Consider the following 71488-nt stretch of genomic DNA (forward strand, 5'->3'; position numbering starts at 1 on the left):
TTGAATATATGGGTACTGTAGCCTAAATGAGTTGACACATACAACTAACCATCACATAATTTGATAAATGCTTTTCCAGTGAAGGGGCAAACAAATGGCTAAAATGATTAATTTAAGCAGAAAATTTTTATTTAAAGGATGTTGAATAATAGAATTTAAGTAAGAAATGAGCATGCAGACCTCAGGAAACCCCAAGAAGAACCAGGGTGGTTTGCAGGGGTTAACACCTAGGTAGCAAGAACGAGTAGTGTCTGTAGTGTATCACAGTCAGAATAAATCAGCTCTAAACATTTTCTCCCTTCACGTTATTTTGCTCAAGGAAATTTCTTAGGAAATTCAGCCTGATTGATTGGCCTCGCTTGAGTTTGAGTCAGATGTTTCCTTTGCCCAATGAAGGGCAGTATGTATACCATAATTGACCTTCCCACCAAAATTACATTGAGGAAGACAAGTGTTATTTCTCGACAGAGAGCCAGGATGCTCTTACCAGAAGGAGTTGGCAGGAATATTAGACATGCAAAAATAACAGGTGTTCACTTCAACTCTTGATGTCTACCCACTTAGAGTGACAGCTGGTGAGGCCAATATGGACATGGGCCAGGTCATGGAGAACTTTCTATGCCCTGATGATGAACTTGGGCCATATCCTGTACAATGAACCTTTTGAGGGGGCATAGACCCCATTGAGAATTTGAAGTTTTTGAACCAATATTTGGGCCCTGTTCTTCTCTCCAGAAAGTTGTGCTTTAAAAAGGTTTGTTTCTATCTGTTTTTGCATAGCATTTCAAGAGATTGTTGTACCTTCTAAAGTCTATCCATGATTGGTGGGATGAAGGACTGCTGTCTTAACTTAAAAGGTTAAGAACTCATGGGGAGAGGGTGGTGTATAGAATGTAAGGACTTTAAACAGAGGAAGCATGATAGAACTACCTGTAAGTAAGTCATTTTGGTTATATTGGAAGATGGATTCAAGGAATGTAAGACCAGAGGCTGAAAAACAATCACAATATTACATCTCGCTCAGCTTCTGATACTTGCATCTTTGCATATCTTGATTCTCTGTAATCTCTTTGATTTCTCATGGAAGGATTTGCTATTTGGTTAAGAGATGCTCTTGCATCTCTTGGAGTGGGAAGATATTGTAATTAATACGGTGAAAAGGGTAAAAAAAATCTATGAATATTTAGGAGATGAAATGCATGACGGAAAATTTTAGAGGGAATTAGTAGAGAGCAGGTAGAAGAGTAGACCTTAAATATGAGTAGGGATAGCTTCATCGGGTAAGTGGGATTTGAAGGAAGAAGGTGATAGTTACTGGACTCCATGTGTTTATCATGAGTGGGGAGAGAGTGAGAAGTGGAGCAAATGTAGGTAAGAAAATTGATGTGCACTACATAATGGTATTTCCTCCAGCAGTAAAGGATTTTAAGATTTGGTTTTGGTTGATGTATACTAGCAGATTTGGGGGGAAAACTCAGAAATACATGGAACAGAGAGGGTTGGGTAAAGAATAACCCAAAGATGGTAAGGATGATTAAAAATCAAACACTTGCAGGGCCCTGCTCTGGCCTAGGCATATTTTAAGTATGCTTTAAAATACTAACTCATTTGCTCAAAATAAATGAAGTAGACGCTGTTATCCCCATGATGAAGCGGAGGCATGGAGAGGTCAAGACATTGCCTCAGATTACAAAACAAGTGAAGTGACATAATTGGACTTTAGACCCAGAAAGTTATGTTCCAAGGTCTACACTCTTAGCTATGAAGCTACAGTGATTATCCCTCTTGGAGTTTAGCTTTAGGAGGGAAGACGAGGAGTTGATAACCTGGAAGGTGAAGGGATCCAAGTGTCTGAACTTTCAGTGAGGTGGGAACCTGTCCTGTGGGATTTTCCTCAGATCACACATACACTCATGTACTTGTATACCAGGCCATGCAATGAAAAGGTATATATTAATTTGCACAAAAACCGGTAATTCTTAATAATCAAGGTTTTTTTGTGAGTTATATTTGGACTCCTAAGGCTGTTAAATTATTGTATGTTGACAGTAGGTATTCATAGAAATCTCTCTCATTCCCTTTGTATGCTCTGCTACACCCTAGTTTTGACAGAGCCCCTAGTAACCAGATTTTTTTCCTACCCTTTCTTTTTTCTCTCTTGGCATAACATTAATTTGACAGGCTTTTTCATTTTAGTGTGTTTGTCCATTTAGGTTTAGTAGGGGATTCCTGCCAGTTAGAGCTAGAAATGTTTTGTTCTAATTTGGAGAGATAGTATGTGCCTCTTTATTTTTAACTTCACCTGATTTTCCTTTCTTCACTTTTTAAAAAAAATTTTTTTGAGTCCGTTTGTAAATAAATTTTAGCAAATGCAGACCAAGGGAATAAAAAATGAATGCATACCTCAGAGTGGAGCACCTTTTCAACGTAGAACTAGTTTGTTTCTTTTTTGAAAAATGTGTAACTTTTTCAAATAGTTTTTGTTATATTCAAGTTATGTAATGGATAAACTAACCAAACTAAAGCTTTACAAAAGGGAATTACAGTATTTTTTCCTATTAAATTTGAGTAACTGGTTTTAAGTTCCTTTATCTGTCACTGCCTTATAATCATAGATGAACGTAGTAGGTTTTTATTTAGGGACCATTATAATATTGGGGTTTTATCATGTGTTAATCTAGATGTTGAGCTAAATTTAATGTTGGCTGTGCTCATTGTGCCTTACAGATTGACTTGGACTACTATTTCAATCATTTGAACTATCAAGAAATGAAAGTGTCTGTCTAGTGAAAGGCATTGTTACAAACAGGACTCTAGATCTAATAAATGTTAAAGTGGCAGCTTCTAGAAAATTTAATTATTGATGCTTGCTTATAGTATCTCCCTTTGAACCTCCAGACTTTAGCAATAGTTAAGGTGCCTCCTATATACAGGTGATTCTTGATTTCACTATAAATTTCTTTTCCCAGTTAATAAGCTTAGTCCAGATCTATACCTCAAAGTAAGTTGTTTATACATTTGTAGAAAATTTAATATTTCTTATTGATTGGTATCTTTTAACTAATGTAAGTTGGTAAATTTTTGTTACACTGTAATGAAAAGCTTATGCTAATTATTTTTGAAAAACCTTGAGAATTATGTGAGTCCAAAAGTATTAGACTCAAACACAGTGCTGAGTTAACGATTTCATCATTCATTTGTATGTAGCATTTTTTTAAAATGTATATGCTCTTGTTCTAATATTTCCATATGTCAGAGGATTAAGATATGGTATGTGAATGTTGCAGATAATATAATCAATGTTTTCAGTCTATGCTGTATTGAGAACTTTGTTCTTTCGTACGTGTTGAGAATTCTCTATCCTCATATGTTTCCAGGTTTGTTACCCTTGATCATTGCCCTTCAGCATTTTGATGTTAAATGCAAGATTTTGGAATGTTTTCACCCTATGCTATCTTCTTTAGATAAAAGAAAGGTAAATTTCTTTCTTTGTTATTTCCTTATTTACCAAAGGTAGATAATTTCATTCAGTCATAATCATAATTTTTTTAAAATAGATACTATTATTGAAATGGAGCAAACACTGGGGTAAAGGGGATGACCTGGTTGATGAGTCTTCACCCCTGCTCTTACAATTGTAGGACACAGTGAGAACCAACAACAACAGAATTTTTATTCCCATAGGGAGTGAGAAAAGCAAGAGCTAAGAGAAAGAATGAGAATGAATTTATAGGTTGGTACATGGCTAGATGTAATAGGTCCTATCTCGGATAGAGTCCATGGTGCAGAGACCAGAGTCCAAGCAAACTCAGCCATGGCAAGATGGCAGCTGGCCTGCTCAGCAAAGCAAGCAGGAGCCTCTTGCATGGAACTTGGCTGTCTACTGAGTCCTGAGGGCAAGCCAGCTGCAGAATCACACACATTGTGAAGAGAAAGAGCAAAATAGGCAGAGCAAGTAGCTGCTCTGTTGTCTAAAGTTCAGGTGGCAGTCCCCTCTGCCCTTCCAACTCTGGAGCATTCTGCCCCAGTGTACTTCCCCAGGGCACATGGCACCTGGTGACATGGGGCGCAAGGTACATGTTGGAACCCAAGCAGTCTGAGGGGCTGGCCGTGGGAGTTGGAAGCCCCTGTGCAGGGTAGCTGCATCTCCCTGCAGCCACTGTGGCCTCATCAGACTGACTGGGAGGTGACTGCCACATTTTTGGAAAAGCAAATATTTTCCAGGATTAATATTCCTTTCTAGTCATATTTTCCCAACAGACATGTTTCCCAGAGTACATGTTGTACTCAAACTAATTTCATAGTTAAAAAGATCTAAAAACTTTGAGCAGAATTGCATTTTCAAGGAAACTATTGTAATATATTGGTTTCTGCAAACAGGCAGCCTCATTATATACCAGACCTTGCATAGATGTATACATAAGGTAGAATGGGAGTAGGGGAAGTGGAGGTGGGATTACTTGGTTATGTTATTGGAGAGTGGATGGAGCTGGATGATTGCAAATACTTCTCAGTGATCATTTCTGTCAACAAACAGTATTTGGAGTATGTAATGTACTCCACTGGAGCAAGTACTTTCACACATTTTAAAACAGTGACTATAAATTCCTTGGAGTGGACTTTCTTAAAGAATTCAGCCGTTATTAATAAACAAATCTAAAACAAGGTTTAATTTTGAACTTAAAGTTCGAAGCCAATATTAGAACAAGTACAAGTAGGATATGTTAACTCAGCCGCTCATCTGTCACCCTGTTCTGTCATGTGATCTTCTGGGCAGTAACTCCTTTTTATCAGTTTCTTAGTAGTTGAATATGGGAAGAAAATGAGATGGTGCTCACACCTGGAATTTTTACCTTTTTCTTGCATTTTGTTTTGTTTTGCTTTTAGTTTAGAAAAAAATCTGGTAGACGGATTTCTTTTAGGAAGACAGCATAGAGTTTAGGTAAAGAGGTGGACACTGGAGTCATGTTGGCTGAATTCTGGCCCCAGCTGTGCAGGTAACTGCCTGTGACTTTAGTAAGATGCTTTTCTTAGCCTGACTTTCTTTAGGTATATCATAAATGATAATAATGGTACCCATACCTTTTGGTCATGAAAATCAAATGGTACAGCCCATATAAAGTACTTTGCTCAGAATATTAGATATAACCATTGCTTTTTTAATTCCCTTCTTTTCTATTAAGACTTTACTAGTGATTCTGACTTGACTTTTGAAGTTATTATTTGGTTACATTTTAGCAAACAGTTTAGTGTTAAAAAGTATATTTAATATATTTTTTTTTAGCTGGAATAAACTAAAGGTGCAGAAGGAATGAATATTAGATTCCCAAGACCTGGGGAACCGGTCTGAATGCTTTTTTGCTCCTAGTTAACCTTTATGCCATTCAGAATGTGAGACCAGTTTATGCTGATTTCCATTCCTCTATTAGAAAGTCTTAAAAAACACCACAGTGCATATTGATGTCATTAGAACTACTAGGAAAAAATACTAGTTATAACTATGAAGAACCAAAAAATTCTTGTGTGTGTATATCTTAATAGTGGAAACTTGGTTTTGATTTTAAATTCTTCTAACAATAGATGAGTAATATTATTTGTGTACTGCTTTTTACAAACATTAATAAACTTTGTCTCATTTGATCTTCACAATTCTGTGGAAAAGGTAGGACAGAAAACTGGGCTTCAAAGTAAGTAACCAGCCCAGAGATAAATAAATAGCGAGTTGTGTCTGCTGCTACATTCTGCTACATCAAAGAGCTTCAATGTAGAATTGCTTTCTTTTATATGATAGACCTGTTTTCAGAATGTAAAATAAAATTGTTGACTGGCTTTGCACATCTATCTGAAGTATATCCTCTTGTTTTGGCTTTTTGACTATGTATTAATTTAGAGGAGTGGATATCAAGTTCTGCCATGGTGTATTACTGTAACTTTAATCTTTCTTGTAGCTTTAGGATTTAGAAATAGTTGATTCAGAAGTTTGTCCTTAACATACATTAGATACAAATCACTAGAAAGTGATTTTTTAAAAGATTTATTTATTTATGCATATAAGAACTGGGGTACAGGTCAGTGGTGTGGGGATGAGAGGATTCACCAGAGAGTGTGGAACAGAACAGGCGGATTGACTAAAATACACTGCTGAGGGGAGCAGTGGGTGAGTCAGGAGAGGTCTGCTGCACCATGTGGGTAGCTCCCTAGCTGGGGATCGAACTCTGCTGCAGTGGCTGCGGACAGCTTCATAGGTTGCGTCTTAACCCCTTACGCCACCAGGGATGCCCTAGAAAGTGATTTTAATAAGTTAATTTACTGTAAATATAATTTTGATTTGAACGGCATTGTGATAGTTTTTTCCCTCCGATTCTTAATATGTTTTTAGTCAAACTGTCCCATTTCAAAAGAAAAGTGACTTTTTTAGCTAATCATTTTAAAAATGATTATGTTTTATTTATATTGTATAAAAATCTGTGGGGAGATACATATGTTGTTGTTTTAATGAGGATAGTCTTTGTGCAAGAAGCTCAGTTAAAATATTTTTAGATCCTCTGCTTAGCTTGTGTATACATAGGTTTTATATAACTCACTATGAGGGAATACACCAAAGTTGTATTCCTCACCTTGCTTTCAACAAAGTTGACACTGATACAGAAGCCAGTGCTAGTTGTGAAACAGAATAGAGGTTGCCAAACTATAAACTTGTCTTTGTATGACCCTCAAATGACATTTCATTTGTTTTTTTAAACAAGTGAAAGACATAGAATATGTAACATAGACCACATATGTCCTACAAAACATACAATATTCACTACCTGGCCCTTTACAGAAAAGTTTGCCTACTCCTGTATTAGAGGAATATATATCATTAAATTATTGAAGCAACTGGACATTAGGGAATCTGTATCAAAACCAAAATGTGATACCATTTCATACCCACTGGAATAGCTGTAATCAGAAAGTGGCCAATAGCAAGTGTTGGATATGAAGAGATTGTAATTCTTATACATTGCTGGTGGAAATGTAAAATGGTACAGGCACTGTAGAAAAACATTTTGACAGTTCCCCAAAAAGCTTCCCCAAAAAGCTAACTATAGATACCACCATATGACCCAGCAATTCCATTCCTTGGTATATACCGAAGAGAATTAGAAACATGTATTCTCATAAAATTTGTACACTATGTTCATAACACCATTCGGTCATAACAGCCAAGAAGTAAAAACAACTGAAATATCCATCAAATAACGTAGTATAGTCATTCGATAGAATATTATTCAGCCATAAAAATGGAAGTATTGATAACATGCTACAACATGAATAAAAAACGTAAGTGAAAGAAGTCAAACACAAAAGGTCACATATTTTGATATTCCATTTATAGAAATGTCTAGAGTAGTCAAATCCATATTGATAAAAAAGTGGATTCTCTAGAGCATGGGGAGGAGGGGAAACAGGGAGTGACTCTTAATGGATACAGGGTCCTTCTTAAAGTAATGAAAATGTTTGTGATGGTTGTAACAGTGCTAACTTAAATAGTGCCAAGACTGGGAGACAAATCACTGTGGGTTCTTACCAATGCGCTCACAGTTAAAAGGTACCACTCAGGCTCAGGGGGTAACACCAGCAGGGTTTATTAACATAGGGGTTATTGGGGAAAAGGAACAAGTCCCTAAGACCACAAATGGCCAGAAGTTCAAACCAAAGGTTGCTCATACCATATGGTACTGTCCTTTGATGAGTGCCTGGGGCCAGCAGCACACCAGCAAGTGGTGGACCAAGATCCACCTCACGGTGGCAAAGAAAGATGCTCACAAGTGCTGAGGTGGCACTATAGCAGCCAGTGCTGTCTATTCAAAGGCCAGGCTGGCCATTGCCAAACACTGGCCCAGACAGTGCCAGAGGCAGCAGCACCAGGAGGTGGTGCTAGAGGATCAGAAACAGTAGACTGCTCTCAGAGGTAGCTGGACACAGGTCAACTGTGCTTGGCCACAGATCAGCAGTGCTGATGGTGCCAGAGTTCAGGCACTATTATTACAGCCCTTAGAGAGCTGTTGACATAAGCCAACAGCAGATAGTCCTTTTAGAGACAATGGGCACAGGCCAATGATGCCAAACAGCAGGTGACGTCTGAGGCAGGGTTGGAGGGCAGGAGCATCAGGTAGTCTCCAGTTTGAGGCAGAGATCAAACGCGAAGGTCCTGGAGGTCTATAAAGTTCTCCAGGGGGTCTGGACAAGTCTTCCCAACGTGTCTGTGTGAAACTCTTTTCTTGGAGTCTGAATATCTGAAGGTCTTTCCCACAAGATCCCGACAAATCTGATTTTCTAGACCTCAGGAGCCTTGGCTGATATCTCCTGCCTTTCAAGCCTGATTGGTCTATTTACAATTCCAGCTGTCTGGTGCCGGTCAAACTCCAATGAGATTGGTCCATTTTACAATCCTTAATGGTCTCAAAAGTGAAGCCCCAGCCTGTGTGTTCAGGCCCAACTTGTGTTGAGGTCCAGCAATCTCATATGCACTGGACTCTAGGAGGCTGCAGCCTGAGTTGGCTTCAGCGAGCCAGACACTCATCCAAGTGACCCTGATGTTGGCGTGCGGGACTGACATGCAGGCCGAACGCCAGCCCTTAAATTCGTTTACGCCCAAGGTAGAGGCAGCTGTGGGCTTCTGTTTCAGTTGTGTACAGCCATGTAAATATAATGTAAACCACTGAATTGTATCCTTTAAAATGGTGAGTTTTCTGGTATGTGCTTTATATCTCAAAAAAAGAAAATGTAACCAGAGACTAAGAAGTAATAAAAAGGCAATGAGAGGTCAGGTAAAGAGGGAAAGACTATAGGAGTGAACTAATGGGTGTAAGTTTGGTGTGTGGGCTTGAAATGCACTCCAAAAGGCATGGAGGATTTCTCTGGTAAACACAGCTACTTTTTTGTAGTTATCCCAAGTCCTCTAACATGATGATACTATTTCCTCATATTACCACCATTCCAGTATTGTTCTGCTGCCCACTAGTTGCCATCTGCTCTTAGTCATCTATCACAAGATTCATGTATTCCTTGGACATATCTGCCACCATTTAATTTCAGCAATAACTTCTGTCCATAAACTTTTTCAGCTTGGGAGAATGTACTTTACTCATGGTGTCTACTCTGTGAGCTCAAAGATGCCTCCAGATAAGTTAATATGATGAATTACATTTTTTAATTAAAAAATTGTGGTAAAATACATATGACATGAAACTTAACCATTGAAACCACCAATAAATGTGACATATTAAGTACATTCACTTTTTTGTAAAACTGTTAACACCATCTCTAGAAATTTTCATCTTCCCAAACTAAAAACTCCAGTGTTTAATCACTAAGTTCCTGTTCCCCGTCCTGCATCCCAGCCCCTGGCATCTACCATTCTACTTTCTGCCTATGAATTGCCGTTGACTGAGCTGGGTACTTAATATAGGTGAAATCATAGTTTATGTCCTTTTGCGTACTGGCTTATTTTACTTAGCTCAATGTTCTCAAGATTCATACATGTTGTAGCATGTGCTGGAATTTCCTTCCTTCGAGTCTGAAAATATTCCATGATATGTACAAACCACATTTTGTTCATCTATTGATATTATTTATCATCTGTTAATAGACACTTGCATTGCTTCCACTTTGGATCTGTTGGGAATAATACTGCTGTGAGCATGGGTGTACCACAAATGTTTGAGTACCTGCTTTCAATTCTTTTGGGTATATATACCCAGAAGTGGAATTGCTGGTTATATGATGATTCTATTTTTAATGTGTTTTTTTTTTTAAGATTTATTTATTTACTTATTTATTTATTTATACAAGCACTGGGTACAGTCAGAAATGCGGTAGGGTGAGAGAATGAGAGAATTCACCAGAGCCAGAGTGGGAAACAGAACAGGCAGACTGACGAAATACACTGCTGAGGGGAGCAGCGGGCTACAGGAGAGGTCTGCGTGCCATGTGGGACCCTCGCCGGTGGCCGGGGATCAAATCGGTGCTGCAGAGGCTGCAGGCAGCTTCGCAGCCTAGCGCTCAACCGCTGCACCACCAGGGGAGGCCCTATTTTTAATGTTTTAAGGAGCTACCATACAGTTTTCCATAGCAGATGTACTGGGTATCTTCCCACAGATAGTGAGTGCATCAGGGTTCCTTAAAGATAGTGGAAAGTCTTTAGTGTCATAACTGTAGTGTTTCGGAGGAGGGTCACTAACTTGATTAAATTTGCCTTTTTGTAAAAATCATTCCAGCTTCATTGTAGGAAAAGGATTGGAAAGGAGAAAGGCTGTGGACAGATCAAATGAGAGGTTATTGAAGTAATCCAGGTGTAAACTGGTAGTGACTTAATCTACTGGTATTGAAGGCCATACAAAAGCAGTGTTTGGAACTGCTTGATATTATGAAGAAATTCATTGATTAACATGTAGTTAGCAATTCAGATCTCTTACTTGCCAGGTCAAGATCTCCATTTACAGAATCTCCATCCACTTGGTTCCATTATGAAAAAGTAGATTCAATCACCCACTTGTAATTCTTTTTCACAATAAATCCTAGAAACCCTACAAATCAATAGTTACGTGTATCTTTTTTTGTATTTCTTAGCTCTAGATACAAAAATCAAAGAATCCTTAAATAAGTTAATTATTGTTATTCAGTGGCTGATTTTCAAGCCTCATCAAGTTGATTCATCTCTCATGAAAGCAAGGTTTTATATTTACATATACCTAAAATATGCTATACTATTTAATTATCAGAAACAGGTGAAGCATTTTAATTCAGCTTTCCTTTTTATTAATGAGCAAATTGAATATTAATGAGTCAAATAATTTGCCCAGGTTTGCACAACTTACAGAGCTTGGTTTTAGATCCACGTAGGCTTGCGTAAAGATATTTCCTCTTGATCACTTGTTAATTTGGGTTCATTTACCCCTATGTATTTATGGGCATCAGATTCCAATAAGGTTTAAAATCATTATATTTTACTCTGCTGCCTCTTAATTTGGGTTTCCTAATCTGATAGTGCTATCTCTTTTTATATTACCTTTCTGTTGTTCTCAAAATAGCAAAACACTGTAGCTACAGTAGTATAGCAGGGATAGTAGTAGTAATTTTTTTAAGTGGATAATATCAGGCACTGTGCTCATTTCTATATATGTATTATCTCATTTGATTTTTATAGCAACATTGCTGAACCATGTTCCCTGCTTTAAGGTTAATCCTGTTTCTCAAATTCCAATTCCATTTCTTGCTTTCCCAACTCGTCTCCCTGCTCCACTTTCTCATGCCTTTGTTCCAACCTATGCCATGGGCATAAGCCTTAAATAGTTTTCCTCCTCTGATAGGAACGTTTCAAGTTCTTGGCATAACATACTTTAGTAGCTTGCTCGCCTATTGTTAAAACCGCATCTGCGTTCTTTCCTTTCCCTCTGCCTTTCACCGTAAATGCTCAGCCATCCAGGCATTTTTTTAAATAGTTTTTTTCATTAAATTCTCTCTTGGGGCCTCCCTGGTGGCACAAGGGGTTAAGACACAACCTATGAAGCTGTTCGCAGCCTCCGTAGCAAGAGTTGGATTCCCGGGCCCCCCCCCCCCCCCTGCTGGCCTGGCCAGGGAACAACCCACATGGCCCAGCTGACCTCTCCTAACTCACCCGCTGCTCCCCTCAGCAGTGTACTCGGGTCAGTCTGCCTGTTCCCTTCCCCACTCTGTCTCTGGTGAATACTCTCACCCCCATCCCACACACACACACACACACACACACACACCTTTGGCCTGTACCCCAGCTCTTATATGCATAAATAAACCTTTAAAAAATGAATTAAAAAAAATTCTTCCCTCTTAAATCTGCCCTTTTTCGTGGGCTTCCATGTCTTTATCCCTACCCATTACCTCTGCCTGAACCATGCAAGGGCTTCCCCCTGGTGGCGCAGCGATTGAGCAATGGGCTGCGAGGCTGCCTGCAGTCTCTGCAGCACTGGTTCGTTCCCTGGCCACCGGTGAGGGTCCCACAAAAAAAAAAAAAAAAAACAACATGCAAGATTCACAGTGAAAATGCTCCCTTTTCCATGCCCCCTCACTCCTTGATTTCCTCCCAAAGATATTTTATGCATATACTAATGTCTGTGCATGTATCTGAGTAGAGAGAAGTAAAGAAAATTGGAAAATCATCATAAAAATTGCTAATTTTAAGTAGTGGATGTATCTGTTGAATGCTATGCTATTCAGCTGAAACTTCATTTCACTCACTTCCTGATAATGACATTTGACTCTGTGGTGAGTTTTGGCAATTTGAATGCAAGTGGAAGTTACATATGAATAGGTTATGTAACCTTTAGGTTATGCCTATATGGAAAAAGGGATACACCCTTTCCTTCCTCTTTCTTTCTTCCCATGAGCTGGAATGTGGGCATGGTGGGGAATTGTTTTTAGCTACCTGGAAGGGAAGGGAATACTCTAAAGGATGATGCAGCAACAAGATAGAACAGTTTTGCTCTCTACACTGCAAAACCAGCCCTGAATTATTCCTTCCAACTCTCATTCATTCCATCTCTCTGTCCTTTTGTTTCGTACTCTCTGGGTGGAGAGTGTAAAGACTTAATTTATAGGGCCTCCCCTGGTGGCCCAGCGGTTGAGCGCTGGGCTGCGAAGCTGCCCGCAGCCTCTGCACCGCCGGTTTGATCCCCGGCCGCCGGGCGAGGGTCCCACATGGAGCAGAGACCTCTCCTGCCGCGTCTGCTGCTCCCCTCGGTCTGCCTGTTCTGCTCCCCACTCTGGCTCTGGTGAATTCTCTCACCCTCCCGCGCTTCTGACTGTACCCAGTGCTTGTATAAATAAATAGATCTTTAAAAAAAAAAAAGACTTCATTTATAAACTTCATTTATAAGTAAGTTATATTCTATCATTTTGTCTCTATATATTTCCTTCCCTCTAATTACTTGTCCTGAGAAGAACCAGAGGAGAAAGTATTAAGGAAGAGATCTCAGAGATCAGTGATTTCAGTTACAAAACAGAGTAAATTTCCATTATGATACACTGTGAAGAACATTGTTCTTTAGTTTAGAAAGTTAAATCCTAGCGTTTTTTCACCTTTACATCTACCTACCCCCAACATGTATTTGCTAGATGTCAGTTTTTAAATATTCAGTTTCTGTCAATATTTAAATACAATTACTAGTAGATAGCTGTTCATTAAGAAATTACCTTCTGAAAATGTTTCTGAAATTTTCTAAAAATGTTTTCCTTCAATATTTCTCATAACAACTAAATTTAATGTATTTTGTATCCAAGATCTTATAATTAATTAGTTTACATACTTAAAATCAGAAGAAACTAAGTGGAACCAATTTGCTTCATAAAGACAACCAAGTCATGTTATTTTGTGAAATTTAGAAGTAGTTTTGCCAAAGGAAAAATGTAAAAATTACTATCTTATAACTTGGATCATAATGTTAGAGACTCAAGATTGATTTAAATTTAAACACAGTGTAATATTTATTCCTGTTCCTCCTTATTTGTCAGGGAATCTTAACCAGAGAGAAGTTTCCTGGTACTGTGTTGGGAGTACAGGGCACAAGAAATTTCCATAAAAAGGCATAGGATTTGCTTGGAAGAACTTAGTGGTTTTCTTACTTGGCAGTAATGAGTTAGAACTAACCCCCTTCAAAAAGAAAATATTAATTATTCCTTATTAGGTATTTGTGTGTGTGTGTGTGCGCGCGCGCACGTTTTCTGAGCTGTGTTATTATATTTGCATGTGTGCATGTGCGTATATTTATAGCCTGTGGTATTCCTTAGGCGTAAAAAAATTTTCTGTATGTACAGTATATGTGAAAAAAAATGGCTTTGAATCTTGAATATCATTCATACATTTAAATGAGGGACAGGGGTCAAATATTTTGTAGTTGCAGAATACCCAAAATAATTTGACCATGTCTGAGTGCTTTCTCCAAATTCTGTTGCTCTAGGAGGTAATTTGAGGGGTATGAATGAGTCTTGCTATATTAGGAGTCCTTCTTGAAGATACACATTTTTGGATTAGAGATGATGAATTTGCTTCTTGTTAGACTGATAGCAGTCCCCAAACTGAGACACTCTGCATGCCTGAAAAGGCAATTACAGATACAGGGATCTGTCTGGATGAAACGCATGCACTTTTGATTAACAGTAGTTTTCTTTAATAGAAATAAGAGAACTGTGTGATACAAATAGATACTGAAATTTCCTTCTGCAGTATTTATATACTGTTAATTCCATCCAGGGATTTTTGAATTTCAGACAGTTTTTGAATACTAGTAGTTCCTTTGGATCTTCTTTATGCCTACCGTATCGCTCCTCATGTTTTCCTTTAAATCCTTGATATTTATAATAGCAGTTTTAGAGTCCTCATTGGCTAATTCCATTATCTAAAATCGGGGACTATTTCAGATGATATATTTGACTCTGACTTCAGGCCACATCTTTTTTTCTTCTTCACATGCCTTTTAATGTTTTACAGGATACCGTGGTCATTTATATTGTATATTTTCCCCCCAAGAATTGTGGACTCTGTCCTGATAAGCAGTTGAAGGGATTAGCTCAGTCCCTTTGAGGCTTGTTTTTAATCATCGTTAAGCTGTAGCATCTAACATATCTTTAACTTAGGTCTTACTTAACTGTATAATGTATGAATCTTCAGGGGTTTCATGTGAATTACTTTTACTTGATAAAGACTTTTCTGGTTACAACTCCAGTATTTCCTAGCACTCTAGGAATTGTTCAGCTTACAGATCCTGATTGATTCTTTGCCTTATTACCTCATGAACTTTCTGTCTTCTTTTTTTTTTTTAAACTTTTTTATTCCTCAGAAAGTTTCATCCTGCACGCCTGCTTTAGCATTTGGCCATAGACTCAGGTGGACCCCTGTGTAGATTTCTGGAATTTTCTGTGCATAACTGCCCCTTCTCTGGTATACTTCATATCTCTTCTTGAGTTCTTCCTCACTGCTCCATTGACTGAAGAGTGCATCTGGGCAGAAAGCTAGGGCAGTTGTAGGTCTCTGCTTTATTGTCCAGTATCTCAAAACCATTGTTTCTTTTATTTTTGCCTGGGATTTACAATGGAAAGTACCAATCCTACTCACTCCAGCATAGCCATTGGAAATTCTTTCCTTTGTGTTTACCTTTTAAACCATGGAGATAAAAATCAAAGTTTATATTCCTTTCATTCTTCTGGTGATTTGGACCTTATGGCAGTATATAACTATTACCAACTTGCAGAGTTTAAAAATTTAATCCATAATATTCCATTCATATCCTAGTTATTTTTAAGGTAACATCTTACATGGTTCCACTAAATACAGTGATGAACAAAATATATAAAAATGAACAATGATGTAAAATACATATAAATAAAATTTTAAAATAATACAAAATAAGATGGAATTTCAGTTGTACAACATATTAAAGCTCATGAGTGAGCTTTTCAAAAATGGTATATAAGTTGTTTAAATTATAACATTGTAAAGAACTAGGTTCATGACTATAGTTATAAAGACAACTAATTTTAATCATTTTATCTTCTGCTGAAACACTGTTAGAAACAACATCAACAGGCAAATGATCAATTCCTGAATGTAGTTCTATAAACTTTTTGTTAAAATCTACATGTTTTGCTGTATTTTCTGTCTTCCCTAGGCAGTCTTAAGGGGAAAAGCAAATAAAATCTTATTATTTCAATTAACAGTTGTACATTCTTAGACTATTCATGGGTGTTTATTGATCTTTTTGTTTTTCAGATTGTCAGTATTTAAACAGACCACATCATGCGTGAGTACAAGCTAGTGGTCCTTGGTTCAGGAGGCGTGGGGAAGTCTGCTCTGGTAAGTTAGCCACCTCACTACAACTGTTTGATGTAATACAAGAGGGTGTTTGCTTCCTTTAAAACTTCTAATCACTGAAGAGAAAAGGTGGAGGTACCTTTTATATGCCTGTTGTCTGACCCTCAGGGACAGGAAATCTAAGGACAGATGTATATCATTTTCTATTAGTGGCCCATTCATTCTTTCATTTACCAAATATTTATTAGCTACTTAACTATAAGTCAAGCACTAGTGTTTATTATTCAAAGAGGAAAAAGATTCTTCTGATTTTTAGGAACTTAAATTTCCTCAGCAGTGTATTTCAGTCAGTCCACCTGTTCTCCCCACTCTGTCTCTGGTGAATCCTCTCCTCCTCCACACACACACCTCTGGCCTATACGTCAGTTCTTGTATGCATAAATAAATCAATCTTTAAAAAAAGATAATTAAAATACCCACCACCCCAAAAGTTACATGTGCTCTTTTATTTAACCTCTCAGTTCCCAGGTAATCACTTACCAGCTTTGTCACTATAGATTAGTTTCAATCTTTGAGTGTAACCTAAAAATGGAGTCATTCCATATTATTAGGGAGTGGAGGGAAAGGGTACAAAAAGTGTAGACTATCATTTGTGTTTTATAAAAGAGGAGAGGGTAAGAGGAGATATGAAATGCATAAATTATCTCTGCAAGGTTAAATAAGCTATGGGTAACATATGGGTTACTTCCTTGGGAATAGAATTAGAGTGAGTTACCACATTAGAATGAGTTACCACTGCATAGTATTTTTGTCTTTTACATTTGTGCTGTGTTCATTACCTTTTCAAAAACAAAGATAGAAATCCATAGGTAAAGATTTGAGAGAGAAGAGAATTCAGAATTGTGCTGAGTGTCTTCTCAGCCTCTAAAAGTAGATAGTATTGAAGACCATATTTTGTACTTGAATGTAAAGAACAGATCTTTAATTGACTGCAAAAAGTCAAGAAAGAGATGATCTGGGAACATGGAGGTAGCCAGACTTGATAAAAACTGTTTCAGTAGGTGGCAGGAACATAACTACCCTGAGAGAGTCAGAGAGTTCCAAGGTAATGGAACTATCAATTGTAGATAGTTGAAGAAGTCTCATTATGAAAAGAAATAGAGGACGGGTGTGAGGGGGTGGGGAGAAGCTGTAGGGATCATGGAGTTCAGGGAGATATTTTGTTTTAGGGCAAGAGATGGTTCTCCATTTCTATGCTGAGGCATTAGTCAAGTAGAGAAGAAAATGTTGACATAGGAGAGGAATTTAGTAATTGCTAGAGGAAAAAAACAAAAAAAAGGAAGGAAGGAAGGAGAGGAACCACTAGGAAAATTAAGGAAAGAAAAGTCTGTGTGAATCATGAGATGTTCATGAGAGCTGAGAGAATGAGATTCAAAGAAGTAATGAAAGACCACATTATGTAATAAAGTGAGAAGTGCTGGATTGTATTTCATTTCTGCAAATCAAAGTCTTTAATATTTGGCTTTTAGAAAGCACTTAGATTCTCATATCTGCTTCTGTATCCATTCTCTTGCCATAGCTTATACTATATACCCTTTAGAAAACCCCAGGGTAAATTTGAGAAAAAGACAGAATTATTAGAACAGTTTTTTTGTAAACCTCTGATCTGAACCATATTTTGAGACCTCTCACTCTAAAGCATATTAGGAAACCTTAGGTTGTTTTTCATATTTAAAGTATATGTAATACTGGGCCCGACAGTGGCGCAGCGGTTGAGCGCTAGGTTGCCAAGCTGCCCTCGATCCCTGGTCACCGGGTGAGGGTCCCATCCCACATGGCACGCAGACCTCTCCTGCCTCCCGCTGCTCCCCTCAGCAGTGTACTTCATCAGTCTGCCTGCTCTGGTCTCCGCTCACTCTGGCTCTGGTGAATTCTCTCACCCTCCCGACTTCTGACTGTACCCAGTGCTTATATAAATAAATAAATAAATCTTTTAAAAAAATAGTAAAGTATATGTAATACTAAAAAAGTGTTATACTTTGATTAAATGATTAAAGTTTTGGTGTGATTATATTCTGAACTTCCTTTTAAGAATAGGAACTTAGTAGGAAAAAGAAGTTTCAAGTTAATCTGTTGAGCTTGAGCTAAAATAGTACATAAAATACTCCTTTGGGTAATTTTATGTAGATGAATTTAGTCCATTGGCTTCAGTCTACTCTCTTTGACCCTGTTTAAATGCTCTTCAGGAAATAATTTCAAACTCTCTTCTGCATTTCATTTCATTTGCTGAATAAGATTTCTGGTTTCATCACCTTGTAGTCTGTGCTTAGAAAATTCTGAGAGATAAAAGATACTCTGAGAAAAATATGTAGATGGTGTTTTCCAAAGAAAAAAGTTAAAATTAAGAGGCTTTGGTATCAGAAACTTTTGTCTGATCTCAGCTGGCAAAGGAGAGGAGTAGTTACTTCTGGGGTGACTATGAAATTTGAATGTGGCTTTTGAATTTTACTTAAATTTATAGTGACTATAATTTCAGTTATAGTCAGTGCCAGGAATATTTTAATTCCCTTTTCCTTTTTTCCCGCAATTAGAAAGACTATTTCAAAACTTTTTAAAGTATAGAACCCTTTGTCTCTCTCTTGGCATGGATTAAAAGTTGCTATAGATACATAAAGGGGTAATAAATAAGAGTTTCTGATAAATTTTCAATTTTTATTGTCTATCATGTTTGTCTTTATTTGACTTCCCTTGTATTTTAAAACTTAATACAGTAATTGTTTAACAGTGTAATGCTGGCAGCAGCATTGCTCACATATTTTTAACATGACCCTCACCTCTTTATAACAAGTACAGTCTTAGTTATCGATGTATCCTTATCTTGAAAAATAACATTTATATTTGCATATTTATCTAGAATTTTCACTTAATTTCATTTAAACTTTACTGGTTTGTGAGGCTGGATAACATTCAAAGGCATTGATTTTTCTTTTATGTCCTTAACTTGTGTATGTTTTTCCCCCCCCAGACAGTTCAATTTGTTCAGGGAATTTTTGTTGAAAAATATGACCCAACGATAGAAGATTCCTACAGAAAGGTAAATTATGAAACTTGTATACACCTGGTAAAAAGTAGTTTCTTGCTGATTTTGAGACTTAATCCATGGAATTACATTTTTAAAAATAGTTTTGAGACATGGTACAAGTGTTCTGTCTCTGTTTTCAGAAGTTTCACAAAGATAAGACGTCTCTTGTACCACTTAGGTTTAGAGAGTTCCATGTCGCTGATAAATATTCTGTTCCTTAATGTATACATTGTCCTGGTAGGTAATTTTTTTAACATAGAAAAATTAGCAGGTTTATTTAGTATAAGCAGTAAGTGTATTTTTGGCAACTTTTTGTGAAGTAAATTTAAGATCGCTTTCATTACCCAGTGACTAAAAATTTTTATTTTTAAGGTTCATAAAGATATTTACCCTTAGTCTATAGAAAATAAATAGTTGCGTTCTGTGAGATGCCAGAATGGTGGATACGGGAATTTTGCTTAATTTTGCTGTGAGCCTAATGCTGCTCTACAGAGTAAAAGCTTATTTTAAAAGAAAAGAAATTGAATAGCTGGTCTTGACAAAAAAATAATTACTTTAACTTTTTACACAACGAAGGAAAACAAAAGTAGAATAGAAAGATATCTTACTAAATGGGAGAAAATATTTCTGTCATATTACATATCTAACTAGGAATTAATAGTCTACATATATAGACTACAGCAGTAGTAAAACAAATGAATAAATGGGCAACAGTTCTGAATGGACAATTCACCAAAGAGGATATCCAGAAGACCAGTGGATATATGGAAAAATGTTCATCTTTGCTTCCAGTAAGCGAGTGTCAGGTTCAGACCATAATAAGGTATCACCACACATCCATTAGACTCGCACATATTAGACTACCACGTGCTGGAAAAGATGTGCAGAAAGAGGAACACTATTATACTGTTGATGGGAATGTAAACCGGTGTGACCATTATGGAAAGCAATCTGAAAGTACCTTAAAAAACTAAAAATGGAAGTATCGTATGACCCAGCAATTCCACACCTGGGCATCTAGCCAAAGAAGGTGAAACCCATCAGTGTGTTCTACAGTATTTGTTGCAGCATTATTTACTGTCGTGAGACATGGAAGCAGCCAAAACCCCCAATTAAGAAAACTGGATCAGGAAGAGGTGGTAAATCCCCACCATGGAAAATGATTTAGCTATAAGGGAACATGAAATGCTGCCATCTACAACAAAATGGAAGGAAGTCAAGGGAATTCTGAAGTAAAAACATGTCAGAATTACAAATATTAGACATTTACTTAAAGTAAAATACTTAAAAAGCAGCAGACACTAAATAACAAGAAGTAAGGTCACTGAAGCTAAGGCAGGTGGGAGGGGGAAAAAGGGTCAAGGGGGCTTATGGGATGGGGGGATGATTTGATTCTAAAATGTAGATACAAAATGGAAGCTTTATGACTGAGAAGTAAAGAATAGTGAAGAATTTGGAGGCAAATGCTCTTTTTTAAAACGAGTTACAATTGTGGAGAATTTTCATGACTTTATTTCCCACGTATGTTAAGGAGGGGAAAGATAGTCTCATAAGAAAGATTATTAGCCGAGGATATGTACCTACTCTGCCCCACTCCCCACCAAAATAGATGAAATCTACTTTCAGCAAATAGGAAAGGACTGATTTGTTCAATGTTTGAGAATTACCTTTCATAATGCTTTAACTTTTGTTAAACGAAGTTCATCAAGCAGTACTGGCAGAGCAGTTTCAATGTCTACAATATGTGAGCAAAACTGTGTTCTAGATCCATTGAGAAACACCAGACCTAATTTATTATTCATTGTATATGCCCAGTTACAGATTTTCCTGTAAGCGGTGGGGACGAGTTTGTGACACTGCCAGTAGTACTTCTCAAAGTTTAAAATGATCCTTACATTAAAACTTTGTTTTAAGAACAGAGTATAGCTTTATTGAAATTTCTCCCAAATTTGTGACAGGTTAAAGCCTTAACTGCAAATGGGTATCTATACCTAGAATGCTGAAGATGTAACACCTTTCTTAGACCTTTTTTATAAGTTTTTCACATGGTTAATAGTTGATACTTTCTTCACACCAACTTTCTCCTTTCATAAAGCACTGGAAAAATAGAATTCAGTGTATAGAATTTCACCTGATACATACAACTTTGCCAAAGTATCTTTTTCTTAAAGTCTTAAAGACTGAGTTCAGTTACTTCATTTTAGCACTTATATGTTCCCTTTATCTCTTAAATTCAAATTTTCCTATGTATTAAAATTGGGGTGTATTTTAGGAAAACTTCAACTTGTGAGTGGTAAGTTGGCAAAATTCCTTTCCCCCCAATATCTTTATTTTGAATACTTTTGTTCTTTGTTTTTGAAGATAACATAAATATGCATATTTATGTACATTTTTCTGTTATAAATGTACCTGTTTATTGCAGTTTTCCTTAAATTACATAGTATGACCATTTGCCTTCTAGTAGTGACAGAAATCATTACTTAGATTTACAGTGATCACAAAATATCTAAAACTCAGCATTAATAGTCCTGGCTCCCCTTATATGAATAGAATATGCTTGAGACTACCTGTTTTTAACTAAAGTGCCAGATTAACTTTCCACCAGTACATCAAACTGAGAAAGACTTTATAGATGTCAATGGGTACTTTGAGTGAAAAGACCAGAGGAAAGCATACTGACATTTTGATGTTATATTTTTTTCCCTCCCTTTATTACAGCAAGTTGAAGTAGATTGCCAACAGTGTATGCTCGAAATCTTGGATACCGCAGGAACAGTAAGGAGATTTTCTTTCTTTATTTTTTATTTATTTATAGATAGATAGATAGTAATTTGCTAATAGTTTTTGCCATTTGAATAATTCTTCTTAGTGTAAGTAATTATTCTGATTAAAAACAAATTCTCTAAATGTGGAACATATATTTTCTTGTATGTGTGAAGCCATCCATTGAAGTGCTTAATGCCCACATGTCACGATTAATTGTAGTTTAGTTAACCTGCAGAATCTTTGTGTAGGGTTTCTTTTCCCTGTATTGAAGTAAAGATACTTATTTTTGCTTTAAAAAAAAAGATATTTTAAATCCAAATTTTAGTCAAGACAGATATTTCTCTGGGTTTAAATAAGACTTTGTTAGCACCATAGGAATTCATCTTTATAAAAACTGTTTTTGGTTTTTATTAACATTTTAATGCCTTGAGGAGCTGGTAACAGCTACTTGTTTTCTGACCAAAAAATCTTTTGGATTAATTTGAGCCTCATTTTTCTCATCTTTAAATGAGTATAGATATAATGACATTAACTTATCATGCAGTGCTTATAGTGCTCAAATGAAATGTTGATTATTTATCTTAGCACAACAATGTCTGTTATATAGTATGGGCTCCATGTATTTGCTTCTGTTTTCATTGTCTTTATTAATGTCATCATCTTCATAGTTTTTCTAACAATTATTGATAATTTTCAGTTTATACTGCTACAAGAGAAAAAAGCATGCATTAAGCTGTTTTTCTTTTGTTTTTCCCTCCATAAACAGACTTTTCCTAATAGGAAGTTCCAGCTTTAAAATGGATGATATACTTAAACATTATGTTGGAATACTCAGCACAGATTTTTATGATAAGAAAGTTTTAGAGCATTTTAAAAAAGCATATAAGCTGGCTGAAGCAATTATAATACTAATTATACTATATTTTTTCATTCTTATCAGCTGAATCAAGAAATCTCCCCCTCTTGCCATTCCCACGCCTCGTTTTCTTAATTTTTGAATCAGCAATCATTCCCCTGTTGTCAAAGACCTTACCAGTTAAAGAGTACTTTTACTTCTACACTATCTCAACAAGTATGGGGGTATTCTCTCTTCTTTCTCTTGTCCAAATTAAGGAAGCTCTTCCCTACTGCAGAGATCTTTTCTTTGTGCTCTCAGATGTCTTCTCCCTTCCTATGCTCAGCACATTTAATTGTCCATCACCAGTGCCTTCCATGAAACTTGGAAAGTAGTTGGTGCTCATTAATTTTGTCCCAGCTCACAACTTATACCTTGAGGATTTTTGCTTACTCTAACATTGTTGCAGTCAGATTTCTTGGTGATTTCAGTATCCATATAGAATCTGTACAAATATTATAATGATCCAGTATCTTGACCTATCAGTTCCTTGACCTATGCCCTGTTTCAGCCATTCACACCCATGGTTTTGCCCTAGATTATGCAATTGCCAAAAACTATAATACCTCCCTGATTTCATTTTCAAGCATCCCACTCTCTTCTCACCACCTCTTGTTTCCCATCTCACTTCCTTTCATACCCCATCAGCTGCACTGGAACCCACAGTTTATTTGAACATCTTTGATTATGTTTCTTATCTTCAACCCCCTCTTTACATAGCTTCAAGTCATGGGCTGTCCGTTACACTCTGTCCCTTGCACATATCTCCTATTCTCTTGACTTCATCAACCTTTGACTCTGGTGATCACCATCTTTTGTAAAAGTTTTGTTCACCTGACTTCCCAGAAATACTTGCTTGGTTTTCTCCCTGTATCATTGGTTACTCCTCATTCTTCTCTCCTGACTCATCTATATCTCCTAACCACTATTAAATAATGTTAGAGGGTCTCATTTTTTAGCACTTGGATATCTCTTTTCTAACAAAACTATATTGGAGGTTATCTTTAGTAGCATCAAAATAATGTAATTAGGATCTGCATGTAAAAATTATATACAGTTTTTCTAAATCAAAAGAAATTATGGTGGCTAAGCATTCCCTTCTAATTCTACAGTTCACTGTCATTTCTAGTCTTGCACATTGGAAACAGAAACATTCCCTGTAGAGTTTCTAGAAAGCATGTATTATGTCTTACATTTTCTATCATGACAACATGTAATAAAAATTTCAATAACTCACTTGTTATTATTCTTATTTAAATTGTTCCAGTCCAGTGTTCAAGAGATCATACTGACAGTTGCATTTTTTTTTTTATTATAGGAGCAATTTACAGCAATGAGGGATTTGTATATGAAAAACGGCCAAGGGTTTGCACTAGTATATTCTATTACAGCTCAGTCCACGTTTAATGACTTACAGGACCTGAGGGAACAGATTTTACGGGTTAAGGACACAGAAGATGTAAGTATTTATCTCTCTATAAAACATACTGCCATCTCTCTGCACACAAGTAGTGTCCATTCTCTCTTTCAATAAAGGGTTTGGAGGATGTCTGCTGCATGCCTAAAAGAGCCCCTGTGATGCAAAAGCTTTAAAACTTTGTAAATTAACCTGCAAATTACATGCTGAGATGGTTAGAACATGCTCATTGTACCTTGGGGTAATATAGTAGAGGAAGGAGTCAAAAAGTACTTAGGAAAGAAGCAATACTCAGGTTGAGCTTTAAAAGGTGGTAGTTGTATCAGAAATAGTTCAGAGAATATTTTTAGAATTATAATGGTGTATTCTTTTTAAAATTCGGTTGGTGTTATTTTTACATAAAAAGTTTTTCCTAGAGTTTAATTTTATTTTCGCTTTGGAATTTTTGTTTTATTTGATGAATGTCACTGTTGTTAGGTCCTTTTCTTTTTTCAAAGATGAAATTATATTTTAAACATTAACCATAGCTTTAAGCTACAAAGAGTTCCTTTTTAGTTGTATGAATTCAGATACAAAATTTCATTTGTCCTGTTTTTGTGTGTTCCCTTTCATTATTAGTGGGGCCATACATACCTGCTCAAGACCTTGACTTTGGGTCATGTTGCAGACAGGAGGGATTTATACCCTATGATTCATGACCAACCATAATCTAATGAATATTTCTCTTCCTTCTTGTGACTGATTTATCTGAGAGAATTCTGTTTTCATACAATAACATGCATGTCACTGAACTCTGCATTAAACTTTGTAAAAACATGTAATAGGCTTTTAAAAGTGAAGTTTATATGTGTAGAGTATTTGATCGAGCTCATGATAATTGCATGTTTTGGGTATAAGATCCACCATGTTTCTCTGACTTTTGTATATTGCCCATGCTCACAAACAAATTATTTTATTCTCTGGGCACCTTTTAACTAAGGGTGTTAAGACACTTTGTTAGCAGACTGTGTTATTGGAAGTACTGTGTTTGATGGATATAGCCTCTCCATCCACTCCCTTCCCCCCCAGCATGCACAGAGAGACTCTCTCAGCACTTCGTGAAGCTTATAGTCCTGGCTAACACACTTCTAGGTGGCAGATATTTGCATTCTTATAAGATACTAAGTAATGAATATGTTAGTGCTTACTTTGTTTTTTTCCTTCCCACAGGTTCCAATGATTTTGGTGGGCAATAAATGTGATCTGGAAGATGAGCGAGTAGTTGGCAAAGAACAGGGTCAGAATTTAGCAAGACAGTGGTGTAACTGTGCCTTTTTAGAATCTTCTGCAAAGTCAAAGATCAACGTTAATGAGGTAACCTGCAGCTGCACAGCAACACCAACAAGTGCCTTTTCTAGTTTCCTTTTTTAAGTTAAATTTAACAGCCTAAACCAAATGTTTTGGGGAGAAAATCTTGTTCTTTTAAGCAGTCTTCATTATAACAACTTATAGAAAACATAATTCCTGGAAGTGTGTTCTTTGCATAAAATCACTTTGATGACTAAAATAAGAATGTTTATCTTATTGGCAAAGAAGAAGTTTAAGTTAAAGAATATATTAAAGTCCTGCTAAGTCTCTAAATGACAAACAAGAAGGTGTTCTGTAAAAATTGTCATACAATCTTTGTATGGTAAAAATTACCCATACAGATGTGTGTAAATAGGTTGTAAAGGAAAATAGAAAAATCAAAGTAGTTATTATAATGAACTTATTGTAGAAAGATGGTACCTTCATAAATATCACAGAATCTGCTTGGTTGAGTCCTGCTTCTCTTTTATTTGTGACTCAAATGGAGGAGTCTGTGAGTGTGGATATGTAACAGTGATTCACTCTATCTTCTAGGCCTGATACAACAGGTGCACAAGATATTTTTTTGCCCCTAACTAAAAAAAGCTTCAGTTATCTTGAGACATGGCTGTGGGCAGGAATACTTAACAAGTAAGCTGTCTACCTGGATATAAGCCAGTGATTTTTTTTACCTCCCCTCAAAATTTAGTACAGTTCCCAACTGACTCCCTCACCAACTAAGCAAAAACTTAAGAAGTTCCCTTTTCTTTGGTTAATTTTAATAGATGCCATCGTGTTTCATTTTAACCAGAGAAGGCTTTTTTCCTTTCCCAGTAGTGTAGAAGTCTTTATTTGCCAGTGTGCTGGCTGCTCATAGCATCACAGATAAACAGAATTCAGATCACTTATACCATAGATAAAAATTAAGAGTGAATTAGAGTATCAGGTTTTGCTCTAGTCTTAACTTCTTTAGGTCACTTTATCTTAACTAATATTATGACTGTAGACTATTGTCTGACTTTTAATTTTTTTTCAAAGATTTATTTATGCATACAGAGCTGGGTTGTGGACCAGAGACAGAGTGGGGAGCAGAACAGGCGGATGGACTGAAATATACTGCTGAGGGGAAGAGAGGTCTGCTGCACCATGTGGCTTAGCTCCCTGGCCGGGGATCCAACTCGTACTGCAGTGTCTGCAAATAGCTTCACAGTACTGTGCTTAACCCCTTGTGCCACCAGGGTGGTTCTATTGTCTGACTTTTAAAATGACCAAAATACTTTAGATATCTGGAAGGAAAAAAATTAAGCTTTCTGATTTTACAAATAATCAAGAATGCCAAAACTTCCTTTTTAAAGTAAAAGCAATATTGATAAGTACATAAAAATACTAAATTCATGGACCTCCCTAGTGGTGCAGCAGTTAAAGTCTCAGCGCTGTCAAGCTGTTGCCAGCCACTGCAACACGAGTTCAATCCCTGGCCAGGGAGCTAACCCGCATGGCTCAGCAGACCTCTCCTGTCTCACCCAGTGCTCCCCTCAGCAGTGTATTTCAGAGGATCTGCCTGTTTCCCACTCTGTCTCTGGTGAATTGTCTCATCCCCTGCATCTTTGGCCTACACCCCAGTTCTTATAGGCATAAATAAATAAAAAAGAAATCTTTAGGGCCTCCCTGGTGGACTAGGAGTTAAGTCTCAGTACTATCACCACGATAGCCTGAGTTTGATCCTCAGCCAGGGAGCTAACCCACGTGGCACAGCAGACCTCTCCTGTTTCACCCGCTGCTCCCTCAGCAGTATATTTCAGTAGATCTCTATTCTGCTCCCCACTCTGTCTCTGGTGAATCTTCTCACTCCTTGCACCTCTGGCCTACACCACAGGTCTTCTATACACACACACACACACACACACACACACACACACACTCAATAAACTAAATGAATATTTTTATTTAAACTAAAATTGTAATTGTCATTCTTTCAGCCAATATTTACTGTAGCCTGTGTGTCTGGTATCATGCTAGACACTGGGTAACAGTCATCCAGAGACATTCTTTCTCTAAATAAGTTTACATCTCAGTGGGGAACAAATCCTGCTGAGATCTTCAAGAACAATTACTTCTTACTCACTGCCAACTAATGAAAGGTTGTATAAGGTGCTTCCAGTGTCATCTTTCTCTCTCGTGGAATTACAATTTTATAGATGTTGATTTAAAAAAATCTTGACTAATCAACAATAGCAAGAAGATAACTGAGATAAAATGCATTCGAATTGGTGAAACAACTTGACTGGGGGACAGTAGTGTGAAGTCAGCATCTGCAGCATAGTTTGCCTTAAGATCTGGTTCCTTGCGGTCCCTGTCCTCACCCTCCCTGGTACTGACCCACCCTCGTTCACAGTGCTCTTCTGGGCCTGGGTTGCACCAGAGTGAGCACCATGGAAAGGAAGTGCTCCCTTACCTGCTAAGCAGTGAGTGAGTGTGGGAAGTTCCGTGCTAATAAACCTCTCTCAGAGTTGCCATTTCCAGTGCAGCAGGCGCTGCTTTGTCACAGAAGTCCTGATAAAGTCAACTCTTGACGTGAGGGTTTATAAAACAAAAATAGAAAAAAATTAAGCATACAAGCTATCTGAACATCTTTATTCTTTTGACTAACACAAACTTAATGCTAGAAATTCTTGAGTATAATTGAGTTTAAGTGTTTCCTTTTTTATAGCCTCATAGTCCCAACTATATAGTTCCTTGGTAATTAACTCCTCAGACAGCTAATGCCTTGTAAATTTTTTTTTAAGCTTTATTTATGCATAGAAGAACTGGGTTGTGGGCCAGAGGCTTGTGGGTATGGGGGGTGAGAGTGTTTACCAGAGACAGAGTGGGGAGCAGAACAGGCAGATGGACTGAAATACACTGCTGCGGGGAGCAGCGGGCTAGACAGGAGAGGTCTGCTGTGCCATGTGGGTCAGCTCCCTGACCAGGGATCAAACTCTTGCTGCAGTGGCTGGCGATAGCTGGATAGCTCTGATACTTTAACCCCTGCGCCACCAAGGAGGCCCTACTGTAAAGGATATTATTGGGATAACTGACAAAACAGGAATTGCACTGTAGACAATACAGCGTAAAGTGCCAATGCCTTGAATGTGATAACTGTGATGAACTTATGTAAGAAAATACCCTTCTTCTTAAGGAGTATAGACTCAGCTATTAAGGACCTGTGGTATACAGACCACTTTCAAATGGTTAACAGAAGTCTTTGTGGAGGGGGGAGGGTAAGGAAAAAGGAGAAATGATAAAGTACATATGGTTAAATGTATATAAGTTCTTAGTGCTATTTCAGCTTTTCTGAAAGTTTGAATTTTTTAGCATTTAACAGAACCAAAATTGTTACGTGCAACAAGGCCTCAAATGTTGGTGAATAAATACTTTTTCTTGTTTTTATGTAGATATTTTATGACCTGGTCAGACAGATAAATAGAAAAACACCAGTGGAAAAGAAGAAGCCTAAAAAGAAATCATGTCTGCTGCTCTAGACCCAAAGTAAGCAGCAGCTCTGAGCCAGGTAAGGTGCTAAAAGCAGAACAGATGCCTTTCTTATCCTTTTGTTTGGGGTTTTCCCCAACCCTAACTACTTCCTCTGTTGCCTACTAGGGTATTTCCAGACTTCTGTAACTTGTAAATGTGAGATATATATATATAAAACTTAGAGCTACGTTGGGCTGTTGGGTAATTTCTCTCTCCTGAGAGAGTCTAAGTTCTCTGAGGGCAAGGACCATGTCTGTTTTGCTCTCCAGCATCCATAGTGCCTGCTGCAGAATGGGGACTCAAAGAACACTTTCCAAGGTCTCTCCCAAATTCATACAGAAGTTACAGTGGTTCATCTGAAACAATAAATCTTAAGTACACATTTGATGAATTATTTCAACGTGAACACACCCATATATATCAACAATAATCACCCCTCCCCATAAGTAACCCTTGCCCTAATTTCTAACACCATGGATTAGTTTTGCCACTTTAATTTAATATAAACAAAGTATATTTTGTGTTATGTCTGACTTTAATCAAAAATTTGCTTTTGAGAATTATCTTTATTACCTATAGCAAATGTTCATTTGTATTGTATGACTATACTAGCAATAAACAATAAAAATGTGTATCCTGCTATTGATACACATTTGGATTCTTTTGAGAAACTAGTATAGGTAATGTACAGATTCTGGTAAGCATCTGTGCATGTGTGCATGTCTAGGAATGGAAAGGCCAGACTGTCCAGTGTGCATGTGAACAGTGTTAGTAGATACTGCTAAAAAGTTTTTCAAAGTACTTGAGTATTACCAGCCAGAAGTTTATGAGGTTCCTGTCATTCCCAAATTTGGTGTTGTCAGTGTTTTTAACTTGAGCCATTTCCTTGGATATGTGGTGGTATGTCAGTTCAGTTTTGATGGTCATTTCATCACAAATAAAGGTTGGCTTCTTTCAAATGTTACATCTGTAAGCGTCAAAGAACTAGTTGACTTTAACACCTATATTTTCTTTCTTACTTAATTATACAAGAGCTGGGGTATAGGCCAGAGGTGTGGGGTAGGGAGGGGGCAGGGAGATGAGAGCATTCACCAGAGACAGAGTGGGGAGCAGAAGAGGCAGATCTGTTGAAATACATTGCTGAGGGGAGCAGTGGGAGAGACAGGAGAGGTCTGCTGCGCCATGTGGGTTAGCTCCCTGGCCAGGGATTGAACTTGTGCTGCAGTGGCTGCCAATAGCTTCATACTGCTGAGACGAAAAACCCCTTGCACCACTAGGGAGGCCCCCATCTATATTTTCATTAAGAGAACCCATTGGAGTTAAGCCTCAACATTATCACTGCAAAGGCCTATGGCGAGGACCTGAGTTTGATCCCCAGCTAGGGAGCTACCCACATGGCACAGCAGACCCCTCCTGCCTTACCCACTGCTCCCCTCAGCAGTGTATTTCCATCAGTCTGCCTGTTCTGTTCCCCGCTCTGTCTCTGGTGAGTCCTCTCATCCTCCACACCTCTGGCCTGTACCCCAGTTCTTGTATGCATAAATAAATAAATCTTAAAAAAAAAAACATTAGAGGGCCTCCCCGGTGGCGCAGCGGTTGAGCGCTGGGTTGCGAAGCTGCCCGCGGCCACTGCGGCGCTGGTTCGATCCCCGGCTGCTCCCCGGCCACCGGAGGAGGGTCCCACATGGCGCGCAGACCTCTCCTGCCGCCCGCTGCTCCCCTCAGCAGTGTACCTCGGTCCTTCTGCCTGCTCTGCTCCCCGCTCTGGCTCTGGTGAATTCTCTCACCCTCCCGCGCTTCTGACTGTACCCAGTGCATGTATAAACAAAACAAACAAACAAATAAATAAATAAATAAAAACATGCCTCTATTTAAAAAAAAAAAAAAAAACATTAGACATTCATGACAGCATTGAAGCTGCCTGTCACTAAGAAACTTAGGCCGTATGGGACCATTTATTTTTCTTTAATTATATTTTCAAATTCCCTGAATAGTATCTACTTATCTTCATCTATATAACAGTCCCATAAAAGAATATTTTCATGGAGTAGATTTATGATGTAATTTGATGCTAATTATGTGAATATTACTAAACCTGGTCCGGTTGGAAGAAAGTCAACTGTTTCCACTTGAGAGTTGATTGCACTAACTCTCGTAAACCTCTTGAGTCCCTTTAGTAGATTACCTTTTCCAGAACAAATAAATTAATATGTGCTTCCTTAGAGATGAGTGAATCTCTCTCATCAGGAAAACAGTTAGGTAATTGTACCCCATTTCTTAATGAAGGTAGAGAGAGAATGAACGGAAAGGAGAAAAGGATATGGGGGTTGCCACTGGTGTTGAGAGTTAAGAAAGACAAATTTTCTGACCAAACGGTTGTTTCAAGCTTTAGTGAAATCCTGACTCAATAACTCAGCTTCCTGGAAGCGAGTATTGTTTTAAATGCTGGTGTTTGTATTTGTGTAAGGAAGGGTGCAAGGGAAGGGAAATTGTTCCTGTTCTAAATTATATTGTTTGGGCCTCTCTGGTGGCACAAGGGGTTAAGTCACAGCACTATGAAGCTGTCTGCAGGGCAGACACTGCAGCACAAGTTTGATCCCCAGCCAGGGATCTATCCACATGGTGCAGCAGACCTGTCCTGTCTGGCCTTCTGCTCCCCTCAGCAGTGTATTTCAGTCCATCCGCCTGTTGTGCTCCCACTCTGTCTCTGGTGAATCCTCTCACCCGCCACAACTCTGGCCTGTACCCCAGTTCTTGTATGCATAAATAAATAAATCTATTTTTAAAAAATAAATAAATTATATTGTTTCACTCTTATAGTTGACTCATGGATACCATTACCTTAGCAGATCCTCATTTAATTTTCAGTTCTCAGGAAATGTCCTTTTGGCTTATGTTTCAAGAAAGAGGTGCCATCTCCTGGCTTATTGTGAAAATTCAGTTGTACACACTGAGCAGATGTATTGTGAGTCTTGCTGTAGAAATCTTGGCCTAGATCTGAAACAAGACTTTCATCTTGGTCGCATAAAATATGAGACTAAAATGTAATTCAACTTATATTTAATCAGTCACCTGAGATTTATGGATGTTTGATAATACCAAATAATAGGTCTGTTAGCAATCAGAATACTTTGCCCAGCTTTTGATTGTGGTTACAGGCTTTCTGTGCTATCTGATCACTTTTTTAAAGTACCGAGATACAGGTGGCTTTAAGTAGTAGTCATGGACACTTTTTTAGTAAGACTATATGCACCTTGAGGGCAACTCGGTAGCCTGTGCCTGTAAGCAAAATTGTGTTGAAATAAAGTTAATCTCGCGGAGGAGAGAAATTCATCTTCAGTTAATTCTTTCTTTACCTAGTTCTTTTCTGTTAAGCAGTAAGACTAATTTTGATTCTTCTACCCTTGAATGTGGCAGTCTTTTTTTTCTTGTCTCAACCTGTATTAAAAATGGCAGTCCCAGTACATTACAATCATGAAGTGGTGCATAATCAATTTCCCATGGCAGGTTTATGCAGGCAGGTGTCCTTTGCTTAGTGAAAAGGGAACTTAACAAAATAAGGTTATCATGGGATAGAAATGAAGTAATCACTGTTTTCCTCTTTCAGGCAGGACTGTTAGATACAATGTGAAACTACTTTTTTTTTTGTCCTCCCAAAGTTGCATTATGCTATTTTTTTTATTTAAATATTTTATATAATTCTTACATCTTTTTTCATCTTTGCACAATGTATGCATTTTCGTTTTGGTTATATTCCCCCATACAGTTGCACCTCCCCCCTTATTTTGACTCTAGTCCTTCCTTTCCCCGCCCTTCCCTTTCTATAAACATTTTTAAAGGGAGTTTAAGACAGCTGTTGTCATTGCTATAATTTTGATTTCAGGTAACAATCCTCAAGTAACTGTTTTTTCCCTATTAGATATATGATTTTTTTTTATTTTGCTACCATCTTCTGCTATCAAGAGATTAACCGTGTATGTATGTATCTGTATATATTCAATGTTCCAGATTACAGGAATGAAGAACTGTTGCCTAATTGGAAAGTGCCAGCATTCCAGACTTCAAAAAATAAATCTGAAGAGGCTTCTCCTGTTTTATATATTATGTGAAGAATTTAGATCTTATATTGGTTTGCACAAGTTCCCTGAAGAAGAAACTGTTTGGTCGGTGTATATCTCTCGGAAAATAAGACAATAGTATTTCTCCTTTGCAATAGCAGTTATAACAGATGTGAAAATAAATATACTTGACTCTAATATGATTATACAAAAGAGCATGGATGCATTTCAAATGTTAGATATTGCTACTATAATCAGATGATTTCATATTGACCTTTTTATCATGATTCCTCCCTGTCAAGCACTAAAAGTTGAAACATTACACTTTATATCTGTAATGATATAGATTATGAAATTTCCCCTCAAACTCATTGCAGCAGATAACTTTTTTGAGTCATTGAGTTCATTTTATATTTAAAAAATTATGAAATATCATTCTGTCATGATACTCTAATTAAATTGTTTGTGCATAATGCTTTGGAAAAAATGGGTCTTTTATAGGAAAAAACCTGGGATAACTGATTTCTATGGCTTTCAAAGCTAAAATATATAATATACTAAACCAACTCTAATATTGCTTCTTGTGTTTTACTGTCAGATTAAATTACAGCTTTTATGGATGATTAAATTTTAGTACATTTTCATTTGGTTTGTGTGTTTTATTATTGTTTATAGACCTTATAGGCCTTTATTTTCTAATGATCACATCATTTAAATGCAACAGTAACTCCTTTCTGACTGGTACCTGCAGAACTCTTGGCTTTAAACCCTGTAAGTAGTGATTTCTCTTAAGAACAGACCTCCCACTTTCTGTTTTAGATATATTTATTCCTACTACGGTAAAACACATCAGACTACATAGACTAGTTTTGTATATTCTCTTTATCTTAAAGATTGTATCTTATTGAATAAAATATCCCACTGTGTATTATTTTTATATGTAAAAAGATAAGTTTAATACTGTATCAGGGTTTAACTTTTACTATTTCAAATCTTCTACAGCTTGTAATTTCATCAAGGGGATCCTTTGTCGTCGTTAATTTGTTGGGTATAAATCCACCAATGAAATGTTATGTAAATTTTTTCAAATTTGCTTTACAATAGGTTGAAGAATTTGAAAGAAGTGAGTGAAAGTGAAAAGACATAAAGGAGGTGTCAGTTGCTTTTGCTTCAACTATATATGACGTAGAATAGTAATAGTATGGAGACTATTGCAACGTTAAAATTTTAGCTGGCTGTATAGTGGTGCTTTTCCTTTCTCGGTTTTTTCCATTTTTGCAAAAGATGGGGCTTAAATAGGACATGGACCTAGGGTAATATTACTTATGTATTTGCCATAGAGGTAGAGCAAACAGCTTGTCCGCCAGTTGAGTGCTAGAGAATACAAGAAATAAGCTTAGAAAACCCTGTGCCTTGTCCCTGGATTTTAAAGAGACCAGTCCTAGAAAGTCTAAATCATTGCTCAGGGATCTAGAGAACTGTCTCGTTGCAACCAGGCATGAAGTGCAGTGTTCATGCCTTGCTAAGACTTTCCAGGAGTGAGGTCAGCCCATCAGTTACTAAATTAAAAATTAGATTTTAAATGGAAGTTCTGACCAACTTGAGAAAAAAGTTAAAATATTGTTAATACTTGGAAATTGTATTCTTTTGCGTTTCTAATAAACTTAGTTGTCTGATACTTTCTGCTGATCCAGCTATACATATATCTGGGATTGAGGGGCCAAAAATCTATTAAATGCAATAAACTTTTTTAAAAATGAAGCATTAGTGCCAGTCTATGCAGGTCAGGATGTCATATTTTAAAGGTCCTCTGTAGTCATTCTCTTTTAAAACACACCTCTTGAACATTTCTTTTACAATCATAGACATCTCACAAATGAGTAAAGCTTTCTAAATGTTATCTATTATATAGATTGTATAGTTATTTGCCAGACTAAGTAGAAATTATTAAGAGTAGCTCCCCGGTACCTTCTGCTTGACTCATTACTATAAACTCAATGTCCCCTTACATTAAAACATGGTAGAGAAGAATGCCAGGTACTAGATTTTTTTGTCGCCTCGTGTACAGTCCACTTGGGATAAAGGTATTGACAGAATGTGAAGGGAAATGTGCCTGTGGCATGCAGGGGTATGCAGAGCAGGTCCAGGTAAAATCTGAGGTAATAGTGGTATCTCCAGGAAATCTGTTGCTGAGCAAGATTTGGAAAGGGTATCCTGTTAGGAAGTAAGATAGGTGTGCTTTTACATTGTCAGTCTGTGAGCTCTGTAGTCTCAGGTCCAGAGGGGGAAGTTCCTGAGCAAGAGATACATTTTTATAGCTGAGAAATAAAACATCCTCAAAAAAAATACATGAATCTCATATGATAAATTACATAGGAACTCATGTCACACTAGTATTTGTTGCTATTTAAAAAATAGTGGCTCTGGTTATATGAGTAACATATAATTTAAAGAAGGCTTCATGTCACAGTTGATAGTTTGCTTTTTTCCCCTAAAACACAAACAACTTAAATGGTTTAGTACTTCCAAACAATCTAGTTGTAGAAATTTAACAGTAAATAGTGAATATACTCTAACTGCAATTTTACCTTCCTCTAGGGGGAGCTTCAGTATCAGTTAACACTTCTGCAAGCACTAAATTAAATACTCAAGCCATCTATTTTATAAACACTGCATACTTCACAGAGAGGTATAAAGGCCTTCCTTCAAGAGTTTGCAATCCAACTGGGTGGGGAAGTTACATAAGAAATTTATCAAAGCGATGAATTTTACTGTGATTTATTGGACGTGGCCAGAGAGTGAGTTCTTTGGGAAATGCTTGAAGAAATATGGATGTTAATATTTTATTTTCTCGCCCCCTACAACTTGGAAACTAATCTGTTTAGTACCTTGATCTGCTGTCGTAACTGGCCACCTTTTACTCTTCAGTAAAACAGCTCACTGCTTAGAGTGTACCTGGGAAAAAGTTAATCCTTGGGAAGATACCGGTTTTTTTAATTGCCAACTTTATTAAAATAGGTTACTTAGTCTGTAGCTATTTTTCTCCACATTCTGTATTGTATGGACTGCCCGATTTAAGGTAGTTTGCCTGTTGTCTTTGTAGGTACACGTATTTGTCCGTTCGCGTGTCTGATTTTTTTGTTTCCGGGCTGAAGGACAAAAAGAAAGATCACCTTAAGTGTTTTCCTTTGTGCGCACTTACAGTAGAATGCTAGAAGAAGACATAAAATACTCTTATAAGTTATATATATATATGTGCTGAAACAAAAGTGCAAAGAAATTGTCAAGAATTTGAAGGAAGAAAATAACTTGTAAAACAACCTTTTGTTTTATTTGGGTCCTGTACTTATTTAAGGTGCTACTTACATGTGTGTTGAAATAGCCCCTCTTGACAGCTCCGGATTTAAAAGGGAGAACTGTCTAGGTTCTTACCCAGGATTTGGAAAGAACCCATCTTGCAGAGAGGGAAATGAATGTGAGCTTTGAGTCGTCTACCCACCCACCATTTGGCATTTCTGTTCCCTAAAAATGTAAAAAATGCAAGTTATTCTTGAAAATACAGACATTGCATTGAACATGGATTTTTTTTTTGTATACAATTTCTTCTGGAGTTTGTTGAATGTGCAGTCCATTTATTTAATGCCATGTCTTGCTTAAATATTCTTGTTGAGAATAGCTGGAGACTTTGAACTGGCTGCCTAGTTCTCTTCTGGAAAGGCTACATGGCTCCTGTTTTGCAGGTGATGACAACAGCTTTGAGAGGGAATTGGGGGCTGCAAGTTCTTTGCTGTTAAGAAGCAGCCTCCTGTGGTTCTGGACCCAAGGTGTGACGTACATTTCCTGCTAATTGCTTCTCTTAAGAAGCATGAGCTTGACTGTTCCTCTTGAGGAAAAACCTTAATAAACCTTCCCGTTTTAAGCAGTGATGTGACTCTTATTTTGAACTGTTGTTTTCAATGCTTTTTTTTTTTTTTTAAGCTTAACTATGAAGTTTCATGATCTGTATGGGGCCCATCAGTAAATACCATGCTTCTGTCTGCCAGTGCCAGGTGCTCGGCTGCTTGTCAGGCATACAGCGATGAGTAATACACACCGAAATCTCTTGGTGGAGTTTTTGAGCAGATGACTAAAGTGCGTGTGTGTGTGTGTGTGTGTGTGTGTGTGTGTGTGTGTGTGTGTGTGGTGTGAGTGTTTGGGGTGTGAGAGGCAGAGGCAGTGCAAGTTGGAGGCAATTCTGCTAGGGAACTGAGTCTGTGTGGAGATATTAGTTGCATTTGGAGAGAGAAGTGGGTTTTCTTGCTTTTTTAAAAAGTTTACCTGCTCCCTCCCCCATCCCACTAGTTGTGCACCAGTGAGCGTGTATGCTGCCTTGGTGGTGGCCGAGACCTTGGGACACAATGTCTGGAGCGTAGCCAGGAGTGGGGCTGGAAGCAGGGAAGGCGCTCAACACCCAGCTCTGAACTTCCTTCCCGGCCGCCCTGCCCTGCCCCTCTAGAATCACAATGGGGCAAGGGGAGGCTGGCAGACTCGATGTCCCCAGCAGGGGTGGAGAGTCCTGGCAAGGCAGGTTAGCTAGGAAACACTGCGAGGGGCCAGACGATGTGGCCAGAAAGGACCAAGTGAGGAGCCAGTGGGGAGAGCGGCAGAAAGGGGGAGAGTGAGAGCAAGAGTGCCATCCTCCAGGATGAGAAGGGGCTTGAGCAGTGATGGGAGAGAAGTGACATCGTCACAGGGCAACCCCGATATGAAACGTGTCGCCTGATGCTGGGTCCTCACCCGCGTGCTCAAAATGGACTTAGAATACTACTCCACTGCAGGCAGCACGAAGGTTAATAAAGGGTTTATTTGCAAAAGAAGGGGAAATGAAGACATGAGTAACTCAGGGAGAAATGGAGATAAATTCATGAATGCCTCCTACCCGGTCCGCTGAGCGCGACCCCCACCAGCACGCTGAGAGCTGGTGAAAAACCAAGAGACCCCCCCAAGGCCCACATGTCTGGTTTTATACCAAACCTGGCTGCTTAGCTCCACCCTCCGTTCCCAGCAGCCCTCCCTTCGGTGAGGACATGGGATTTGTGGTTTTTGGTGTCTTGGATCTCTTTGGGCTGGGGTGGGGGTGGGGTCTATAAAACCTGTTTGTGGAGTTGGTTCAGGACATCCTCTTCCCCCTAACATCTGTAGTAGCTGAAGGGCCTGAGCTCTGGGCAACACTGAGGAGGGCGGGGCGGGGGGAGGGCACAAGTGAGGGGTCACACTGGGGCTCCCCAGACAGCCTGCCTTAGAATGGGCCGCCAGGGAAAACCCAACAACAGGCCCGGGAGAGGGACGGCACTCCAGCTAGGAGAGGGGTTGGGGCAGTATTTGCTCTCTGGAAAATGACTGCAGCTGAAGCTCCTTTCTCCTGGGGACAGGGCTGAAGAATGGACAGTGGGCTTGGGAAGCAGCCAAGTCCTGGACCACTGGTCTTACTAAAGCGAGAGACGAGAGGCTGCTCCGAGGAGAAGCGGTGAAGAGCCTGTGCACTGTGCTGGAGACAGAAGAGTGAGTAGCTGCTGCCCTGGAGGTGCTCCCACTAAGGGGGAGATTTGCACACCCAAGAGTGACCGACAAAACAAGTCCAGTGATTGAGTAAAGGCACAGGCAAGGCCTCTGGGGAGGGCTTAGCTGAAGAGCTGCCCTTTAAACTGCAGAGTGAAGGATGAGTCAGGCAGTCTGAGGCCATGGGGAGACAGGAGTCTTCAGGAAACGCAGATGCAGAGACTTAGATGCATTAAAAAAAAAACCCAAGCCTGGAGCCCTTGTAGCCCCTCTCCCTGGAGGGTAAGGTGGGGAAATGCTCGGAAGTCCTAGCAGGCCCACTGGAGTCTACTAAGGCAGGCAGGGTGAGGCCTCTGGACTCCCAGGGAGGCAGAGGAGAGTGCTGGGGAGGTTATGGCATCTCCGACACCTTTGCCCTCCCTGGGCAGCATGATGCCGCAGCTGCAGGTGCAGGGCTCCAGCCTCCAGCCTCCACCCAGGAGGACAGGGAAAGCAGAGGGATGAGGTTTGAGTGGGTGGCACAAAGAAATAGGTAGATTCTTTCTGCGGGTGAGGACACCTTGAAACCAGCACCCAAGAGAGGTGCAGCCTAGGTAATTGAACCCCACTACCTGGCCTGTTGGGGGAAATCAGGACTCAGAGTGGAAAGAATAGGAAGGAGCAGGGAGAACAGCCCTGATGGGAAAAGTGGGGTGCAGAGCATACAGGAGAGGATTTCCGGTGCTGGCTGAGACCTGGTATAAAGCTGCACATCCTGCTCCGCCCCTCCTGGGGCCTGCGGAGAGTCAGGGAGAAGCCAAGTGTGAGGCCAATGTCGTGGCTCTGTCAGCTAATAATTGATCCACATGCTGTATTCAGGGACAGGTACCCTAAGACAGGCTCCCTCCTTTGTTGCTCCTGGAGGACTCCCGTGGGGGACAAGAGGGTGGACTTCGTTTCAGGGACATTGGCAAGACGACTTAATTGTGATGCCTGTGTGTGTGCATGGGGGGGGGGCAGAATTTGGGGGGAAGTTCTGTCTGGGGCTTGGAGGTGGTGGGTAGAGGGATATGGCAGGACCGATGTCAGGACTGGTTGAAGGCTGCAAGGAAACACCCTTTATTGGGAGCCATGCTACTCATGTCGTCTGACAAAAGTCCGGGCTTGGGGCAGATTTCTGAAAAATCAGGAATCTCGTTAGCTGACTCCAAGATTCTCCTCATTTGTTTATGGCTAGTTTCTACCATTGCTAAAAATACGCATTTAAAAGTAAAACTGCAAATACTGATCAATTACTCAATAACCAATTTGATGGCAAATGGCACTGCATAATACAATTATTACATTTTTTATAAAATTAGTCTTTCTCTGCCAAAAGGCAGTCAACATTTGACCTTACATTAACAAGTAAAAAAAAACTTCTGGGAACAAAAGGCTGTAAACATCCCTTGGCCAAGTCTTTAATATGGAGATGTGGTCTTTTGAGGCAAGAGCTAATTGGAGAAGGAAATTCTATTACTTTAAAGATAGCAGTTGGGTGGCAGACGTGATCCATGCTCCAAGTGTAAGAACATTCCTGATGAGCCAGGAGGTGCCATAGCTAACTCCTGCTAAATTCTCCCTGTTTGTTTAGGGCTGATTCCCCTGGAGGTGACAATTGGTATGGTAGCTGTTAGAGTGTGCATTCAAGAATAAGTCAACAGCAATTTTATGACTGGTCGAGCTAAAACAATATAAATAATGATTTCTAAATAAAAGCCTTCTGTTTTTTACTTTAATCAATTAGTTATATGTTGGTCTAAACTTTGTAGGTTAGTTAGAAAAAATTCCTTTGTCTCCATTCCCCCAGGTAACTTCCTGCCCTTTGTTTCCCTCAGCCCATAATTAATCGTTCACCATGGCAAACTTAGAAATGTTAATTGTAGACACATACACTTTTTGCCAGTAATACAATAACTGTTAAATTGTTTAAAGTAAATAACTATTTTGAAAACATTTGTTTAGCAACTGTGCCTTCTTTAAGACAAAAAATAATAAATGTTACACCTCTGCCGGAAGGCAAACAGACCCTTGGCGGCTCCTGAAAAGGGACATGTGATAATTGTTATCTTCCTACCTTATGCTTGTGTACTCACGATTTGCTTAGTATAAATAAAGGACTGCTGAGACCTTCAGTAGGATGATGTCAGCACCCTGATCAAGTGTCTGAGTCTCCTCATTCCCTCTTCCCTTACCATTTTTCTCTACTATTGCGCCGACGCCTTCCCATCCTTCAGGAACCCCTGACACCCAGACTGCTGCGGCTGGCTCGCAACAACCCTTCGTCAAATTTCGAGGGAATCTGGGTGGTTTCATCATCTGTTGAAGGTTGAATAGAGGAGACAAAGCATAGCAGGGGGCTTCCTCTGTTGGACCAGGCGCGTGACTAGAGTCTGAGGACAATATACCCCTTCCCTGTGCCCTAGAGTGGGCCGGGCCTTTTAGCCCCTTGCCTTCCTCAGGTAGCACTAACCTAGGCTTCCCTGCCACACCTCCCACCCAATGGGGAGGAAACAGATTCTGGGAGGCCAACCTCAAGCAGTTAAGCTACTAGCTCCAGGGTGGCTTGGGGGGTGGGGAAGGAAGAGTGAAGGAAGAGGGGGCCGTGGGCACGCAAGACCCTAAGACCTTAAAGAGCAGAGAGAGCAAATCTGGGGCCTACTCTTGTCAAGATCACCAGGATCTGGCTCAGTCAACTGTCTCGTCCTTGCTGGGAATGTGAGGGCCCTGGGAGCTGACGGAGGAGAGCCAGGGTGCAGGAGGGGGTGGGGGTGCCCCTGAAGCCCATTCTCGGGCAGTGAGGGCCTCAAGCACCATTTCTGGACTCAGTCCATGCAGCTGCCTTCTCTAGGGATCCCAAACACACACAGAATCTTCCAAGAAAAGCCTAAGTTGTCATTTGACAAATAGCAGCTCATCTGGGTAATGTGTTTACAACGAACGTCACACCTATTGTCTTCTCTGACCCCTACTGCAATCCTGGGAGGGAATAAGGGCCAGTATACATTTTTTAACAGAAGAGGAGACCAAAGCTCAGAGAATGCTTTTTAATTTACGTGTGTGTGTGTGTGTGTGTGTGTGTGTTGCCGTGGGTCACATGCTCGGCGCAGGAGCAGGAGGCAGGTGGCGCGCGCATACTGGCTTCTGGGAGGGTGTGCTTGACCCTTTGGTCCACTGTGTCCTTTAAAGTTCGCAGCAGTGCATTATCCCCATATCACAGACAGGAAGATGGAGACACAGATGGTCAGCATCGTGCTCAAGTCTTCACACAACAGAAATTGGATCTGTTTATCTCCAGATCCAATGCTGGCGCCATGGCTTTCTTTATGTAGGAAATGTTGGGGCAACAGCGGCGTCCCCTCCACGCCAGGGCGCTGGGGAGCGGTGGCAGCATGGTGGGGTCAGGCTGAACCAGGTCGCTTCCTCAGGACAAATTTGGTTCAGAGCTCATTTAGAGGGAGGAGAGTAAGAGGAAGCCCTTGGTGGGGGGGGCACCCTGTGCCTTCCGTGAAAGAGGGGTTCCAGGTCTGAAGGGTTGGAAAGAGGAGAGAGGAATACCAGGGAGCCCAGCCAGCATGCCCGGTGGGCACTCAGATCCTCCCCCTTGCAGTCTGTAGAGAGGAGGGAGGGCTGCAGTTCACACACACAATGTGATGTGTGCGGCTGACACACTCGCTCCGGGCTGGTCCACACGCTAATAGAGCCCTGATGGATTGGCCATAATCTCCTGCCTGGCTGTCTAGCTCAGTTGCTAGAGCATGAGGCTCTCGAGCCCAAGCTTATAGGTTGGTACCCCGTGTTTAGTCAGCACAGGGTCGAGAGTGCAGCACACACAGGTGCTGTAAAGACAGGAGGCAGAGATTGCCGTGGTGTGGCCACAAGCTACGGGTTGTCAGTGGTCACCAGGAGCTGAAAGAGGCAAAGGACAGGTTGCCTAACAGCTCGGGGGGCAGCGTGGCCCTGCTGGCCTCTCATCTTAGCCTCGGGAAACAGACTCGGCCATCTGACCTCTAGGGCTAGTGTAGATTTCTGTGGCTTTAAGCCACTGCGTTTGTGGTGACTTGTTACAGTGGCCCTAGGAAATGAGTGGGGAACATGTTCAGTAAACGTCCGTGACATGGATACAGGCGCTCCATACAAGTACTGTGTCCACATATGTGTCACAATTATGTCCACTTAATTGTGGACACAATTATGCTCACTTATGTACCAACATAAACTGAGGGCTGGATGCATCTGGTCTAAGTTCATGGTCCATGTAGCCTAACAGGGAAGCCCAGGTCTGTGGCCACCCTGTTTTCTTGGCAGCAGTTCCGTGGTTTTCACCCCAGATGCACATTAAAACAATTCGGCTGGGGGCCTGGGAGGCCTGTGCATTTGCAGTTTTTTTTTTTTTTCAGCTCCTCAGGTGACTTTAAGGTGCAGCCAGGTTCTTCATAGATGCTAATGGATCATTAGGAACCCCAAGGGCTTAAACTGTGAATGGCTTCAGAGTTTGCAAAATACAGTTGACCCTAAAATAATGTGAGGGAGCATTGCACTCACACCCCCACACCCACCAGACACTGGCCACAAGGCCACAAAGACAATGGCGGGGCCCTGAGCAGACGCCCGGACCAATCACGGGGCTATGGACCTGCAGGGGAACTGGGCCATGTGTGAGGCCCAAGTCAGGGAGAGAGTAGATGAACTCCTGGCTTATTTGCATGTCCTAATTAACATAAAATGAGCACAGGGGAGGAATTAAGCTGTCAGTTTCTCTCTGCTTTCTTCTACCTCCCCCTCAAACACGCTGCTTCCCACCCCTACACTTCCCTGCAGTGCTGAGGCCCCAGGCGCCCATTCACCTCCAGCCTGGCTTCCGTTAAGTACAGTCTCCATCAGCATCTCCACAGGAGCACAGTGGGGAGGGAAAGGCAAACTTATGGGGGGTAAATGGATTGGCCATCATCTCTCCTCAGCAAAGCATGACATAGTGGATGGGGTGTCTCATCTGTCCTGTTAAGACCGGGCAGAATTGCCCCACTGGACAGTCAGCATTCCATTTATTATCCATGGAGCCTGGATAAGGCAGGGAAGAGGGTTTGCTCCCTGGCTTTGGAGCAGCTAAGGGCAGTGGGCAGCATGAAAAGCGCCAGGTTGAGTCAACAGAACCATTTCAGTCCCAGCCATGCCACGCAGACCCTGGGCGAGTCCTTAACTTCTTGAGTCTTTCCATGTCGACAGGAGAAACAGCAGCCACTTCCAGAGCATGGTGAGGAAGCAGCAGACACAAAGGTGATGCTGCCCCATCCCTGGGGATTATCTTGGCACAAATGTCACCTGATTGTTTAGTTCTGGCCCCTGGCTGAAATGCGTTTTCCTTCCCTGGAATCTCTCCTGGCTAATGGCTGCGGTAAGAGTTGCTTCTTTCTCTCTGCTCGACACTCTGAGGTCAGGAGCTGGGTCCTTTGTGTTGCTCTGTCCTTGGTCCTCTTGGCCTGGCACGGGGATGTGTGCATAAAGGTTTGTTCGTCCACGGGGTGACCAGCTTTCCTGTCCAATCATTCCCCACTCAGGGCAGGTGGCTTAAGCACCACCCAGCAGCCAAAGGCCTCTCAGGGCCCAGGGAGTCTGCAGGTGGAACACAAACACGCGCGCACACACACACACACACACACAGACTCTCTCTCATCACAGCCAACAAGGGCCGTCACAGCCCAGACATCCCCCCCCCCCCCCCAGCTCAATGTCAGGATTCAAAGGCCTGGGCAGGGCTTGCTCCTCGAGAAAGGCCACCTCCGTTGGGGCGAGGAAAGAGGGAGGTTGGAGCCAGACAGCCCTTGGATTCAAACCCTGGTTCTTTCCGTGCCAGTCAGTAGCCTGATTTGGGCAGCTTTTGTGACCCCTACAAGCCTCCACTCGCTTTCCCGGAGGACGAACCTTCCAGGGTCACTCTGAAGTTGGAAGGACGAGCCACGCGCCCTGGCGGCCTAGCAAGCTCGCAGAGAATTTTTTTTTTTAAACCTAGCGCCTTCCTTTCCCTCTGCAGCTTCAGCCACTGAAAACTAAACATGTACCATGTGATTCTCGTGGGAATTTGAGCGCCCCTAACTCCCTGCGCTCCAGCTTGTGGCGAACCCCAGCTAGCAGCGGGGCGCATCCAAGGCCCTCCTCCACCTGCACCCCGGGGGGTCCAGGATGCGGGGAGCGCCGTAGCTGGTATTTTTCTTCTCCAATTCACTCTTAATACTCTGAGGGCAGGGCTGCTTCTTGCCTCTAATTGCAGCTGTCACACCCCATCAGGCCAAGGCGGAGTCAGGGCGGGCGCGGCGCAAACAGGGCCGCGCATTGTCTAGTCCCAGCCGGTGGGCGTTCCCCGCGGTGGCTCCCGGGGTGCGGGGTGGGGAGCGGAGGCGGCCCCCAGGGGTGCGGGGCGGCCCTTGATCCGCGCGGCGTCACCGTCCGGGCCGCGTGCCCAGCGCGCCAGAGGCGACCTGGGGCCCAGGCTGCCGCCGAGCTGCGGCCGACCCAGCCCCGCGCCCGGGCTTGGGGGACGCAGAAGTCGCGGGGCGCAAATGGAGAAGTAGACGTGAGCCCAGCGGCGCGAGCGAGCGAGCAGGGGTTGGGGCCCCAGATCCAGAGGCCGGCGAGGCCGCGCGCTGCAGGGAGGGAGCGCTCGGCCTGCCGCCAGCCCCGTGCTCCCCAACAGGTAGCAGGTGGCGTATCTAGGCTTGCCTCTCGCCTGGAAAGCCCGGATAATCCCCGCCTCACCTGCCCTCTTACAGATGACATAATGGCTATGAAAACTGCTGCACAGGCCTCTTCCCCCAAGCGCTCCTTCCAGACCGCCCCGCCCAGGCCATTCCGCAGGTCCTCCTGGGCGCTGCGCTCTCCCAGGCGCTGCAGGGGTGAGGCTCGGGACTGGCCTGTGCTGCTGGGACTCCCGGGCGGTGCGTGCCTGCAGTGCTCCTTGCCAGGAGGCAGTGAAAAGGTTGGGGACACGAGACGAGGTGTTTATTGGGGGGTCTCTTCTGGGGGAACCTGGTGGCAGTGTCCTATTCCATAATGTTGAACTGAGGTCTGTGGGGGGCAGTGAAAAAATGCCACAAGGACTTCTTGGTCTCCTCCTGCCCCTCCCCTGTCACCTCCAGCCCCAAAGTACAACATAACTCACACACACACACACATACACACACACACACACACACACACACCCAAAGCAGCCTGCCCTCCTGCTCCAGACACCTCCTTTCTGGGGGAAAGGAATTCGGAGTTTGGCTTTTAAGCACCATTCCGCCTGCCCTCCATCCTTCCCAGGGGCCCAGCTTCGGGACTGGCCTTCTCGGGGTTCAGCAAATTCTGTCTCTAAGATTCAGACCCAAACGGCCGTGTTAATATCAAAGCCAGAGGGGGAGGCTTCCAGGGCCTTGGGGCAACTTGTGGGATGACTCTCCCCCCGGCTGGACTCTGCAGCGCCTGAGAAGGGGAAATGTCCAGGACCCTTGGATTGACTCCGCTTCTTGACCTTCTGCGGGCGCCGGGCTCGGGGCTCGGGGGCCGTGGGTGTCACCCAGCCCGGCTTCTCCTTGAGCAGCCTGTCGCGGTCCGGCCGCACGCTGCGCAGGAACTTGCGGAAGATGTTGGCTGTCAGGGCGAACCTGCGGCCCAGCTCCCGGGGGTGATTCCGCTCTCCTTTGGGCCCACCTGCCACCCCAGAGTCCCCCTTCTCCCCACCCTTCTCCAGTTCTGGCAAGTCCAGCCAGTTGCCCACCAGGTCCGCAAAAATGTTGTCACCTAACACCAGAGGCTGTCGGTTCCGGCCCCTGGACATCAACGTGGAGGTCCAGTCATCCGGTTCCGCGGGCTCTGGCCCCTGCTGGGCACAGCCTCCCAGCTCCCGCAGCTGCGTCCTGGGCAGAGGGGTCAGACCCTTCCCACAGACGCTCCTGTGGGGCTCAGACTTGCTGCTGCTGCCCAGGGAAGACTGCCTGGAGGGGGGCCTGGCTGCATCTCCGCCGCACTCCCATCCAGGGGTCTGGGGCTGTGTCCGGGGGCCTTCAGGGCTGTGTCCAGGGGCAGGACCCCCTCCAGAGATCTCTAGCTGTTCCAGTGCAGTCTGTACCTGCAGGAGCTTCAGTTCCTGCAGGGCCCCCATCATGCAGTTCATCTGATCCTGCAGGCCATCGCCCACCTCCTTCATGGACATCTGCGCAGGGAGAAAGCGAAAGCACAGGCCAGTGAGTCAGGGAGGGTGGGGGACAAGGGCTGTCCGTCACTGACCCTGAAGCTAGACCCACCCCCTTCCCAACACACCGCTCCAGGGACCTGGCAGCCTGTCACTGGCCCCACCTCTGTATGCAGGTCAGGGCAGATGAGGTCTGGGCAATTTGCACCCTGATCTGGCTGGCTAAAGGAATGACACTCACAGCAGCTAACTCCTTAAGGCAGACCCTGTCCTGAGCCACATATATGGAGACCTGTGTGCACAGAAGCCTGTGTATCTCTTGATCTATCATCTCCCCAACCGCTCCAGGCGGTAGTGACTGTTATTGTCCCGATTTTACAGATGAGAAAGCAGGCACATAAGTAACTTGTCAAGATACATAGATAGTAGGGGGGTGCTGAGGTCCATTTGAGGGTGCACTATGCTCTGGTGGCGGTCTGTCCTTGCTTGTCTCAGTACCATCTTTCTCTCCGGAGCCTCCTGGAGCCCACGAGGACAGGGGACAGTTTGAAGCACGAGGTATGTCACAGGAGCTGTGCTTAGTGCTCCTCTGAGCCTATGAGGTTGCTGTGCTCATTCTAATGAACCTGTCAGCCAGAGTAGGGGAGAAGTAGCTGCTTAGGGTCACTCAGCTCACAGGGTGGCACTCAGTGCAGGGATCTCACTCCTAATGCTGCCTCCTAACTGCTACCAAACTCAGCTCTGGACAGCAGGGGAGGGAGAGGGGCCGTAGAGGAAGAGGAGGAACTCAGATTCCCAGGCAGAGAGAGTGAAGGCCCAGGGTTTCCTTTCCTGGCTGTTCACATCTGCTTGACCAGGGGGCAGAGGCCGGGAAGCTCCCGCCTGTGGCCTGTGGAAGCCCCTGCCTGGCGCTTGCAGCCTGCTCCCCTTCCGGACACCTGTCCTCTCTCAGCTGCTCGAAGACTTGGCTCCAGTCTTGCCTCTTCCTGTCGTCTCAGCCCAGTTGGCTCTGCTGCCCTGGCCCGGAGTGGGGACATGGGGAGCCAGTCCCCCATCCCTTTGTGGGTATCCAAGGCCCCAGTCCCTGTGCCAGCTGGAAGGGGCTGAGAGATTGTCTTGGGTGAGGGCCGAGCTTGGAGGCTGGGGAGGGGATGCTTGGCCTGATAACATTCACCAAGTTCCCTGTCCCTGGGCCCAAGCTGCCTCAGTCTGGCCAGCTCCCTCGCCAGATCTCCTCAAGTTACAGGCAGAAAACCTCCAGTGTGCGGGGACCGTCTGTTTCTTAAGCCCCCCAGAGGCCTGCAGGGATCATCTTACCTCCCAGGCTTGTCCTAATGCACAAGCTAAGCCTATAAGGTAGAGGGGCGGAGGGGTGGGGAGGTTCTGCAGGGCTGCCTGGCTGCTGACCCCCTCAGACCTGGGGGTCAAACCGTCTTCCTGCCAATCCTGGGCTTGATGGAGGTGGGGGCTGGGCCAGGATCTGCTGAGGCAATAGCAGTAGGGGACTGACTGGCTGTCCCTGAGGCCCGCAGGCCCGGAGGCCTTTGCTGAGTACGGGATCGCCCACACTGTACCTTCCCCAGTGCTGGGCGAGGGGGAGCCGCGCTTTGCCCTGACAGCCCCGGGGCTTAGCGGACTGCATGGGAGCAGTGGCAGCAGCCAGAGACACAGTCTGCGAGGTGGCCCAGCTTACCGATGGCCTCTGGCTCCGACCTCTTTTCTCCCGACCCCTTCCTTTCAGACAGCTCAGCCACAGCTGGGAGGACAGCAGAGCCCAGTCAGTGGAGACTCTGGGTCCCCACACTCCTTCGGGTGCCTTGGGGCAATCTGCTTCTCCTCTGCTTCCCCATATCTGCCCCCTCCCTCATACCTCTTTTCTGCATCACCCCAGCCTGGAACCTCACTTTTAACTTTTCCAGCCATCCCCGTTTCTGCGCCAACGGCTGTCATTTCTGCCTCTCCATCCCCTGGAATGTTAGTGCCTCCCGGAAGAGCTTCCAGCCCCTCATCAGTCTTCCCAACATGCCCCTGATCATGGTGCTCCCACTTGGAAGCCTCTGGAGGCTCTCCACTGCCGGGAGGATAACATCCAGGTTCTTTGGTCCTATAGACGAGCCCCACTGTGCCACAATTTGGACTTCCAGCTCCGGGCACACGCCACTCCTGCCGCCTCCCCAGGCTCCCATCGGAACCCCTTGGGCAAGTTGCATCCTGCCCTCCTGCGCCTGCCCCAGCTCCTGCCTAGTTAGTGCCTGGCACTTGCCACATGTCCCCGAGACATATATCGAGTACCCCTGAATCCCTCAAATCACCTCCCCCACCGCTTGTCGCCCTCAGACAGTAACTTGCTACACAGGGAGAGTCAGGGTCATTGTCAAGGTCATTTTGCCAAGAGACACGGAGTCTGAGCTTGCAGGCTTCCTTCCAAAGGCTGAACACAGGCCAGGTCAGGGATGTGGGAGGAATGAAATGACCCCATTCAATCGCTTCCAGTGTGGAAAAATCCTTAAGAAATAATGCTGACATTTTCCAGCGAGAAGGAGTGTGCGGGTATGTCTGAAGTCAGGACTGTGCATAAAACAGAGGCCCATTTAAGTAAACAAGAGCTGAAATTATACCCCCATGGGAAAGGATTGGCTAAGATCTTGGGTTCTGGAGACAAATAGAACAGGGCCCCCATCCCAGTTCTGCCATGTAATAACTGTGACCTGGGCAGGTCATTTATTTATTTATTTATTAATGATTTATTTATTTATTATTTATACATGCACTGGGCACAGTCAGAAGCACAGGAGGGTGAGAGAATTCACCAGAGCCAGAGCGGGGAGCAGAACAGGCAGAAGGACCGAAGTACACTGCTGAGGGGAGCAGCGGGCGGCAGGAGAGGTCTGCGCGCCATGTGGGACCCTCCTCCGGTGGCCGGGGAGCAGCCGGGGATCGAACTGGCGCTGCAGGGGCTGCGGGCAGCTTCGCAACCCAGCGCTCAACCTCTGCGCCACCGGGGAGGCCCCTGGGCAGGTCATTTAAATGCTGTTTCCCAGTTTCTCCACATTTTAAATGGGAATAGAAGTTCCAGCTTCGTACACCTACTGCGCAGAGCAGATAAGGAAATGTGGGTTTATGTATGGTCCAGAGGTGAGTTTTGGCTATTACCTAAAGACTTCCTAACAACTTCTAGAACGTTTCTTCCCCAGCGAAACCTAACACATGGTAAGAACAGGATCCCATTCATCTGCATGGTCTGACACATCTCTTGTCTGTGCCTTCTCGCCCACCTCCGCCCCCATGGGGGGAGGAGAGAGAAAGGAACGGGAAGCCCCACCACCCCTTGTCCACTCTCTCAGTCCTGGGGTTCCGGTGGGAAGGCAGCTGTGAGGGGGTGGGAACAGAAGGCGGAAGAAGGAAGCTGAGTGTGGGAAACAGGGCGGGCAGGGGAAGTGGGAGCAGGAGCACCAGCGGGGTCTGGACCAGGACAGGAGCCAGCAGGACAGCTTTCCCAGCCCCAAGGGGAATGATGTCACCCCAGGAGAGACAGCCAGAGGGCAGGCTGCTGTCTCCTTAGAGCGTGGGACCTCCTAGGATCCCAGGGCTCCTCTTGCCTCAGGAACCCATCAGGGAGGAGAGCAGTGTGGGTTGGAGAGCAAAGGAGGGGCCGAATCTGAGGGAAGTCCAAGCTAGAAATGATCGCCCCTCCAATCCCAATGTTCAGGCTGCAGGGGGCCGAGTTCCTCCCAGCACAGACCTCCCAGCGCCACAGAGCCTGGGATAGGAACCCAGTCTGATCCTCAAGGGTCAGCTGAAGAAGTCACAAGAGAGCCTGTTGGCTCTGATTAGTAGTTTGAGTGGGAATGGACCTGACAGCCGCCTCCCTCTGAGAGAGACAGACAGACAGACAGACAGAACCAGCACTATTCTATCATCAAACCTAATATCCTTAATAAGCACAGCCCACAGAAAGTTTATAAGAATCTCCTGAGAAAAGCAAGGCAAGGTCTCACCCCCACCCCCCAACCCTTAGAGTTTTCTGGGCCTCAACATACTTCATTCTAAACAGTTTTCATGTCAAACGCCAGGGTCTCCTGCATGGGTTTCACCCAGCCTCTGGCTTCCCCACGAATGGCCGTGGGTTGCTTCCTGGTATTGGTCAAGAGCCCTGTGCTTGGGCCTCCTGGTGGTGTAAGGGTTGAAGTCTCACTGCTATCAGGCTATCGCCAGTCCCCAGCCAGGGAGCTACCCACATCGCGCAGCAGCCCTCTCCTGCCTCGCCCGCTGCTCCCTTCAGCAGTGTATTTCGGTCAGTCTGCCTGTTCTGTTCCCCGCTCTGTCTCTGCTGAATCCTCTCCCCCCCCCCCCCCGTACCTCTGGCCTATACCCCAGTTCTTGTATGCATAAATAAATCAATCTTTATTTTTTTCAAAAAGCCCCATGCTGTCATCTGGAGGCCTGGCCTGCAGGCATAGCTGTCACTTGACCTTGGGCAGACCTGCCAGCCTGTAGCGCTGTGGGCTGAGACTGCTGAATAACCCCCCTCATGTGGGCCGTGCTTGTCTGTCCTCTGCGTGGCCTTGTCTGGGTCCCACAGCCACTCTGGGACACTGACTGGCCATGTGGTCTTGTCGCCTTGACGGAGCAGCAACCTAGGGGTCCAAGAGGTCTGTCTTCTCCCTCGGTGTTTCCCAGCAGTCCTTCCTAGACTCCCTTCATAATTTGCACCATAACCACACACGACCTAGTCTCCTAGTTAATATTTCTCTAACGCTACCACTACCTGTTGATATAAGGAAATGTATTTGCATTGGAATAGTGTGACATGTGTATCCCCCGTCATGAGCAGACGGTAACTTCCTATGTGTGTACGTGCATCTCTCCTATCTGCAGCTTCACATAAAAGTTTTTCATCTGAGTTGGTCCCTAATGTCACCTCGACAGCAGAAACAGTGATCTTGAGGTGCTGGGGCTTGTCCGTGGGGGGACTGCGACCCCCGACCTGGCCCTGACCGCAGGCCAGCGGGCTTTAGCTGTCGCCGTACAGTCCGACTTGGCAGCCGGGAGAGTGTCGTGAGTGGGCAGGACCCAGGGCCGTGATCCTCACGTGGGGAGAAGGCGCGCAAGCAAGCCTTGGGGGGACTCCAAGACCCAGTGCGGTCCATTTCCACCCAAGGCGCTGCTTCGTGGGGTCACTGAAGCGGGAAGAGGACCCGCCTGCCGGGCCTGAAGGGAAGACGCTGCTGGGAAGCCCCGCGCCCCGGGGTGGGGGGGGGAGGGGAGGGGGGAGGTGCAGGGTCAGCTGCCCATGGACAGCACCAGCCCCTTGGCACTTGTGGGGCGCTCTGTGGCGTGGGAGGAGCAGGGCTGGGAAGGGCAACACCAGCATCCTCGGCGCCTTGCCCGAGTCCTCTTCTCGGCCCCCGAAGGATCCCACAGCTGTGTCCCCCCTTCATCCCCCTCACCCCTCTCCAGCTCGGCCACAATCCTTTGACACAGGCTCCGGCTTTGCCCATGGAGATGGCAGTGTGCCCTGCCTCGCCCCCCCACCCCATTACTCACAAGCTCCCCACACAGTGCCTTTCAGACCCTCTGGAAGCTAGGAGGGGGTTCGGGGCCGGAAGTGGGAAAAGCCCTGCTTTTGCCAAGTGGCCCATTCTCCCGCTCAGTGAATAGGGACCTTCACGGCCCCCCCCCCCCCCGCTCTTGGCTGGAACTCTCCACAGGAAGGTAAAGTAGAAACTGTGCCGAGCACTGGAGGGGGGGAGTGAGATGAGGGGAGCATGAAATGGATGAGCCAGGCTCCCCCCTGCATCATCTACTGCTGCCCCCTCCCCAGCTCCACTCCCGGGGCTCTGGCAAGAAGCTGACAGGAGAGAAGCGCCCAGTCCTGTCCTTTCGGGGCACCACCTCCTAACCTCACTGTGGCTGCACCCTCGGACCAGCTGCATTCCCCTCCATGGTTAATCAAGCTCCTCAGCCATCCAAGGGACCTCAAGAAGTTACCTTCCCATTCTCCTTTCTGGTTCTGGCTTTAAGGATCTCTTGCCTGGACTCCTGTTCCAACCTTCTCATGCATCCATCTGCCTCAGTTTCCTCCCTGCCCCCACCTCCACCCCACACCACCTCCTAGGTGCCAGGGGGGCCTTCTGAACAGATCAGACTGCAGCACAGTATCCCAGGCCCCCCGGAGTCTGCTCTCCACTGCTCCCAGCCCGAGCCCACTATTTCTCTGCATGTTTTTTATGGTCCAGCTAACTCCAGAGAGTATTCTAGTATCTCCGCTACTCAAGCTTCAAACCTCCTCCTCAATTCTGTGTCTGCTTTTTGCTCCCGTCGTTTCATTGTCTGCCTGGAATGCCCTTTTTCCCCCTGTTCATGTCCCAGTTTATCCCTCAAGGTCTAGCTCCAGTGCAACTCTTCCAAGAGGCTGCAGGGGAGCAAAATTCTGCCACCCCAAAACAGACAAGAGGCCTTTGACAAGAGGTTTCTTTCTAGGAAGGGCTATGAAGGTTGGGAGGAAGTTATTTTTGCTGTTTCTAAATTTCTGTTAGGGTTTTTTTCCAGAAGACTTAACCCCTTTATCTCTTTACAATGAACAAGGCAGAAGGGCCTTTGTTTTCCCCAGTAAACACCCTGACTTTCCTTTTTTTCCCCCAGACTCCCTTGTCTCAGCGCAGCTATGTAAGGTGGTGTCTTGAGCCAGAAGGGCAAGTTACTCAGGCATCTTGGCTCTTTCCTGGGTGAGCAGGAGGTATACATGCTGTTATTAAATTTCTATACTGCTTTTTTCCTCTTATCAGTCTGTCTAATGCTTATTTGCCTAGAGGAATCCAGAGGGGTATGGGACGATTTCCTTTGTGCCCTGACTAGGCTTTCCCTGGCCCCCCACTGGAGGTAAATTCTCCCTTCTCAAAGCACCAAACTTGCGCCTCTCCTACAGCACAACTCCTCTATTTCCCTGCTAGAAGTTTGCACACCTGTACCTCATTTCACAGATGAGGTTCAGCGTGTAAGTTCTGCAGTCAGGTGGGCTGGCTTTGAATCCCAGATCTGCTAATGCTCTATGATCTTGGTCAAGTCACTTAACCTCCCCATGTCTCATTTATAAAATGAGATAGTGTAAGTACAACTTCTTTGTATTGCTTTGGCAATTAAAGGACAGTACATTATATGCCTGGCCTATTAATAAACGATAAAACATCAAATAATGCTACTTTTATTAAAGCTCCTGTTTAACTGTGAGTTCCCTGAAGGCAGGACCCGTGTCTGTTCATACGTCTAGTGCTTTGTTACCACAGTCCTTTAACACAGTAAGAACTCTAGAACTATGTCCATCAGGCTGGCCAGCCCGTCACTAGGGTTGACCAAGCGCCCACAGCACATCAGGCCACGCGTTACGTGCTGAGGACATCCAAATCGGGAAACACTTAATGCATATTACCATTAAATCTTCACAGTGACTATATAAAGTTGATATTTTTTAAACTGCATTTAACAGATGAGAAAATCAAGTCACAGGGAGCGTAAGAAATCTGAGCTCAAGTGGACCTGACCACACATCCTAAGCTCCACATTCTTCCGACTGACCACTCCCCACTGTCTAACTAGTCCTCGTCCCCTTAGCTCTAAACATCCAAGGAGACCCTATGGAGATCCTCTGCAAAAGCTTTTTATTTGTCTCAAGAAATTTGTTCTTTTGCCCCAAGAACCAGAGACTGTTCCTACTATATCTCTTTTATCACCTACTTTGTCCTCCTTATCTTGCCTTTAAGCCTGGTCCTCCTCCATAGGTCAGAACCTTCTGAACTTGTGGCTACTGGAGCCCGCATAAGTGTCTTCTAGGAACACCAAGTTGTTCTAGGGCAACCTCCCCCAGCCTTAGAGAAGGCCCTCTGATGCTGCCCCATGCCTCAGCTAGGATGAACATTCCAAAAGATGGCCGCCATCAAACTGCCTCCTCCAGGAAGCCTTCCCAGCCTGGCTGTAGTTCAGGAGCCCCCACCACTCAGCCTTTTGTGTGCCCAATTTGCTCTACGCTGATCTGAACTCACGAAGGAAACAAATGCCCTGTGAACATCTCACATCTGCTTCTTCTGTGTGCTGCGTCTACCCCATTTGTTGGAAGCCCTCAAGGGAGCAGCAGTGTGTAAGGAACAGCTGGTCCCAGGGCCTTGTGTTGGGGCAGGGCTCCTCGTTGGGCTGGAGGGGGAAAGCGATGCGCTCCCCGCTGAGTAGTGCAGCCCCATCCCTCAGCCTGAAGAAGTGTGTCAGCTGCTGCTACTCTCCTGCCACATTTCATCCCTGAAACCCGATCCCTGGGCCTCTTCTGAGCAGGGTAGAGACAGGCCAGTTCGAGGCCGGTTCTCTAGATATCAACCTAATTGAGCCAGGATCCCCAAACTCTAAGCCTCCTACCAGTGCTCACTTTCACAATGCAAAGTTTTCACTCTGGGAAAGTAGGAGATTCTGCTATGTTGGTTTTCAGAACAAGCTCTTATCGAAATTTTCTGGGCCAAGGAGAGTGCCAAGATGCAGGAGGGAGGGCAGAACACCCTCCACAAAGATAATTTCACAACCCACTAATGTTTCTTTTCCCAGTAGGTTTATCCCACAGTGTCTGCAACAGATAATGTATCTATCCTTCTCGAAGGGAACTGAGTGCAGCAAATGCATGTAGAATTTGACCAGAATTACATCCCTGCCATTCCAGGGCACACACTAACTTAGGACCAAGCCAGGCAGCACACAGCCCTCTCCTGGGTACAGGGGAGACCCTGCCTGGGTCGAACCGTCTGCAGTGTAAGGTGCCCTGCCATCGGAAGTTCCTGCCGCTAGCTGAGTACGTGCCTTTCCCACCCCATTGCAGACCTGGGTATAAACAAGCCCGCACCCTCTATCCCAGATCCCAGACACCGCCTCTCGCTGCACTGAACCCAGTCCCCACATCTTCAGAGGAAGGCAGCCAAAGGGCTGCGCCTGGGCTAACTGAGCTCTACTTTCTCCTTCATTTCCTTTGGGAAAACCCAGGCACAAGATTTGGCGCAGGTACCCTAAGCACTGGGCTGAGGTGTCAGCGAGTGAAGGAGGCTCTAATAATCTGCCTGTCACTCTGTGCTGTCTCATCGCTGGGCAGAATGGCACTGGAGAGGGGGCGGCGCACCATGGGCGGTGGGGGGTGCAGAGCTCCCCCATCTGAGTGTCATTCTGGGCCCCAGGCCAGACATTTGGCTTCCTCTCCAAGAGAGTCAAAGGCTGAAACTGCTCAGACAAAGGGCCAAATGAAAGCTAATGGGGAGCTGGGTGACTTCAGCCTCTCCCCCTTCCTCCTCCTGGGGACTGGGGGCTCCACTCCTTGCCAGGAGAGGGTGCACATCAAGATTTGGGGCTCAGCTCTGTGCAGATTCCTATTTGCCTTTTTTATTCTCTTGGCATTCATGGACTCTGTCTTCCTCCCCTTACCACCTCCCACTTAGGGTGCTGTAAAAAATGCAAATCAGTAGGATTTTAAAATTCGAGGCCATGCCAGGAACACCCACAAACCCTCTATTAAGGCAGATCCTGAAGTGGGTGGTGTGGTCCCTGATTCCAAGCACAAAAAGAGGATTCTGAGGTTTTTCTTCTCAGCATGGGCCTTGGGCCTCAGCTATTATCTGTGATGATCATGACCTTTCTCCCTGGTATTGGGCAAATTAGTGGAAGAGGCAGAATTGTATATATCGTGAGCTGGGGCGAGTCATTCCAAACGGGCCGGGGAACGGGCAGGATGGAGGGTCTTCTCTCTGTCTCTCACCAGAGAAGCATTTCTCTGGGTAACTTTCCCACCAGTGTCGCAGCAACATGGGTTTCGGGAGGAAGTGGCCGAGAAAGGACCCCTGATGTCCTGCGGCGGGAGGGCAGGAAAGGCACAGGAGGAAGGGCTGGGAAGCAGCAGTGAGCACACCTGCACCTCCAAGCTCCCCTCCCCCAGGGCGCCTGACACAGCTGCCAGTTCCCTCCCCGACAGGAAGAGTGTAACTTTGCAGGCAGGAATGGGAGAGGCTGCCATGGAATCTGGAGAGCCACAGGCTGGCACTTCGCTGCTCCAGGCCTGCAGTTGTGAGCCTGGTGCCCCTGGCTCTGCAAAGCAAGACGAGGAGGGGAGAAAAGTGAGGCTGTGCTGAGGTGGGCGCAGGAGAGACCAACTAAAAGGGGCAAAAAGAGGCAGAGAGAAGACTCGGCGACGGGGTGGGTGGGGTGGGTGCATGTGCAAAACCTGTCTGGACTCTGGTAGCTGAAGGAGCAAGAAAGTGGCAGGTGTGTGTATGCGTGTGTGGGCGGGGGGTGAAGTGAGGGGGTGACTGTGAAGTCAGGGAGCCTCCACCCGGCCTTCCCAGAAGAACTCTCCCCGGCACGCTTCTCCGCGCACTGAACTACTCTCGGCCCCTGCGCCCCCGGACTGCGCGCTCCCCCCGCGCGCCCCAAGCCCAGACCTGACATCTGGCTGGGCCTCCGCATCCCCGCTCGCGATCTGCCAGGCGGCGCCCCTGCTCCCGCGCAGGGCCCTCCCCCGCCATTACAGCTGCCACCCCTCCCTGCTGGCAGACAAGCCCAGGCAGACAGCCGGCCAAGCCTGCCCCCGCAGCCGCGCCAGCTCTGCCAAGCCCGGCAGCGCCGAGGGCCCCCGGCGGTGCCAGCTCCCCTCGGGCGAACAGTCCCCGGCTGACCTCCTGCCCCCGGCCGGGCCCGGGCCTGCGCGCCCCTCCCCGCGTGGCGCCGGCCCCGCGCCCTCGGGGGCGCCCAGAGCAGCCCCACCAGCGGGGCGCGCGCCCCCCTTTCCGTGCGGGCGCCCAGGTCCGCTCCGTCCGCGCGTCTGTCCGCCGCGGGGGAGCCCCCTGGTCTCGCTCGGCTCGTCCGAGCGCGCTTCGCCCGGGCTGGGCTTGCGCCCTGGGTCTCGGTCACTTGCTCGTGTCTGTCTCACTCGCGCGCGCATCTTGGCCCCAAGTTTCCTGGAGGCCCCCTCGGCTCGGGACGGGACGCGCCCCGGCCCGCGCTCCCTCCTCTCTCCGGGCGCCCCTCCGCCCGCACACTGCGCGCTCCGCGGGGCCGGCCGGGGACCAGGTGCCCGTCGGGGCGCAGCGGCCCTCCCCGCCTCCGGCGCCGGCTGAGCTCTTACCAGCTCCTGCTTGAGGCGGCGCAAGTAGCAGTCCATGTCCCTGCCCGCCTGCCGCGGGCGCGCATTGGCCGGGCTCGTCTCCAGACTGAGCCCCGGGCTGCGGGCGCCGGCGCCCCCGGCAGTGCGCGCCCGCCCGGCTCGCGCCCCTGCGCCCCGCGCCCCTCGCTGCGCCGCGCGGAGCCCCAGCTCCTGGGCCGCTACTTTGAGCAGCTTCTCCCGCAGCTCCCGGCGCGCGGTCCGTGCTGGGGGCGGAGGGAAAAGTGGGACAGCCTATGAGAATTCAGGGGGGACGCCCTCAGCCAATGAGCAGAGAGGACTGGGGCGCAGGCTGGGCCCCTGCGGGTGTTTGCACCGAGCCGGGGTGGGGGGTGCCCCGGGGACACCCGGTCCCGGCCCGCGCGCCTGAGGGCACCGCGACGCCGGGCTGTGCCGACGCCCCGGCCCTGCCCACGAAAGACGCCTTGTGGGGTCACGAAGAGAAAGCCCGGTCTCGGGGGTGGGCGCCGAGGGGCCAGTCTCAAGTGGGGGGCTGAGGCCACCGTGGCAACTCCCTTTCCCAAGCAGAAAGGAAACATCCTCCAGCCCAGGAGCCGCTGGGCAGCTCTTCTGAATTCTGAAGTTTTCTGAATTTTTGAAGTCTCCCCGAAAGTGGATTGCGGCTTGCTGGTGGAGGAGCCTCCCAGCTGCCCCTCCCGGGTGATTCAGGAGCCGCCACCCCCGGGCTACGCTGGGTCACTCCAGTCCTCGAGTGTCCACCGCGGGCCCCACCCCCCCACCCCGCGAGGCTGTAGTGGGAGGAGACTGCGAGGGCTCTGCTCCGAGAACATACAGGGGCAGGGGTAAGACGAAAAGGGAAAAAATCAGATAAAGGAACATGATAATTTCAGGTCGAAATTATTCGTGAAAACATAAAACGGGAGACGGATGGGGGCTGCTTTCAACAGGGGGGCCAGGGAGTGGAGGCGGGTCTTTCTCTTCCCGTCCCCCTGCGGCGTCAGTTAGCCTAACTTTTTTTTTTTAAGATTTATTTATTTATGCATATAAGAGCTGGGGTACAGGCCAGAGATGCAGGGGGCGGGGGTGAGAGGATTCATCAGAGACAGAGCGGGGAACAGAACAGGCAGACTGACTGAAATGCACTGCTGAGGGGAGTAGCAGGTGAGACAGGAGAGGTCTGCTGTGCCATGTGGGTTGCTCCCTGGCGGGCTGGGGATTGAACTCGTGCTGCAGTGGCTGTGGATATCTTCATAGGTTGCATCTCAACACTTGCGCTACCAGGGAGGCCCCTAGTTATCCTAACTCTTGCTCTGGTGTCTTGCAGACAGTTGGGGAAGGTGGAGGGTGGACTCAAAAGATGATCAGAGTCTATTCCACTGACACAGCAGAGCACTTGAGAGTCGCACCTTCAGCCAGACCCGGGGTGGCTGGCGGAGTTGACACAGGTGGGCCCAGGTGGGCTGGGGAGGAACCGCAGGCCATAGGCGTTGGAACCTGCATCGGGGCTGCCTGCCCTCCAGGTAACAAGGCAACGTGCCACAGGACCTGGTCCGCCTGGGCGGTGTTGGAGAGCCTAAGAATAATTAGACCAATTAGCAACCTGTTGTTTCAAGGTAACTAACGGAGAAAAGTTTTCCCTGGCAGAGTTTGGGGCCTCTGACTGGGACAGGCCCCAAAGACGGAGAGATGGCAGGACAAAAGTGAGTGCAAGGCTGAGGCCCTTCCCCTCTGTGTCGGCAGAGAGGCTACATCTGCTTAGGATCTAAAGGTAAGAGAGGAAGGAGGCAGGGAGATTATGAATGAACATCTTCAGAAGTGAAGACTTGGAGGGGTCCAGTCCAGTGGCCTCCACTTAACCCCAGGTCCTCAGTTACAGTGAACCCTGCTCGCATCTTTTGGTCTTTGGGCAAAAGAGCTAGTTGCTCAGGCAACAGACAAGTGGGGTGGAGGGTGGGGTCAGAACCCAGAGAGAAGAGCTGTAGGGGGGTCAAAACCCAGCTGGAAGCCTGCATCCCTGTGGCCGCTGGCCAAAGCCAGCACCTGTGATCCCTCCCAGGTTGCTGCAGCTGGAGGGCTGCCGCCGGGCTGCCCCTTGGAGCTCAGAACCTACTCAGGCATTTCCAGTTACTGGTAGGAGAGCCTGAAATTATTACTACGTCTCTCCTGTGCTTCTCGTGGGTGGGGCCAGTGAGTCTGGCCCACAGGTCCAATGGCGTCACCACCATCACCACCACCACGCCCTGTCCCCGGGCCTCCTTGCCGTTGTGAGCCAAGATTCTTCCCCAGGAGCCCCCCTTCCGTGAGATCCCAGGAATGTTCAGAGTAGTAACCGCCCCTGAGGACTGAATTGAGGTCTCCAGCCCTACCAAATCAGTCCTGGGGGTGAATCCTCCAAGATTAGGATAGAATGGGGGGCCCTGACTGTTGACATACAGTCCACAGAGGAGCACTTACACCACCAAGGTGTTCCCCAACCTGGAGGTCCCCGTTTTGCACACTGTTAGATGGCTTGCACCCGCACACCGAGGCACTGAATAAATGTTCGTGGGTGTGTGGTTGAAATGGTCTTCAGGGCCATATTTAAGCCCAGGTTTCCCCCCCGCCCCTGAGCGCTCAGTCAGGCATCCTCTTTGGAAGTTTGGAGGGAGGCTATGCAGGCTGATCTGATCTCTTGGCCCAAACTTGGGGCGGAGTGGTGAGGTCTTTTAGGGTGTTGACTGCCCAGTATGACCTTGTGTGCAAAGGTTTTCCTCTTACTGGCCTCAGTTTCCCTTGCTTGTAGTTTAAGTCTGTGCAAGTCTAACGTGTTTATACTCCTTATAAAGCTGGACAGTGATCTGGGCAGTCAAGACCAGAGGTGTCTGTCTTAGAGGTGAAGACTGTATTGATAGCAGAGCCAGATCACACGCCATCTGGTTTAAGGTCAAGGAACAGGCAAGAAAAAAAAATCAGTGACCATAATCACAGTGCAGTTCTCCAAAGAGTCTTTTTGGACAAGCAGAGGTGCTGCTACTGGGTGGTCCCCACAGGACTTTGGAGGACAATTACTATGAAAGCCCTTATGGAGGGTCGTGGCAGCTTCCTTGTTCCCCTACCCCTGAGAAGGCCAACATAGGGTGGGGAGCTGTCACTCGCCTTGTTTCTGAAGAGGTAGTTCTGTCATCCTGGTGGAGCAGGAGGCAGGAGTAGAGCAAAGGGCTGCCTTCCACTTTTCTTTTTAAGGGTTTCAATGATAGAGAAGAAAGCCTGTTGCCATGGCTGTACAAACACGGGTAAATACTCCTGGGTTGAGCATGGGAGGTGGGAGACGTGATTCATTTTTGCTAAAGAGGATTCAAATAGTTCAGCCTCCTCCCTCCTGTCCTCTGATCAGCCTGGAGGGACGATGAGATTATCTCATTTGAAAATAAAGAAATAAATCAAAGCTCTTGAGATGGGCTGCGATACAGTCACAAAACCATGGAGCTGGGGTAAGTCTAGGGGGAGGGTGCAGCTCCCGGTAGCTGTGCTTCAGGGTGTCAATCTCTTGGCCCAGCGCAGTCCAGGAGCGTGGCCGCTCTGTGCCTCTGCCAATGCTCAAAGGCGCTGGCATCGTTGTTGAGCTAAAAAGAGAAGGCAGAACCAGTTACGTCCCAACAGAACTCAGATCCAAAACCAAAGCCATTTTCCTGGTTCCTGATCCTATGACACCCCCCACCTGGAGGTCCCCACCCACCAAGCCCTCACCCGCCCAGGCCAGGCAGCGAGGACCCCTCATCTGTGCAGGCAGCGGAAGAGCAGGAGAGCGCATCCTCACGGGAGGCCACAGCAGTCTGGAAAATCATCATCATGTCAGCCTGGCTCCCAGTCCCCCTCCCTACCCCCCCGCCCCCCACCACCTGCGCAGACACAGGAAAGGCTGGCCCTGGAGATAAACACGTGCTGCTGGAATGTGTTCAGAGAGCACGCGGCCCTCTCTCCACCCTGGGACCTCGCCTGGCAGGCCGGCCCAGAGGGGCTAAGCAGACCGTGGGTGTCTCTGTGTGCGCACTGGGTGATGGAGGGAGAGCTGGAGGAGACCTAATTCTTCTCAACAGGATCTAACTGCTAGCTTTTATGACATCTTCCTCCGCCCACCTTAGAGCACCGGCTCTGACGACCCGGTTCCTCTGCTTTTTATAGTCCAGCTCCAGGAGACGCAGCAGAGAGGCAAAGCAGCGTCTATGTTGGGAGGGCTTTCGGTTCCCGAAGAAAGATTCCCTTTCTTTTGATTGAAAGCCCTTCCGCTAGTCACAAAAAGCTCATTAGCTTTCCTTACCCTGGAATAGAGGGTGTCCTTCATTCTCCCCGTTTACACGCAGGGCGCTCGAGACCCAAAGAGCCTGGTCTGCATGGGGAGGGGATAAGGTCTGTTTTCAAGGTAACCTCTTTTTACGACCCCACTCTCCTACTCTGTAGAAAGCATGAGGGATGTGACCAGATTACTGTAATCCATTCGGTGACTCGCCCGCACTTTTCCAGAGTACTGACTGAGACTGTGCTCTTGCTGCCTTAACTTCTTACAGGCTGCGAGACCAGGTTGTCACGTACACAGGTGCTAAAGCTTTCCGGAGGGTCCAGAAGGAGGGTGTTGCAGGCAGAGATGGCAGCGTGGTATTTTGAGAAAACTCCATGTCTGAATGGGCTCCTAGGCTACCCCTCCTGAACAATTCAGCATGATTTTTTTTTTTTAAGAATTATTTATTTATGCATTCAAGAGCTGGGGGACAGGCCAGAGGTGCAGGGGGTGAGAGGATTCACCAGAGACAGAGTGGGGAGCAGAACAGGCAGACTGACCAAAGTACACTGCTGAGGGGAGCAGCGGGCGAGTCAGGAGAGGTCTGCTGCGCCACGTGGGTTGCTCCCTGGCTGTCCGGGAGCGAACTCGTGCTGCAGTGGCTGCGGATTGCTTCATAGGTTGCGTCTTAACCCTTGTGCCACCAGGGAGGCCCAATTCAGCGTGCATTTTAAGTGCAAAATTGGACTACTCCAAATAATGAATCATGAGCCCCCAGGCTGCTTCTGAGCCCTACATGGAATTATTTGCAGCTGTGGGTCTGGTGCTTCTGGGCCTAAGCAACAGTCTCATTGACACTTGGGAAGCAAATATTTGCTGGAAAAGTAAATATTTTTCAGCTACCAAGAACACCTGAAGAATGTCAGGGCATAGCTAAGGGAAATGCTTATGGTATTTATGCACATTCATGCTGGAAGATACAAAATGCATGGAGAGAAAAGTCACTGTTCCCAGCACTGTCCTGGGGACAGCTGGCTACATCTGACTCCCCCAGGCCCTGAGCTGGCTTCTCTGAAACCTTACCGTGGCCTGCAACGCAGAGCGAGAGCACATTTTATTACATGCTGCTTGGCCATCTCCACCAGCTTCTTGTAGCTGTAAGCAAGGACCAGGGGTTGGCAGCCTGCCAGGAGAGACGTGTTAGCCAGATGGAAAGAAGGTCACAGGGTAAGGGGAGAAAGAGGCCACAGCTCAGGTTTGACTTACCGCGTGTTTGAGCCCACCAGGCTGGCTCCCAACTTTCTTCTGATCTTTTGAAGGGGTCCGAGAAATAACCTGGCCCCAGCTGGATGTCAGCCCTGGATTATGGTGGTGATTTCAGCCCAGAGACGCCGAGGGGAACCAGTGCCGAAGGCAATGGCTACTTCTGTGAGGGTTTTGCTGGACTCAGAGCCAGGACCCTTTCTCTGGGGGGCTTCCCAGGGTGGGGAAGAGGGCTGGGTCGTGTCTCTCATGGCAGCAGCAACCTATACCGAGGGAAAGCCTCAAATTCCCAAAGCAGGAAGGCAGTGAAGCCAAGAGACAGTCACCACTTAACAAATGAAGATGCTTATTGAAGAATAGGAGCTGAGCCTGCAGACGAGTTTGGGTTTTTACTGCCCTCCCTCCTCCCTGCCTTTGGACAGGTTTTCTTTGCTCTGATTATTCCCCATGAATCATCATCCATAGAAAGTGACTGAGGCAATGAAGAGCGAATAATGAATCCCCCAAATGGTCTTTTGTGTCTCTGCCTGGAGGGTTTTGGAAATAACTTGCGTTTTAATCTTTCTGACTTAGAATCATAGAATTTTGGAGCTGAAAGACCTTATAGATAATCAGGGAACTGTGACCTCATGGAGAGACCGGAAGTCAAGATGTGTGTGTCTGAAGCTCTAATCTGGTTCCTAAAAATAGCGCTAGCTAACATTTACTGAAGACTTCCTTGTGCCAGGCGCTCATCTATGCTTCCCAAGTCCCCGGAGGTAGGGGCTCCAGTTGCCTCCACTCTGCAGATGTGGGGCACAGGAGGAGCCAGAACCTCCCTGGGGTCATGTCCAGGCTGGGTGCCAGAATCCAAGCCATCTGGGTTGCTCCACTACCTCACCCTGTGACTTTGAACAAATAATTTAACCTCTTTGAGTCTTGGTCTTCTCCTCTGTGATTGCTAAAATTTTATTTTATTTTTTTAAAGATTTATTTATTTATGTATATACAAATTGGGGTACAGTCCAGAGGTGGGGGTGGTGAGAGGATTCACCAGAGACAGAGTAGGGAGCAGAACAGGCAGACTGACTGAAATGCACTGCTGAGGGGAGCAGCGGGCGAGACAGGAGAGGTCTGCTGCGCCATGTGGGTAGCTCCCTGGCCGAAGTTGGAACTCTTGCTGCAGTGGCTGCGGATAGCTTCATAGTGCTGCATCTTAATTAACCCCTTTCGCCACCAGGGAAGCCCTTGATCGCTAAAGTTTTAAAACTGCCTGCATTTCCTGCCCAAATATATGATTTTACCAGTTAGGTGTGGCACAGAAATGTGAAGTGACTTGCCTGGGTCACCCAGGTTGGTAGAAGCAGACAGAACCAGCACAGAAAACCAGACCTGGAGACACTCTGGCCCCAACGCCCAGGCCAACCCTCCTCTCTGCCTCATTTTGGCAGGTGTTTCTAGAGGAATCCAACTCCTTGCCTTAGAAGAGCTCTGGTCTATGGCTTCAGATCCATGGATCGGAGATGCTGGGCTTGGGTATGGGGATCACACCCACGAAGCTGAGTTAAGAGGCTGGTGAGATTTGTCTAAGTAACTTTGCTCCTCCTTTCTGCTGTTTGCTCTCTTTTTTGGGTCGAGAGTGGTGATGAGAACCCCATGTGGTAGCCACACTTGGAGAACCATGTCTGGTGGGTCCTGTACCTGTTCTCCCATGGTTCAGGGAGCTGCCAGTTGCTTGTCCTCGTCGAGTGCTTGTTGCCCGTCGTGCTGCCTCTCTTATCCAGCTTTCTTCATGGTGACGGGGCCGCATGCCTGCTCCTCCCTCCCCTTCCGGCCTTTGCTCCCAGTTCCCAGGATCTGATTATTAACTGGCAGCTGATGAGCTGCCCTGGGAGGCTCCCAGCTGTGCTCTGGCAATCAGTGTACACCCCCCTTACCACCACCCCCATCCCAGGGTTCTCCCTACTGAAAAAAAGATTGGAAAGGAGTGGCTGCAGCAATAAACATATCTCTGCAGTGCATCGGAAGCGAGACCGGGGCCGGGGGCGGCCTGCCTCCATTCCTGGCGGCTCCGTGTGTATCCACATATGTGTGTGAGTGAGTGAGTGGCTCCGACACTGAAATCAGCTCTCACCCACTGGTGAGTGGAAAATTAGCTTTGGCAGGTGAGGAACTGGGTGACAGGTGAGGAAGCCAGCAGGGTATCGGAGGTATGGTCCTGCTATTGCTGTTTGCGGGTGTGCTAACAATATCCCCCCTCCGCTCCCCCTGCCCTGAATCATAATCAGAGGGAGTAGAAGTGACTCGGAAGCACTTGGGCGTGTGGGAGCGTGGTCGAGTGTCCTCGTGACCTCTGGAGGCTGGCAGCGTGCTTTGCAGGTGGTTGCACACAGCCAGTTGGGAACTGGGCATTTTCCTGGTGGCCCACAAAGCAAGCTGCGTGGTTTATATTTCCCTGGTGGGTGGGAGAAGAGATGACGGTCCAGGGACTAAATTCTGGGAAATTCTGCCATATGGCATCGTGTCGGAGGGGATGCGGGCCAGGATTGGCAGGCAGGAGACCTGGGGGCTTGGGCTGGTTCTGCTGCCTGTTTCTGCCAGAATTGAGTTGTCTTTGTAATCTCTTCATGCCTCGGTTTCTCTAACTGTAAACTGGGGCACACCCGCCCACCGTTACCTGCCCATCGTGAAGGTAAAGCGTGTAAAGGCCCCTTAAAATGTCAGGAGCTCTGTTCCAATCGTGAGGCTGATGGCCAAGGGGAGCTGCAGAGCCTATGGGGAGGCAGCAGCTGCCTCTGCGTCAGTTTCAGTCGGCCCTCAGACAGGTACTTAAGCATCCCAAGTCCATAAATCTCATCTCCTTATCTGTAGTCAGCAAATAAGGGAAAAGGGCAGGCTGAGGCTCTGCTACCATCTGATCTTCTTACCAACCTCGGCTCTGGGCCTCCCCTGCCCCCACCGTGATCTCTCTGTCCTCCCTCGTCCGCTCTGGGCCTGTCAGTTTAATTTAACAAGGTTTCGGGAGAGGTTTGATTTAATCAAACCAGTTGCTGGATCCATTCTGCTCAGAGGTCCCTCCGTGTCACCACCGAGGCTCAGATTAGACGGCGACAATTACTTCTTCCCTGGCTATTGCCTGCCCCTCCTTTTCTCTCCCCGGAGGGAACAAGGCGGCAGACCAGTCTCCTGAGACCTAAGAATAGATGTGGGGCGGGAGGATCAAAAGAGAGGGAGGCAGGCTCTGGCCTGAGAGAACCCCTCCTGCCTTACATGGCCTTGTTGAGGGCCAAGCCTCAGCCTGAGGGACGGGGGAATAGAAATTCAAACAGTGTCTTAGGCTCAGGATCCCGGAGGACAGAGCTGGGCCATCATCATAGTTGTAGGAGATAATAGCACCCCACCCTGTTCTCAGAAGACTGGGGTGGGAGAAGGGGGTAAGGTGTGAGTGTGCTCTGGACACCCCAACCCACAGGTGTTTATTTCCAGGCTCTTAGCCTAGACTCGAGTCTCCAGAGCTTGGAGGTGGAGACGGCAACGATACCAAAAGGTGAGACACCACCGCTTGAACCTCCAGAGGCTCTGGACTTGGTGCGATGTGGCCCGGGAGGAGCTGCCCCCTGAACCTGGGGTTCAAGGGGGGTGGGTGGATATGGGGAAGCAGTGGTGTGTGTGAGGGGGTGTGTTATCCACATGAGTGTCAGTGACTGGACAGCAAGCTGGGGACTCCGGTGCAGAAACCAGAGATTTGGGAGTTTAGAATTCCTGAACAACCTCTCCTCTTACTATTAACTCTTCCATTTTCCTCTTGGCTCGGGAGGTAAGCGCTCAGCACCTCTGCTCTCCTGCAGGAGAGAGACAAAGGCCTCTGAAGGGAGCCCTCACTTAGGGTGATGGAAATCCTTTTTTCTTTGGCTCATTTGTGTCACATTCTTCCACCGGGCTGGGCAACTGACAGGTGCGCCCCTCCCCAGTCCCCTTCCAGGGTCCCCTCCCTGCCATTTGTCTCTCACCCAGATATCCAGCAGACAACACCCTCCGCAGGAGCTGAGTATGATTAGCGGAGACCCTCCCTGACAGCTCCAGAGAGAATCCCTCAGATGCATATTCTATTGAGTATATCTCATTGCTGCTGACAGCAGCTTTATCAATTAAATTCCACATCCCAGTCTTCGGAGATGCCATAAACCTCCCTCCCTAATAAATCATAGGCCCCCAGTTATTGTTAAATGTCCCATCAGTCTCTAATAAACTCCCTGCCAAGAGGGGCAGGTTATTTATTATGCTGCCTAGACAAGAATGAATCGGGCCCCTTTCTCATAAGGTAAACGTGACGCCTTCTTCCCATAGTCTGAGGCTGTGCTATTAAACGGGGCAATTCATCAGCGTGGGCCTTGGACTGAGGGGTATCCTGGCCAGAGAGAGGGCGGATGGACACCAGAGCTGTTTTCCAAAGACCAAATCCTTGTCTTTGGAGGAGGTGGCCTCGCAGAGGGCAGCGGCCTGGACCTTTGCTGCTTCTCCCCTCTAGTTCCGGTCTGGAAAGGTACTGAAGCTATGGTTACCCCATGGCCACAGGGCACAGGTAAACACTTGTAAGCTCTTGTGCAGGTGGGGAAGTAGCCAGAGATGCTTGAGCAGAATTGTCAAACAACAAAGTCTAACCAGAAGGCCAGGCATTGTGACTGGATAAACTTGACATAGCTGGGAGTTTACAGATGGTGCTAGGCCATTGAGCAGATGAACTGAAGAATATAGGAGGAAACAGTCCCTAGCCGGGGGTCTGGGAAAGAGAGCTAGGAACTGTGCTCAGTCACGGTTCGCTGGGTAAGCAGGAAGAGTGTCCCAGCCCCTAAGGGGCTGCAAGGTGTAAGAAACAGTGTGAAGTGGGTCTTGTAATCTGCCACAGATTAATTACATCCCAAACCTAGCGGATGCACCACAGTTGGCATGGTGCATTTCAGTAGTACCCCTGTTCTGTTCCCCACTCTGTCTCTGGTGAATCCTCTCACCCCCTGCACCCCTGGCCAATACACCTGTTCTTCTATGCATAAATAAATAAAGCCTAAGCTACATGTCTAACCCTATTGTCTCTTTTTTGCCACATAACACCACCCCCTTGGGGAGTGCACAGGGCACTCATTCCTATGCCGTATGGTGCAGGCAATGGCCTCCATAATGTGGGACCGATATATCTCTGCAGTCTCATGTCCTGGTAATTGCTACCACCTCGTCTCTGTCCACACTACAGGATGTACCTTCCCTAAACGATGAGGCTCGTCACGCTTCCACGCCTTTGCACAAACTGGTTCAGTTGCCCAGAATATCTTCTTGTCTGCCTGGTGAGCTTTCCTCCCGCCCCCACTGTCCGATGAGCTCCATGTCTATTCCTTGGAGAGGCTCAGAAAATCAGCCCCCAGGGGTGCACAGGACTTGAGCTTTGTCTCTTGGTCCTGCTGTCTTGGAAGAAGTACTAGACTTCAGGGACAAGGTAAGGAATGATCTGTGTGGAGTTTTTTTCATGGTTCCATGTACGCTTTAAACTACATTGGTTTGGGGCCACTATCAAGCTATTGCCAGCCACTGTGGCATGAGCTCGATCCCCCCAAGGAGCTGACCCACATGATACAACAGACCTCTCCTGTCTTGCCCGCTGCTCCCCTCAGCAGTGTATTTCAGTCAGTCTGCCTGTTCTTCTCCCCACTCTGTCTCTGGTGAATCCCCTCACCCCTTGCACCCCTGGCCAATGCACCCGTTCTTCTATCCATAAATAAATAAAATAAATCTTTAAACCATGTTGGTTTTAATTGGGGATGGGCATAGAGAAGAAAGTTATTGCTCTGAATACTAAAAGCTGTTTTCCTCAATTTGTCAGAAGTTCTCACTCTCTCCCACATCACAGCTACACTCTGAGTCCTGAAAAATGTCATTATTGCATATGATTTTGCACCACTTTGCACTCCTTGCATATTTCATCATTGAACAAAGCCTCCTGCTTGGGTGTATCTTTCTCCTGGTGGGAAGCGGTTTTATTTTGTCCCATTTTTTTTTAAATCTCTGGCATTTGGCTAATTTATAGTAGGTGTTCAGAAGATTTTTGTTGAAAGAACGAATAATAAAGAGTTTATGAATAAAGAGATGTTTGTGGATTGAGTGCAAATATGATGTTGCCCATCTTTGTTGCTTTGAGGTCTAATGTGAAGATGCGATCATAAAGACCTTCATTCCTGGTCTTCTTTCTGTGTTCTCCATGATTCTCACACCCAGGGAGGGTCACCTTGTGTCCATGTTTGTGTCCACATTATTTTCCTTCTCTCTGGGTAGAGAAATCTCCATGCAAAAGGATTGGATGGGGCCATTTGAACCTTAACATCCATTGTGAGTCCGTCTTACTCCCACTTCTTCAGTTCACAGGAATCTTTCCTCGTCTCGCACCCAGATATAGAAGATGAGGAGAGGCTTTCCAGGTAGATGGGGGGAATAAAAAGAGTCTGAGACCCCATTGTGATTTCATCCAGGGGGAGCCTGGGAAGCAGACAGCAGTCCAACTGGTGCTTGTATATGTTACTCTCACACCTTAGATAGTTGTTAAATGGGCTCTTATCTTTGTGTTCTATCTTTATAGCAATGAAAATTATGGTTAACATTATCACAGTTTTTAACTACTGAGGAAAATTATTTAATTGATTTGTATGTTTTTAAAAATATTTATTTATTTATGCATTACGAGAACTGGGATACAGGCCAGAGGTGCAGGGGTGAAGGGAGGGGTGAGAGGATTCACCAGAGACAGAGTGGGGAGCAGAAGAGGCAGACTGACTGAAATATACTGCTGAGGGAAGCAGAGGGCGAGACATGTGGGTTAGCTCCCTGACCTTGGATAGAACTCCTGCTGCAGTGGCTGCCAATGGTTTCCTAGTGCTGAGACTTAACCCCTTGCACCACCAGGGAGGCCAAATTGATTTGTGTTTTGGGCTATATAGTAATAAAACTTATTTCCAGAAACATCCCTGCAATATTTGTGTCCATAAACTATCATAAGCAACAGAAGCATTAACAAAAATGTGCATTAAAACTATAAAAGTTCTTTTCCAGAAAAGTTTGTTTCTCTTGCGGTAAAAGCTGGGTTCTCCAAAGGTGCAGCCAGTTCTGCAGAACCACTGCTGCGCACATGGAAACCCAACAGACTTCTGAACCAGAGAGTGACAACCATTCAGTGTATATCAGTCTCCCCAGGGCCCAATAAGGTCATAAAAAGGGTGCTGGGCTGCAGAGCCTGGGGCAACAAAATTCCCATCCTGAGCTCAGTTTATTTAATGTGAGGGAGAGACATGTAAACAAATAAAGGGAAAGAGAGCTAGGCTGGAATTATTTATGGTGTGAAGTGAGAACTGGGGTGAGAAATGAAAAGGTTAAAAAGGAGCAGGATCTGATGCTGGGCCCAAATGATACAAGATACCCTCTTCAGAAAGATCCCTCCAGCACCTGTGGGGTGGGAGTCACCCGAGGAGAGAAGAAAGGAGCAGGGAAGCCATTCATAAGGATGTTACAACAGTAACAGAGGGGCCTAAAATAAGACTAGAGAAGAAGAATGGATGAGCTATTTGGAGGCAAAACTACCTTTGTCAGTGACTAAGAAGGAGAGAGGGGCAGTGGAAAGAAACACAATTTCGGGCAATAAGCACCATGGAAGAAGAATAAAGCAGAACAAGGGGATGGAGCGGGTTGGGAAAGCTAGCTCTATGTCCGTTTATTTGTTTACATGTCTCTCCCTCACATTAAATAAACTGAGCTTCAGGATGGGAATTTTGCCGGCCCAGACTCTGCAGCCCAGCACCCTTATTACACCTGGGGGGACCTGATAAACACTGACAGGATGGGGGAACCATCTTATGGGGTTCAGGACATAGCTCTTTGAAAAGGTGATAGCCGTGCGGGGTCCCCAAGGGAAAGCGGTGTACTGTTAACTGGCACCCCTGAGGTGGGGTTGGGGGGCATCTAGGAGGGGTGCTTAGGGGCAACACGGAGAAGACGTGTTAAATTCGACACGCCGGACATCTAAATAGGAGGCCGAGAAGCAGCTGGATGGACAAGCCTAGACTATAGAGGTCTCGGGTGGAGATACGAGTTTGGGGCTCATCCACCAAGCTCCTGGCTCCACGTCACTGCATTTTTATTAGCGCTCGCTTTTGGCGGGGCTGCGCCAGGGACGGGCTCGCGCCGCGAGGAGACACCCGGCACCCGGGGAGCC

At 45.6% G+C, this 71488-nt stretch overlaps 2 protein-coding genes across 2 annotated transcripts; one reads left to right on the forward strand and one right to left on the reverse strand.

Moving 5' to 3' along the window:
- Positions 1-15811: 15811 nt before the first annotated feature.
- On the forward strand, positions 15812-28833 carry RAP1A (RAP1A, member of RAS oncogene family; the record flags this gene model as incomplete). Its single annotated transcript, XM_084243367.1, has 6 exons — positions 15812-15868; positions 18852-18920; positions 21627-21683; positions 23888-24028; positions 25196-25339; positions 28747-28833. 6 exons carry the CDS (start codon positions 15812-15814, stop codon positions 28831-28833), a joined length of 555 nt encoding a protein of 184 aa, XP_084099493.1.
- A 16960-nt stretch (positions 28834-45793) lies between these two features.
- Positions 45794-57785, reverse strand: INKA2 (inka box actin regulator 2; the record flags this gene model as incomplete). The annotated part of the gene is made up of 2 exons (XM_084242844.1): positions 57747-57785; positions 45794-46627 (listed from the first exon to the last, which is right to left on the reverse strand). Exons 1-2 carry the CDS (start codon positions 57780-57782, stop codon positions 45794-45796), a joined length of 870 nt encoding a protein of 289 aa, XP_084098970.1. The 5' UTR covers positions 57783-57785.
- Positions 57786-71488: the final 13703 nt, after the last annotated feature.

The sequence above is a fragment of the Talpa europaea genome (assembly GCF_964194135.1).
Source record: "Talpa europaea genome assembly, chromosome: 9".
NCBI lineage: Eukaryota > Metazoa > Chordata > Mammalia > Eulipotyphla > Talpidae > Talpa > Talpa europaea.